At 47.8% G+C, this 71,481-nt stretch overlaps 1 protein-coding gene across 1 annotated transcript; it reads right to left on the bottom strand.

The window, feature by feature from the left end:
* Positions 1–14,321: 14,321 nt before the first annotated feature.
* Positions 14,322–23,148, bottom strand: LOC311220315 (zinc finger CCCH domain-containing protein 11A-like; the record flags this gene model as incomplete). Its single annotated transcript, XM_084303823.1, is given in 15 exon segments — positions 14,322–14,589; positions 15,134–15,195; positions 15,610–15,779; positions 17,609–17,909; positions 17,911–18,101; positions 18,512–18,577; positions 18,781–18,882; positions 19,601–19,654; positions 20,009–20,086; positions 20,592–20,711; positions 21,249–21,338; positions 21,341–21,451; positions 21,882–22,005; positions 22,784–22,903; positions 23,095–23,148. Coding segments are annotated over 15 exon segments (1,911 nt in total).
* Positions 23,149–71,481: the final 48,333 nt, after the last annotated feature.

Here is a 71,481-nt window from a genome sequence, read left to right on the forward strand (position 1 = left end):
CAGGCTTGGTGCAGCGACTGCTTCCCTGGGGAGCCTGTTCCAGTGTGCAACCACCCTCTCGGTGAAGAACCTCATCCTGATGTCCAGCCTGAACCTCCCCTGCCTCAGCTTGACACCATTCCCTCAGGTCCTGTGACTGGTCTCTAAAGAAAACAGATTGGTGCCTGCCCGTCCACTCCCTCTCCAGGTACAGAACTGGCTGTGCCCAGTGGGTTGTGGTTAATTAAGTCCAGCTGGCGTCCCATTACAAGTGGTGCCCCCCAGGGGTCGGTACTGGGTCCTATTTTGTTTAATACCTTTATTGATGACCTAGATGAGGGGATGGAGTGTACCCTCAGTAAGGTTGCAGATGACACTGTCGTGGTTCCGCTCGAGTGGGCAGCCGAGCTCCACCACAGCCGCTCTCTCACTCCCCCTCCTCAAAGAAGAATGGGGAGAAAATATGTGAAAAGCGCTCAAAGGTTGAGATAAGGACGAGAAAATCACGCAGTAATTATTGTAACAGGCAAAACAGACTTGGCATAGGGAGATAGTAAGATTTATTGCTTATTGCTAACAAGCTAGAGAAGTGAGAAACAAAGGAAAGAAACCAAAAGCACCTTCTCCCCCATCCACCCTCTTCCACCTCCTCCCCCCGAGCGGCATGGGGGAATGGGGGTTATGGTCAGTCTACAGCACTTCTCTGCCGCTCCTTCTCAGTCACTCTCATCACCCTGTGCTGTGGGGTCCCACCCACGGGATGCAGTCCTTGATGAACTGATCCAGCGTGGGCTTCCCACAGGCAGCAGCTCCTCCAGAGCTGTTCCAGGTATGGGTCCGTACCACGGGGTCCATCCCTCAGGAGCAAACTGCTCCAACCTGGCTCCCCCATGGGCAGCAGCTCCTGCCAGGTCACCTGCTCCTGCGTGGTCTCCTCTCCACGGGCTACAGGTCCGGCCTGGAATCTGCTCGGGCAGGGGTCTTCCACAGGCAGCAGCCTCCGTTGGTGCAGATCCACCTGCTCCACCATGGTCTCCTCCACGGGCTGCAGTGTGGAACCCTGCTCCACCGTGGTACTCCATGGGCTGCAGGGTGACATCCTGCTCCACCATGGTCCTCACCACAGGCCGCAGGGGACTTCTGCTCTGGTGCCTGGAGCACCTCTCCCCCTCCTTCTGCACTGACCTTGGTGCCTGCAAGGCCATTCCTCACTCCTCTCACTCTCCTGGCTGCTGTGTGGCGCAGCATTTTTTTCCCTGTCTTAAATATGCTCTCACAGAGGTGCAAAACAACATCGCTTATTGGCTCAGCTCTGGAAAACAATGGGGCCCTTATCAAACATGGGGCAGCTTCTAGATCCTTCTCACAGAACCCACCCCTATGGCCCCCTGCTACCAAAACCTTGCCACATAAATCCACTACAGACACCAAGCCGGGAGATAGTGTCGACCTGCCTGAGGGTAGGTCGGCCCTTCAGAGGGCCCTGGATAGGCCGGACTGCTGGGCTGAGTTGAATGGGGTGAGGTTTAACAAGGCCAAGTGCTGGGTCCTGCACTTTGGCCACAAGAAGCCCATGCAATGCCATAGGCTTGGGGCAGAGTGGCTAGAAAATTATGAAGAGGAAGGGGACCTGGGAGTGTTGATCGATGCTCGGCTGAACACAAGCCAGCTGTGTGCCCAGGTGGCCAAGAAGGCCAGTGGCATCCTGGCCTGCATTAGAAATAGTGCAGCCAGCAGGAGCAGGGAGGTGATCGTCCCCCTGTACTCTGCTCTGGTGAGGCCGCCCCTCAAGTGCTGTGCTCAGCTTTGGTCCCCTCAGTACCAGAAGGACATTGACACCCTGGAGTGTGCCCAGAGCAGGGCTACAAAGCTGGGGAAGGGCCTGGGGCACAAGTCCTGTGAGGAGCAGCTGAGGGAGCTGGGGGTGGTTGGTCTGGGGAAGAGGAGGCTCAGGGGAGACCTCATTGTACTCTACAACTTCCTGAAGGGAGGTTGTGATGAGGAGGGGGTCAGCCTCTTTTCTCAGATAACTAATGATAGGACTTGAGGAAATGGCCACAAGTTGTGCCTGGGGAGATTTAGATAAGATATCAGGAACAACTTTTTCTCTCAGAGAGCAGTCAGGCACTGGAACGGCCTGCCCAGGGAGGTGGTGGAGTCACCGTCCCTCACGGTGTTCAGGAAGCACCTGGACAAGGTGCACGAGATATGATTTAGTAGCTTAGTGGGTAGTAACGGTACTAGAAGGATGGTTGGACTAGATGATCCTGTGGGTCCTTTCCAACCTTGTGTTTCTATGATTCTTTCATGAGGAAGCTGTAGACCGTGATGAGGTCTCCCCTCAGCCTGCTCCTTTCCACGCCAAACGGGCCCAGTGCCCTCAGCTGCTCCTCATATGTCTTCCCCTCAAGGCCCTTCACCATCTTCGTAGCTCTTCTCTGGACACTCTCCAACAGTTTAATGTTCTTTTTGTACTGTGGTGCCCAGAACTGCACACAGTGCTCGAGGTGAGGCCGCACAGCGCGGAGCAGTGCAGGACAATCACCTCCCTCAACCGACTAGCAGTGCTGTGCTTGATGCACCCCAGGGTATGGTTGGCCCTCCTGGCTGCCAGGGCACACTGCTGGCTCATACTCAACTTGCTGTCAACCACAACCCCCCTAGATCCGTCTCTGTAGGGCTGCTCTCCAGCATCTCATCGCCCAGTCTGTACATATAACCAGGGTTGCCCCGTCCCAGGTGCAGGACCCAGCACTTGCTCTTGTAAAACTTCATGCAGTTGGTGATTGCCCAGCTCTCCAATCTGTCCAGATCTCTCTGCAAGGCCTTTTCACCCTCAACAGTCAACAACTTCCAGTTTAGTGTCATCAGCAAATTTGCTCAAAACACCTTTGATTCCTACATCCAAATTGTTTATAAAAACATTGAAAAGAACTGGCACTAAAACGGAGCCCTGAGGGACCCCACTGGTGACCAGCCACCAGCCTGATGTAGCCCCATTTACCATAACCCTCTGAGCCCTACCCGTCAGACATTGTTCACCCATCGTATGATGTTCTTTATCTATGCTTGACATTTTTAATGGGATTGTGTATATGGTTTGCTTATCTTGTTCTCTAAAATGACTTTTTGAGAAATCCTTTATATAATAAACATGAAGTTGAGGAATCACAGACAAGACAGGTGAAAATAACTTCTCAGGTGCTCAAAAGAGTACACACCATAAAAATATCCATTTCTGATTCCTAGCTTCTTGCCTCATCTGTTATAAGTGCATTGTCATCTTTCTCCTGTGACTGCATTCTACAGGGCTGAGTTTTTGGGATGCTAGTTAGCACGCCTGAGCACATTACTTCAGGTTTCTAGGCCAGTCTAATAAGCGTCTTCCACCACTGAGGCACCAGTATGAATATGAACCAGTCCTTTTTGTTAGAATTGTAGGGGTTGGAAGGGACCTCTAGAGATCATGGGGTCCAACTCCCCTGCCAAAGCAGGTTCCTTAGAGCAGGTTGCCCAGGTAGGCATCCAGATGGGCCTTGAATATCTCCAGAGAAGGAGACTCCACAACCTCCCTGGGCAGCCTGTCCCAGTGCTCCGTCACCCTCACCGTGAAGAAGTTCTTTCACATGTTGGTGCGGAGCTTCCTGGGCTCCATTTTGTGGCCATTGCCCCTTGTCCTGTCCCCACAAACCACTGAAAAGAGGTTGGCCAAATCCCTCTGTCCACCACATCTCAGATATTTATACACATCAGTATGTTAGGGGTGGCAGCTTTTTCCAAGACTGACCTACACCTCTCACCTAATCTGCATTTCAGTAGATGTACAGAAGGGAACAAAGAGCTGTGTTGTTAGCACTGTATTTAAAAAGCTACTGTGAAGAAGATGCCTGTGTTGAGCAGACAACAGGAAGCTTTCATTGCATCTCCAGGCAAAGGAGAGGAAAAAAAAATATCACTGAGGCAAAAATGTGTTTCTTCTTATCCACTTCAAGATGATGTTGAAAACCTGGTATCCTAAATGCATCTTTACCTATGGAACCACAGTCAGCTCATTGCATTGCAACTGGAAAATTTCATACTTAAAAGGGAATGACAGGCAATGAGGAAGCAGGAACGTTCCTGGCATCAAAACTTTTGCTCTTCAAAGTTTTGGGCAAACTTCTCCCCGTTATTAGTCTGGAGAGAAGAAGAAGACCTTCACACTTAAATATATATATATATATATATATAAAGGTGTAAATCTCGGTTCTACATGAACAGCTGTCACAGCTCAGGGTTCCCAGAAGCCCCATTCTGTTTTTTCTGACTTGGGGAAAAGATCAAATTTTGGCGTCTGAGGTAAAAACATTGCTAAAAGCAGCGGTATGTGGAAACACAGCGTATTGAAGAGAAGTCCGTAGTGGGAGTTAAAGCGAAGCGTAGACTAAGATATCTGGACACGTATTGAAGGAAGAGCTCCTCTTTATTCAACTTGGAGGTGGAAAAAAAGGGGGTTGGGGGTGGTTTTTTTGTTTGTTCGCTCTTTGTTTGTTTTTTCTCCAAAGGCTTTGGGGGTGTCCCAGCCAGCCCCGGAGGGAATTCCTCCCTCAGCACCGGGCACCTGAGGGGAACTCGGGGCTGGAGAAGAAGCCGAGGTCGGGGAGCCGGGCGCCCTCAGCGCCTTTATGCCCTGAGCCGAGCCGAGCCGGGCCGGGCCGGGCCGGGCCGGCCGCCGCCTGCCGGGCGGAGCGGCTCCGCCCCGCTCCCTGCCGGGGGAGGCTGAGGCACCGCGGCCCGCCGCTGCCCGGCCCTCCCCGGCTCTCAAACCCTCCCGGGGAGGGGGGGGGGAGGCTGCGAGGCGCCGGGAAGATGCGAGTGGGCGCCGCGGGGGGCGAGGCGAGGGCCCGGGCGGCCGTCGGAGCTGGGACTCGGCGGCGGCTCGGCGCCCGCCCCGCCGGCAGCGGACGACTCCCGGAGACGCAAAACGGCGGCGGCGGAGGAGGAGGAGGAGGCAGGCGGCGAGGCTGAGAGGAGAGGGGGGCGAGGCGGCTGCGGGGGGCGACCCCAAGCGGCCACGGAAGACCCCCGGGGAGAAGACGAGGCGTTCCCCCGGCCGGCCCTGAGGAGAGGGGCGGCTGCGAGCACCCCTTCCCCGGCTCTGTGAGGGGGGAACGGGGCGCGGTGGGGCGGCGGCGCCCCGCCTCGTCGCCCTCCTCCTCCTCATTGTCTGGCGGCCCCCGGGGGGGCATAAACGAGGCTGTGACAGAGCCGGGGGGGATGGGGGCACACGGGCAGGGCGAGCAGCTTCGCTTTCCGTGCCTTGAAACGGGACGGAGCCAGCCGAGACCGGGCTCCCCCCCCCCTCTATATATGCACACACACGCTCGGTGTGGCGGTGGGAGGGGAGCGGGGCCATGTCCCCAGCCCTGCCGGGGGTTTTTGGGGTGTCGGGGGCCGCCCTGACGCCCGGCTGTCCCCCAGGTGCTGCGCGGCGCTGGAGATCGGCACCCGTCGGGGCGAGGCGCCTTATGGAGGCGCCTAATGGAGGCGGTGGCGGGGCGCTGAGGGAGCGGAGAGGCTGCGACTGTCAGCGCTGCCCGGTAGGTGCTGGGGCTCCCCGTCAGGCTTGACGGAGGAGTTTGGCTTCGTTGAAGAGTGAGTCAAGGCTGAGGTGGCGGTCCCAGCCGGGACAGGCGCCCCAGAGAGCGCCTTGGGGCTGTCAAAGTGCACGGCGATCCGTGCAAAGGGGGCTTTGTTGTGGAAGTCCTGAGGTGAACACGAGCAGCCCGCTGGAGGGGGAAAGGAGAGGGGAGTTTGGAAAGCTGCGCTGCTGGTGTTAAGCAGCAGCCTGTGCTGTGTTGGTGTTTGCTCAGAGGGGTTTCATGCACGAGGAGCTGGTGGGTGCTCTGAGGAACCTGGTCCAGCTGAGGAGAACAACCTGTATGAGGCAAACCCCAGGACCCAAATACCACAGGCCGTAAGTCCAAACCTCCCCGAACAAGCAGACATCATGTAGAAAACGCATTTGTTCCAGTCTTTAAACATTGCCAGCAAGGCAGCCTCTTCCAGTTACGCTGTTAATTGGCTTCCCCGGAGCTCGTTAGAAGGATGTGCCATTTTTTCTAAACGAGGTGACTGCTAACTTCAGGCTGGCAGTCCTACTAGCTTTCCTCAGCCAAAAAGCCCTTTGCATTTCGGTAAAGCACTTGTGCACTGTGCTTGTTTAACAAAGACAAGTTTGGGACATAACACTTGGAGGTAGGGCATGCATTCCCTTTGTGAGGCTTTCCTACTCCTTTAATGCTTCTTGTGGCTCTCCTGGGCTCTCTCTTCTCTTGCCAAGCCCTCGATGACCTGTGCCTGCTTCAGCTGCATCCAGCGCTGCGTTTGCTAGCCGTAATTGTTGTCATTTATCTCTGCTGGTTATTATTGGGAAAGACGATGTTTATCGCTGCGTGTCCATGTGTCCTTGGAGCCTGTTAGAGCTGGCTTTTGAACTGTTCTGCCTTTTGTAAATTTCTCTACACTGAAGAATGTTATAAGTTGCCCCCTTAATTAATTTTCAGAGAGCATTGCATTAATAATAGAAAGGAATTTATTGAGTAAGCAACAGCAAGCAAAACAGCGCTGGGCAGCCGGGGAGTCTCGGCTCCGCCAACGGCACGCACCTCACCCCCACCAGGGTCCCTTTTTATATCTTGGTAATTCCAGGATTACGCAGCACATCCTGGTATATTCTGCGACTGCGCGCACTGTTGCTAGGGGGTCGTCTCTGTCCCTCTGGTGGTCGTGAAGATGAAGGCCGTAGTCTTCCTCCGCATTGTGGTTCAACTTCTTTTTTTATTTGGTCATGTTGGCCCAGCGTGAGACAGGAAGGCAGGATGTTGATACACTAGTTTAGCAACTTATCAGGAGATGGTTACATGAGCTTTGCAGCAGTGTCTTTGAACAAAAGAGGCAACTGAGATGCAGAAGGAGAGAAGGGGAGGGGGTTCTCTTTTTTGTTACATTAAGCAAAAGAATTTTCATAGTGTCTAGCCAAGTATTATACATCTCCTTACTTCAGCAGGAAGCTTTTGCAACTCCTGCTCCTCAAACGGAACTCCTTGTTTTATAATACAAAAGGCAATGAACAAACATTTATTGTGTATTACAATCCCTCCTTTTTCTTTTAGTTACTCATTTTGTTCATTGAAGCTCTGCAATGACTGGCTACTAAGAACTAATTTTTCCTCAATTCCTTTGTTGGTACATATTGGCTCGTATTTGGCATGTATGAGCATTAGATGTGCCGCTTCTAAACGTCCCTTTACAATCGCAATCAATTTATTAAAAATACATGGTCCAAAAGTTAGTGCTATTATTAATAACAAGAAAGGTCCTGTTATTGTTGATAATAAAGTAGTAAGCCAAGGTGAATAATTAAACCAAGATTCGTACCAGCTCTGTCAGGCTTCATTCTCCCGTTTCCTTTTTTTTTTTTTTCAACCCTTCCCTGGGTCTTGCCATTGTATCTCTTACCACTCCAGTGTGATCAGCATACACACAGCACTCCTCTTTCAGGGCTGCACACAGCCTGCTCTGCTGTAAAAAAAAAAAAAAAAAAAAAAAAAAAAAAAAAATCTAATCCCCTATGATTTTTAAACACTACCTCTGAAAGCAACCTGATAGATTTTCCAGGGCCGAGATGGATTGTTCAATTTGTGTCAGGTCCTCCTCCACAGCAATGCGTAAGGAAGTAAATTCTTGATTTTGTTTAACCAATGAGGCTACCCCGGTCCCCACTCCAGCTCCTCCCAGGATTATTAGGGTGGGCGAATTTAGAGCCGTGAATGGTTCCCGTCTTTCCAGATGGTAACTTGCCACTGTGTGCTGGGTATACATACAATCCTCAGGGTGGTATAGAATCCTTGGTATAATTATCACCTGTATACAATAATCATGAGACGCATTAAAGAGTTTTAGTGATAGACAAGGAGTTACGCCCACTGACGAACAAACCCACCTCGCATTGTTGGCTGGGATTAACCACTTGGCTGATTGTTTTCCATTCTCCGTGATATTACATAGGTGACACTTCCCACTAGGAACCGTGCCCACACACCTTCCACCTCCAGTGACTTGTGTTAGTGTTACCCTTATGTCTTTTCCCCTACTGCATTGTAGAGGGTTGTTTTCGTTTGTGTGGGTGGGCTCTCCAGGATCCCCAATAGCATCATAATATGAAGGTCTTATACTAAAGCATAATCAACAGTGTTTTGTTAAATTTGGGTTTGTTTTGTTTAATAATTGGTAGCTGGCATTCATGACCCCCCCCATATGTTATTCTCAGCTATGTTATCATTCTCGGCTTTACCTGAGCTCATAGGGCTGCTGAGGGTTGGCACTGTAGTATTTTCCGCAGGCTGGATTCCCTTGGCACTTTCTGACAATACCTCATTTGGTCCTACTGCCTATCAGCATCCTCCTTTTTATTAGTATGAGTCCTCCCCTATCCGTTCCGTGTTCGTAAAATCTGACATTTTTCCTAGTACCCAGCTAGTATCGTCCAAGTTTGTTATATTTATATATAGAACCTTGCAAATTTCTTTATTTCCATGGAAGGTTCCTGTATACCCTATACCATACCCTTGCCACCTGTAACGGGGATCCACTTGTCAGTTACAACCTTGCGGCCCATATCCCACTTGTAAGAATTTATTCCGACCAGCCCCGAGTGTCCAGTCCGTAGCAATGGTTTCACACCCCCAGTATGCACAATAATATGCATTTGGATAATTACAGTACACCTTTCCTGGGTTAGAACTTGGGCAGAAATAAAATCCTGATTGGTTAAAGCATGGCTGCACTGATGCCAGGTCACATAATGTGATGCGGAAACTGGGAGCACCCGCTGTCGTTGTTTGCTGGATGATGAATTGATCCTCCCATCTGATCAAACTCCATTTAAAAGGCTGGTGGGGATGTGCAGACCCATAGCTGACCAAAACGATGATACTGACTCCCATGTATCGTAGGAGGTGGTCGGAGCCCATCTAAATTGTCGGCCCCTCAGTCCCCCACCGTTTTCACTTCTCTGCCTCGCTTGTCAGTTCGGTTGCAGCGAACTACAAGGTATCGGTTCTTCTTGGCAGCAGCAGTGTTCTTCAGGGGAACCTACTAGGGAGCCTTCGAAACAGGGCCTCCTCCCCTTCCCACGATACACAGATAATATACAATACTTATCAAGTCCGTCTTAGTGTCGGCTTCAAGTCGTCAGGGCCTGGAGCTGCCTCCCATTTACCTTCCCGGACTGGTCCTTTCACACAGCTGGCATGCGTCCATCCTTTCTCTGCAGTTCGAATAGCCGTTTCTGTGGTAAGCAAAACAACATAGGGGCCTTTCCCATCGTGGTGTTAAAAAAGTCTCTTTCCAAGTCTTAATTAGAATTGAGGGTGATCAAGTGGCAATTCCGAGTCATAGGGCATACCATATAGCATTTCAAAAGGAGAAATTCCTACATCAGTTCTGGGCTGCGTCCATATGTTTAACAGTGCAAGGGGTAAGCATTTTACCCAAAAAGCCTTAGTTTCCAGCACAAGTTTTGTTAGTTGTTTCTTAATTTCACCATTCATTCGCTCTACCTTTCCAGAAGAGGAGGGGTGCCAGGGGCTGTGAAAATCCCACTCAATCTCTAAGGCCTGCTTTAATCCTTGCAGTAAAGCTTTACACCCATTCAGTCACGTGGTCGATTAGGACAAACAAGTAACTCAGTAAAGTCTACCTGTATACTTTGGAAAGGTCAAAGCCCTGGCTCCCGTCCCCCTCTAGATAGGTTACAGAAGACCTTTTTATTTACCCTTTGACATATAGTAGTACATCCTCTGCATGTGTGCTTCCCTAAAGTATATATTCCTACACAGACATGCTTTCTTAGAACAACATCACACATTGCTTGCACCTCCCAATGACTCTTCCGATGTAAAACAGTTAATATTTGCCTCATTATCACTTTATTCAGCATTTCTCTCCCATCAGGGAGTATCGATTTTGCTTAAAATGATCCACATATTTGTAACATTAATACCTCCTTGGGAGGTTGTAATTGCTTCAAAATCTTTTTTAGAATTTACCCAAATAGATAGGTGGCCCTGTAAACCCCTGAGGTAAAATTGTCCACCTGAGGTAAAATTGTTGCTTCCACCCCCATTTCAGGGTCTTTCCAGTCAGAGGTCTTTCCAGTCAGAGGTGAATATACATGTACGTTTGCTCTCAGGGCCAGAGAGCACTCCATTAATAACACTGTTATTCCAGTCTAACAATTTACTAGTTGAATGCCCAATTTAATCATCAAATCCCTTCCCAACAAGTTAGTCTCTGCCTTGGATACATACAATAATTGCCCAGTGATCATTTTATCCCCTAGTCTCAGCTTGGTATCCCCCAAAAGTGGCACTGTTATCCCAGTCCCTTCTACCCCCATCACATTTAGGGTTTCATTAGTTAATTTAATCCCTGATGCTTTACAAGTCAGTAATGACTTAGCTGCTCCAGTGTATTGGGTTTGATGGCAAGGTTTGGGGGGTGTGAGGGGTGTGGGGGTGGGAAACTGCAGTGGCAGCCCCCGTGAAAAAACAAAACAAAACAAAATAAAACAGAAACCTCCCCGTGGTAGATAAGGGACAATTTCATCTGGCCCTAAAGGGGCCCACTGCTGCCCAGAGTCGAGCAACACAGTCCGTGCCTCTGTGAGAGCACATCCACGAAAACAAACAAACAAAGAAACAAACAAAAACCTGCTGCTCAACAGCAGTTGGGAGAGCAAGAAACCCCCCCCCGCCGCAGACACCAAAGTCAGTGCAGAAGGAGGGGGAGGAGGCGCTCCAGGCGCTGGAGCCGAAGCCCCCCTGCGGCCGCTGGAGAGGCCCCTGGTGGAGCAGGCTGTTCCCCCCCCTCCCCGATGCTTGGGAAACTGAACAAACACCACAGCAAATATGCAAATATACCAAAACTTCTAGACTGTTACTTAGATAATGCCTACATCACCTTTCCCTGCTCATCCAACTTCGAATACCTTTAACACTTTCAACAAACCTTTTAACACTTCCTTTATCTTTCTCTAGCCTTTACTTTTCTAATGCTGACATCAAAGACTCAGTCAGGGGCCAACTTAATTCCGTACCTTTTCCCTCCAAGATGCTGAAACAACATCAATATACAACATTTCATCGTGTTTTCCTTCCTTCCACAAAAACAACATTGACTGTAATATGGTGTTATAATTAGTAGTTCCATTTAGGGGCCACTCCGCGCCATCCTCTAGTTTATAAAGTGGCCACCACTGATTACAATATTTGATAAGGGTTCTTTTACTCTCTATACCCTCTCACCCCACTATATCCCTCCAATGTGTTAGTATACATCCTAGGAGGCTTTTCCTCGGGATTTCTTTGCTTTGAACTTTTCCTATTGTAATCTACAGTGGTTAATATTCCACCATTTTCCTAGAAGCTCTTTACTAGTCAATCCCAATCCCTCCAAAATCCACAATATACAGATACACAAGTAAAACCAGACCACTGTAAATTAACTGCCTGTAGACAATTACACTGAGGACATTTAAACCTGATGAGCCGATAATATGCCTGGGCAAATTTTGTTCCCTTAGACATACACCTCAATGGCAGTTCTTAAATTTACCTATTTACATATTAACATATGTATAAAAGAACACTTTAACAAAAATGCCCGGGCTTTTATATATTTTCAATATACAATGTACAGTTGTTATTCCAGTTAGAATTATTCCTCAGCAGCTGCAAACATTATGCCAGTTGCCATTAAAGATCGCTTACCCTCCTTCTGTCTCTTTCTTAAAATCTCAGACGTCCCCGGAGTTAATGGGGACTGCCACATATTCCTAGTCACTGGTCCCTGAGTGCTAGAATCAGAGTTGTTATTGGCGTCTCCCTGGGGTTGCAGATTAAGAAGCCATGGAGTCGGAGGGGCTGCAGGTGGGGGTGGTGGAATATAGGGAGGCAGTGGGGCTGGGATCTCTAATTCTCGGTTTTTCTTGTGCCTCCCATCCCCTCCTTTTTCTTTTAGAGGATATAAATTGGCTTGAGTTTCCGAGCTGATCCACAAATGTGCATATTCACTTTCTTCCAAACTAAAAGGTTCTTTTGAGTTTACATAAATATTTAGGGCCTGGCAAACCCAATCTTCAAAGGACCCAAATACGGGCCAGTAATGGTGGTCTCCTCAAATCTGTTTACCACCCCAAACTTCAACACAATAATGTATCACTTTTACTTTATTCCTTCCCCGCCTAAAAGGGAAATCCTCCCAATTTTTAATCATTAATCCCGGGGTAACCTAACATCTGTCGTTACCCCGCCCATGGGACCAGAAGGCTTACTCTTCTTCTGTCCCATCTTCTGGAGCGCCTTCACACACACGCGCACTAATCGCTTCCCCCTTTTCGTGGCCCAGTCCCTCGCGGGACGTGGGAACCGCACTACCGAGGGGTCCACACTCACTTCGTCCGCAATTGGACGTCTCACGACGACACGCTCCAGGATACCCAACCCCAACCGAACAGATCACCAGCCTATGCTTACTCCTGAGTCTTCGTTTGGTCTTCGTGCACAAAGATTACTAGGGGTTGCCGGATTTATTTGCTTACTGCCGAATTTAGGGTTCGTCGGTGAAGGATTTGAATGAAAGTAATCCTAGCGAAGGCCGCTGAAATCAGCGGGGCGCCCCCTCCGAAGGTCTTTCAATCAGATTGCCTTCATCCGAGTCACGGCACCAAATTTGTTATAAATTGCCCCCTTAATTAATTTTCAGAGAGCATTGCATTAATAATAGAAAGGAATTTATTGAGTAAGCAACAGCAAGCAAAACAGTGCTGGGCGGCCGGGGAGTCTCGGCTCCGCCAACGGTGCACACCTCACCCCCACCAGGGTCCCTTTTTATATCTTGGTAATTCCGGGATTACGCAGCACATCCTGGTATATTCTGCGACTGCGCTCACTGTTGCTAGGGGGTCGTCTCTGTCCCTCTGGTGGTCGTGAAGATGAAGGCCGTAGTCTTCCTCCGCATTGTGGTTCAACTTCTTTTTTTATTTGGTCATGTTGGCCCAGCATGAGACAGGAAGGCAGGATGTTGATACACTAGTTTAGCGACTTATCAGGAGATGGTTACATGAGCTTTGCAGCAGTGTCTTTGAACAAAAGAGGCAACTGAGATGCAGAAGGAGAGAAGGGGAGGGGATTCTCTTTTTTGTTACATTAAGCAAAAGAATTTTCATAGTGTCTAGCCAAGTATTATACATCTCCTTACTTCAGCAGGGAGTTTTCACAACTCCCGTTCCTCAAACAGAACTCCTTTTTTTTATAATACAAAAGACAATGAACAAACATTTATTGTGTATTACACACAATACACCCGAATCTCAGCTCTGTCCTCCGCAGGGTCAGTGCCCACGCCCAAGCGCGATGCTGATGGCACCCGAACATTTGCTGTAGCAGGCAGCAGAGCCAGCAGCTCAGGGGAGCAAGTTTTAAAACCAAGAGGCACTTAAACAACCCTTCATCGACCCCGTGACTGCGGCAGAGTCCCGACTGCTCGCCCCGGAGTCCTCACACCAGCAAAAAGCACCAACCAAAGCCTGGGGGAACTTTGGTACAGCACAAGAGAAGGGAGTGGGGGTAGCGGAGCCGCATGGCAGAGCTGCTGCTTTTCACCATTTGATCCTCCCTGATAATTGAAAGTAAGACTGGGTGGGCTGACCCCCACCCCCACTCCTGGCAGCAAGTTTGGTCCACAACACACCGAAATAACGATTCTGCTCCCTCCCACCCCTACAGCTTCATCATCTGACACGGGTACAGTCAAAACAATGGCATACACGAGTAAAAGTCAAGAGTTGACATAGTAACTCCAGGATTTGGCTATCAACTGTCCGAGAAATCAGAACACCGAAGCTTCACAATGTGCGCAACATCGAGTTGTGCCAAGGGCGGAGGAAGGAAGAAGCTTTACGTTTAAGCCTTCAGAGCATCGCTCCATCAGAAGATCGATTTGCAGCCACCATGGCGTGCCAATGGAGATCTTTCTGTGCCAAAAGAAGTGCTTTGTCCTCTCGATATCGAAGGTAACCACCTATAGTTACAGAACGGATGCACAAGACCTTAACTCTGACCAGCAGGGAAATTTACGACAACTGAGTGCAGATCCTGCCAATTTCTACCACTTCGGACTGTGCTTTAAGTCTCATTGCAAAGCCTCAGTTAGAAAAAGGATCACCTCGGGGTATCCAACAAGAAGAACAGTTTTAATTTATTATTATTTTTTTTGATTATACCCTAGGACTACGCAGTTCAACTGTCAATCATCTCGGAGAGTTCAAGGAGGAGGTCATCCTCGTCCTTCCCTGGGTCTAAGTCGATTTCGGCTTCCAGTCTGCCTCCTGAGATTTCCCAAAGTAGCTTCTCAAAATCTTCATCCGCAGATAAGGGCGCGTTCCCTGTGGAACTCAGCCGGCGTGTCCGTGCCTCTTCTAGCTGGGAAGAAGCTGAGGTCGAGGTCTCGAGATCCATCTCCATCTGCTCCTCAAATCTTTCTGGGCTTCCAAGACGCACTTCAGGTCTTGGGAGAGCAAGAAAGAACAATCAGGATATGCCATTTCTTAACGGGAAATCCCTTTCCTGCAAACCGGCTCTTAAAACTGTAGGCAAGCCCTCCTACGCTTCAATCTTACACAGGGATTGTTATCAATCAACCCAGGGCTACATTTAGAGCCCGATGCGTTACCAGGTACATTTTTCAGTCTGGGGGTTTATCTGTGAAGCCAGGGCACCTGGAGTTGAGGTGGCATTCTTGAGGACCAAAAGGCAGAGGACACTACTCATCATCTATCACCTCACGAGGAAGTAGAACTTCACCTCATCCTCGTTCAGGTATTCAGACAGCCCAAGAAGTCACCGGAAAGCTGTGCTGACTTGTAGCATTTCAAGAAGGCCTAATTAAGCAATCCTGCTAGCTGCTAGAAAGTGGTTTCAGGTGACTTATTCCTTTGATGGATTTTGGCTTTAATTATCTCAGAACCCTCATTTTTTCCCACATGTGACAGAACTTATGTTTCCCTGGGGATATACACTGATTAAGAAAAAGAACAAGTTGGGGTTGTCACCTGTTTGGGGGATTTTCTTCAAGTCTGATGGCTGGGACGTGCTCCGGCACGTCTGAAACACCCTAGAAAGCAGCAAAACAGTATTTATGACACATGGGTAAAAGATTCCTTAATAGCTTTTTCCTCCACACTGCTTCTCCTCTGGCATTGCGGAGCCGTGGCCAAAATACAAAACCAAGGTGCTCCTGAAGAAAGTTCACATTCACCTGGAGGTTACTCATGATCTTGTGTCTTTTAAGAACATGGCATTAATGGACAAAATCCCTCACACCAGAGAAATCACAGCATCAGAGTACCGGTTAAAGAGTGCCATTCATCTCATAAATACAGAAGGGTTCTACAAGCATCCTGGAGACAGCTACTGGATTTCAAAGGAAACAGAAGGCCTGCAGAACGTTTGAGTTTTCCACCTTTTCTCCTAGAGGAGGGTAGAAATTTAACAAGGGATCCATCTCTGCATTAGCCCCTGGCCTTACCATGGCTGCTTTTCTGGCTGGAGGTCCCATCATGTCAGCATCAAAGGCAGTCTGTAGTTCCACAGCTGCTATGGCAGAGGGATAACTCCCAGGTGCCTTACGTTTCAGTGCCTTCTTCTTGGGGAAAGTGACTTTCCCACGCGAAGGCTTCGCAGATGTCATAAACTTGGCTAGAGTAAAAGGAAGAGAGAACTGATACAGTCTTGCTCTGCCTCAGGAAAAATCCAGGTTCTCTTACTCATTTCCACAGTCCTTCTACACAGTTAAATGCATTTGGCCAGCAGAATTACACTGCCATTGCCTGGATTCTCAGGAATCTTTTCCACATAGTAAACTCTGTCTACCAACAATCCATACAAAGGAACAAAGAAACCAAAGAGCTACAGTAAATAATAACCCAGGACAAGGGAAACCTCCGACACATAGCAATCCTAAGTGCAAGCTAGGTTCACAAATATAGACAGCTTTTATATTTAAAGTCCTGCTCCCTCTAGGAAAGGAAAAAGCAGCAGTTATAGTAGGACAAGAGTGTATGCAACTGTTGTACCAGCTTCCTCTCCCTTGCAGTGATGTCCCACAGTTAAGTTGTTCTACAAAGTCCACATGTGTAGTGTCATTTTCTAGTCTCCCGTTCCTTACCTGACATCTGGCTGGCAGGAAAAGAAACAAACTAAGAAAAAGAAAGTACACCCTTCGCTTCGTAGCATTGCGTGGCAAAATGCACCCAGCCAGAGTTACAGCATGAGAATTGTCATCTTCTGTCTGTATTTCAGAAGACAACGTAATTAACTCTTAACCTTCAACACTTACTTTTAGCTTCCTGGCCCTGAAATTGAGCTGCCACTTTCCCTGCTGGTTCAGTATTAAAGAAGCCAGCAGTAGATTTGACAGCAGCTTCCTCCTTCCGAAGCTTCTCTTGTTGTTCTCTCTGTTGCCACTTCTCCCACTGTCTCTCTTCAAAGCTCTTCTCTGGACATTTACGAGTTCCACTCTGCTGAGTGGGCTAGAAGGAAAGAAAAGTAGTGCATGAATAGGACAAAAAAAAAAAATCCGTGGAGATTTCATTAAGAAAATCTGATCAGCAATCCCTCCAAAATGGTCTTGATGTGGAACAGCATATTAATATTGTTCAGGTTACTCTGTTGTTTTTTTTTTTTTTTTTTTTTTCCATAAAATTCTGCCTGTAACAAGAGCCATGCTTTACTATGGACACAGTCCCACATATCTGCAATATCCACTATGGCAAGCTTCTTTAAACAGCTAGGGTGTTCTGCTGTACATCTATTTATCACATTCTTTTTAAGCAGCAGAAAGTCATACAAGTTCCCCTATACAGTATCCACTGACAGATTGACTTCCTTGAACACAGAACTCTGGCCTTCTGTATTAAATCCTTCATGTCTGACAGATCAAGTCAGTAAGAACAAAAAGAATTCCCTCCACGTTAACTGTGTAGATTTCAGCTGGTGCTAACAGGGTTTCTTTGTTGCTGTGGTATAAACAGACTGATTCCAAGTTTGAGGATTACAGAGTTGTCTGGAAATGCTGCTGGCGATAGGATTTAGACTGCACTGCAGCTCCTACCAGCTGCTGAAAGGTAAGAACACACTCGAGGGTGGCACACGGTGAGTAACAAAACTTGTCAGAATTATCAGAAATTGTACGAATGTATGTGTGTCTTCACAGAGGACTCACCTGTACATCAGGTCCAGAGGAAAGTTTAGGAAAAGGCCGGTTCAATTCCACTGCCTTCTTTTCTTCTTTTTCAGGTGCTTTAAAAGAAGACAAAAAAAAGTGTTGTCAACGGCAGAAATAAAGAAAGCTGAGTACTTGTTTCCTTTGTGCATTTATTTCCTTGTGTCCCGTGAGAGAGAGAGAGAGAGAAAGGCTACAATGTGCAAGCCATTCAGCATTTATCCATGAAGCAGATCCTGAGCAAACTGAACTTGCTCAATATGGGAAGCACCTCACTGGGGCAGGCATTAAAGCATCTTATTACCTGTTAGTTTTGTGCTCCATAAAGATTTCTGCTCTGCTGGGGCAGGTCCAGGTTGTGCTGAGGGAGCTGGCACATTTCCTTCACTCCACTGCATCCGCAGAGCTTTCTCACGCTTTATTTCTTCCAAGGTTTTAACACGCACTTCTCCTTCTGGCTTGACTTTTCCTGCTGGCTCCTTCGCCTGCCCTTTGCTGGGCCCGGACAGAGCGAGCTGCTTCTTGGACTCACCCTGAATTTTGCTCTTGCTATTGGATTCTCCTGCTTTTTTCTTCTCTTCTACCAAGCGATTGTTCTTTTTTTTAAGACAAGGCTTCAGAGAAAGTTTTGATGTGACCTGCACGAGCAGCTCTTGCCCCTGCGCTGGAATCTTCAGTTTTACCATGCCCTTCAGCCTCGGCTTTGGCTTGAGTTTCGCGTCTCTGAAGAGCTTTCTCGCAACGGATTTCCTCCAGTGTTTTCACATGGATCTCTCCCATCGGCTTAGCAGCCTTCCCTGTCATCATCAAGAAATGAGGAGAAGCACCAACATTTAAAGAGAGTCCAGCAATATTTTAAGTCTCCAAAATTTGTCAGAGCACTAAGGAAAAACTCATCTTGAGCGTTCCCAATAATGCATCTTAGAACAATATCCTGCATTTCAAATTCCTGCTCCTGGCACTGGTTCTATTCTAATTGTACGTAACGGTTCACAGAAGCAGCTAAAAACCTTGACAAGGCACAAGTAGAAAATAAACACACACCTAGAGCCAGAGTTCTGATAGTGGCTGTCAGAAGAGCTTCAGCACTCAAGCAAGAGGCGTCAGTTCTTTGTTTTCGTTTAAATTAGTTTGTAGGGATGTATGAAAGCAGTCCAAGTTCATGGAAAGGAAGGAGGAGAAAGCATATTTAATATCTAGCTGTTACCTCTCTCAGTACTGGTCTGTTTAGGAGGTAATCCCAGCCTGTCCTTCAGAGACTTGGGAACTTGAACTGCAAAACAGAAAAAGAACGAATTAGGGAGGCTGCATAATGTCAACTTCAGGTTCACATTCCAAAACAAGACGGGAAAGGTAACTTTGAATCCCAGTGATTACGACCTCAGCCAACATGCAAAAAGAAACATCACTGGAAAAGGACAAACAGAAAGACTAAATACAAAACCCAGGAATCCAATGCAGATGCCCGTTTAGTACCTGTCTCTCTCTTGGGTGCTTTGTCAGCATTTCCCAGAGCCTCTACCTTCTTCCCCAGCCTTTCAGCAAGGCTGCGCTTCACTGGAAGGCTGCTTACATCATCTTCAGAGAAAACAAGGAATATTGTAAGAACTTTTTTTGTAAGAATATTATCCTGTTAGCCCATGTCCAACAAACCCTAGTCAGACACTCTTTTGACAGCTAAACCACATAAACTCATATTTTAACTATAATTAACATAGAAAAAAAATATTAATAGTCTCAGCGTTGCTTCAAATTCCAGCTGAGATAGTAGAGAGTGAATCTGAGTCTGCTTGACAGCTATACTTTGTGCAAAACAAAGCTGCATAAGCAAGCAGAATATTCTTACGTACAAATGCTGAGAAATATTCCTTTCTAAGGTGAATGTCTACGAGTAAAAGTACTTCCACACTTTTTTCCCTTTAAAAGGCATTTGCACAGCTCTAAACAATTTATACACAAACTCCTGTCATACTGTGTCCACACCTGCCACTGTCAGCCTCTTTAATGCTTCAGAAATTGCTTCTTATATAGCACTGTCTTCTACAGCTCGCTCTTCTCATTACTCTTCTGTTTTTCAGTTACCCCCCTATTGGCATACTGACACTTTTTTTTTTCTCCTGCCACTGCACTTAACCTGAGCACCAAATCTTTCCAGTACAACCAGGGACTTTAAGCATAAAAGCACGTTTTGAACAGAAGGCAGCACCAGAAGGCTAACATGGGTGAATTGTTTTAACTATTGCTTAACCCTCCAGTTTAGGAGTAATGAAATCAAAACAAAAGCATTCATTATTACCTTTCTTGGAAGACAGTGTCACAGTTCTCACCACTGTCCGGACATTTTCCTTTTCTGGAGCAGGAAAAATCATAGAATCAACGGGACGAAGAGAAGATCTTGAAGAACCTTCTGTTCAGAACAACCAAACCATAAGGAAGTTTACCCAACATAAAAAACTATCACAAAGAACAAAAAACTTTAAATTATTTGTTACTGTCAAAAATACAGCAAGCAGAGCATGTAAAGAAGAGAGGTGACTAATTTGCCTCTGGTTGCCCTTTGAACTCCCATTTAGAATACCAGCTGGCTGAGAATCAGGTTGCTTTATTCCCCCAGCTAAGAATGGAAGTCTATCCCTCAACCAGCTCCCAGTCACCATCACCCGCCGTGAACAGGATAAGAAAGTAGGGAATATTAACTCAGCACCGTGTCTCTTATTTTTTTCCTTCATCTTCTGCCATTTGATTTCCTCAAGTGTTTTTATTCCAAAATTCAGATTGCCCTCTGAAAACAGGAAACGGTTCATGAGACAGGCTTAGAGGCAGTCACTGAGGACCACAGGTCCTCAGGCTTCTTAGCGCTCAGAAACTTTCTGAAGTATTTCGAATAAAGCCTGTCAACACTCCTCACAAGTGAAAGAGCCATAGAACCAATGGCATTTTGCCCCTCCTTTCATCCTTCAGGGTTCAAAATGTAGTTTGAATTTTAATCCATTTACACGATATTAGATCCCTCTATCGTTAGATATGGCTTATCAACAGTGGTTGCAAGGCTGCACGTGCAGCCATTTAAACTCCATGCTGTGGCCCTGTTTTGTTCTCCAAAAGTAAAGAAAAGGAGTTCACCTTTCTGACCCAATGGGCACATGATGGTATTAATGGCAGAAATGAGATTATGGAAATAACCGACTCCATTCAGCACCCCTACATTTTGTTGTGTTTTTACACCACACTGCTTTTGAGTTAACTGTCAAGTTCTTCTGATTTATCCTACTAAGGTGCTGGCATACCTTGTTTAGTAGTAGTAGAACTGCCTTTCCGAGTGGAAATCACCCGTAATCCATTTTTGCCTTCCGCAGCTGGATGCTGGACGGGAGTTTTAGTTTCTTCTCCTTCCTCAGAAAGTTGGTCTGAAGGGGAAAAATCGATTCAGTTGTGCATAGACCAGATTGGTCATGATTACGTAGCTCATGCAGTGACACTTCAGCCCATGGTTCATATAAAAAACTTTGTTGCTGCTTTGTTTGTATTTTTTTTGTTTGTTTGTTTTTTAAACAGCTACACTGACCTGATGAACTCCTAAGTAGAATACACTAGGACAAAACATCTAGGACTCTAGATTCTCTCTGCAGCTTTAACTACTACGCAACACATTGCTCTTCAGACAGAAAAAAGAAATTTCCTTCCTAGTTTCACATAGAACTTTACACAAAAGACCAGCTAAAGCCAGGAGTGGTTCTAAGCTTTCCTCCAACGTTTCAGGTTCTGTCCGCCGACTGCCAGACAAAGCCACCAGTGACCTGGCCAGACTGCCTGCCCTATCGCTAGTCAGACCTCAGGTCATCTGTGATTTATACATTCATTTACAGCACAGATTCCTTCAAGAGCCAAAGATTTACACAATCATTTACAGCACAAATTCCTTCCAAGAACCAAAACATGCTCACCATCATCATCTTCATCATCATCTGCAGCATTGATTACAACTGGAGGCTGTGTAGGGCTTGGGACATTTTCAGAGTTTTCCACTTTCCCCACCCTCTTAGCTGTGGAGAGGGATTTGACTGGACAGAAAGTTTGTTTTGCTGCAGTGACATCTGAGCCACTTTCAAATCATCGTCCGCGGACTCAGGCGGACTTGGCAGTGTAGCTAGAGGAAGAGGAGGATCATCGGTAATATGGCAGTTTAAAACTTTGACCACAATGCAGAGAGATGGTAGCAAAGGCAGATAACCCGCACAGACAACGAATTCAGCATCTCCTTTTGCCCATCCCATCACTGCTTACACCGTGAACAACGACTTCCCTTCGAACAACAACACATCTCCCTACCACCCAGCAAAAGAGGAAACAACAGGAAGCAAACTGCAAGGCAAACATCACACAAAGCAAAGAGAAGCTAAGCACGAAAGCAGAAAACAAACACCAGCAGTACACTCGGTGCAGTACACCTATGACTGCAGACCTTTTCCTGCACTCACAAATCAACAGTTACCTGATGCCCCCTACAGGATTGGCACCCACTAAGTACTACTCAAAATTAATTCTTCAGCGCTTAAAGAAAAAGGACCTAAACTCACTCTTGCTTGGTGGTAAGAATTGTCCATCGATGTAACGTCCCTTTGCATGATGAAAAGCACAGTTGGCTTTCTGACAGCCTCCCGGCTGGTTCTCCCAGTAGCAAGGAATCTCACTGCGCTTTTTCTGAAGACAGAAAGAAAGAAAAGCTCGTGATAACATGCACCTGAGGCTTGCAAAGAGATGCACAGCTCCAGATCGTGACAGCTGTCACAACACAGTGCTGAAACATCATTCCAAAGGTCAGTTTCTCAGTTAAGTGTAGTATTTCTGGGCATATTCACAAAGTTTGCATAAGCTGTAACCCCTATGCACATTTAGATTGGTCATCATTCAGTTTGAGAAGACAGGCACTCTCAGACATCAGTTGAGGGTGGGTTAAACTAATACACCTAGGATTATACTAGGATTATTCAGAGGGAAAAAGAACATCTGAAGTTGCCTAGGTTAACCCTGTCTAGAACTACTTCTTGGAGACTTAGTTCTGCTGCACCTTTAACTTTCCCCACTTCCTACCCCAGGCAGCTACAACAGCGTTATCTGAAGGACTGTGGGTCAGAAGAGACCTGATAGTTCATTATCAAGCCTGCTCCCATGAGGATAGAACAGCCTGTTTATTACCCCCCTGCTCCAGCAGGTTTTAGCAGTCTATTTAACAGCTATTCTGCATCTCTTGAGAAAACTGTCAGCATCTAATAAAAAAAATATATATATATCTTGCTAAGACATACCTAAGGCATTGATTTTATTTCCCTCTGCTTCCTCCCACCCCCCCTCTTGGTAACAGAAACCAGTATGATTTTGAAGCAAACGAATCTATCCTGCAAAAGCACAATCAGTACACCTACGGCACTGAAAAATGCTTTTGTTGATTTCTTTTGAGAACACATCGTTAGGCACTCATGTCAATTTCCATGTGTCTGAATCGGCAGACATTCCTGAAACAACCACCCTCCTGCCACAGCTTGCAGACCGTCTCATTGCCCAGAGCAGCTTCGCAGTGGCGGTAGGCACATTTGTCTCCCTGGAACCAAAAGGAAACCAACAAGGAAAATAGAGTACAGCCTCAAAAATGGCCATGCTGCTGCCTAACGTTGCTACAACTGAATATCTGGTTCTCAAGTTAACCAAAGACCAGTGTGCTTCCTCCTCCTAATCTACTCCTTCCTGAAAAAAAGGGGGAAAAAAAGCAAAGCAAAGGAAAGCCAGCCATACCTTGGTACAGGTAGAATAGAAATAGAAGTAGCAATCGTCTCCTTGTTTAGACATGCCGACGAGTTCTGCTAACAAGCTCGGGTTCTCTCCACAGGGACTTCCTCTGCTCTTGGAGAGAGCTGTCTTCACCCTTGCTTGGGCTGAAAGTCTTCTACTGGCTTGTGATCAGTGAAATCTTCTTTTTAAAAGTAACCCGAAAGAAAGTAACAAGTGAAAAATAATGAGGAACGAACATTTTTCCAGCTTTCTTCAGTTAATCAAATCAAGTTATCAGTCTCTCAAAGAGAGCAAAGCCTTGAAATCAGCTGTTACATGAACTAACTAAATATTAAAGTTCTGTAAAGCTGCCAGGAGCTTTGTCAGCAAGCCTTCTCTTCCACATCCTCAATAATATGACTTGGAGCACATCTGGAAGCCTGAAAACGGAGTCACTCCTTAAAAAACCACCTGATGATACATGCAAGTCAATAATCAACTATGGCTACAAATAACTTCTCTAGAACACAGTTAGGACGCATTAAACAGCACGTTCCAGGCACTGTGGGTCTTCGATTTCACCTACCTGGACAACCTCAGCAAAGTTATCGATCTTCAAAGGCTTCCAGTTAACTGCTCCTCTAGGCCGAACCAAGACTGAATCCGTGAATTAATAATAAAGGGGTAGGAAGAATTTTCCTCCTCACTTTGCCAAGGGAACCTCTCATCCACAATTCAAACATAGGATGCGCTTTTAAACAGCTTATAACTAATAGAGGAAGCAAGTCCATTTGAATGCTCTCTCAGACTGGACGCAGCCAGGGTTAGTTAGCTCTTCAAAAAAATAAAAACCAACAAACAAAACGAAACAAAAACAAAAAACCCAGCGCATTTAGAGATGAACTCGTGATTCAAAGTGGCTGCAAAAATGAGGCTCCATCTTCCACAGCCGGACAATTTAACTTTTTTTTTTTTTTTTTTTAATTTAAAATTCAGTATGTTCCAATCTCTGGTCTTCAAGATTTCTTCACCTATTAAGAAAACACAAAAACCTTTCCCCGTCTTTATTACCTGTACAGCAAAAAACATACCAGTGCATCTAAAGCCACAGATGTGCATACGCATACACACATCTGTGTTTATACACACACGAGGAGGGAGTGAGAGAAAGTTAGTGAGAGCGACAGTGAAAATCAGAATTTTTGCCTTTTCGACACAGAGAGCGCGTAAAAATTCTCCCATTTTGAGGGAACTAGAAAAAAATGGAGGCTCTACAAAAGATTTTGATGAGTATGCCTTCGAGGCCGATGCTTTGTAACATGAGGGATCTGGGGGCCAGCACACAAATATGCATACGGATGTACATGCATACAGGATAAACGTATCTATACACACAAGCGTGCACAGTATATGTTGTATGATCTCCATATCGAGAACAACTCGTAGCCCTGATCAGACACGTAGAGTTGCAATCAATTAGCAGCAGCAAGACAGCAGATCAAGGGTACAGCAAGCTTTGAGAGGCAGGGGAATGCTCACTTTGCCAGTGGCATGGCTGCATGATACCAAGGATTTTGAATTAGTTTGATTTTTTGGAAGCAATTTGGTTTTTCTTTCTGCGCTGTAGCTGTGGTGGTTTTACCGTGCTGGGCAGCTAAACCCCACAACCGCTCTCTCACTCCCCCTCCTTTAGATGAGGAGGGGGAGAAGTAAAGCAAAGAACAACTCACGGGTTGAGATAAGGATAATTTAATTAAAGGGAAAAAATTATAATAATTAAATAAAGACTACCATGAACTAAACAATTTAACTAAGGGGAAATAAAAAGGGAAAGGGGAAAAGGGAGGGGAAAAGGAAAAATAAAAAGAAGGGAGGAAAACAAACAAACAAAATAAATGAAGGCTATATGGAAGTGCAGAGGAAAGAAATTACTCTCTACTTCCCACAAATGAGCGATGATTGACCACGTCCTTGAAGCAAGGCCTCAACGCACGCAGCCGGTGTTCGAGAGGAGGACCGACGTTTTCCCAACGAGAGCCCACCCCTCCCCTCTTCTTCCTGTTTCCACCTTTTACTGCTGAGTGGGACATCACATGGTATGGAATATCCCTTTGATTGGTTTAGGTCAGCTGCCCTAGTGATGTTTCTCTCCTCACCTTTTTGCCCACCCCCTAGGAGGGTTAGAGAAAGGCCCAATGCTGTGCCACTGCTGCTCAGCAGTTGACACAACACTGGTGTGATAACACTGCTGTTCCAGCTACAAGTACAGAGTACGGCACTGTATGGGCTGCTGCAGGGAAAGTTAACATTCCAGCCAGACCCAGTACAGTAGCAAATACCACAGGTTTGCCATCACGTGCTGTTCCCTAATCCATATATCCATCATCATCCATTGCATCATGAAAGGTTAGAGAAGACGACTTAGGTCCAATTTAACAGCCAACGATTTTTCGATGAGCAGAGCTGCAACAGATTTTATTTAGCCACAAGCATTTTTTTTTTCTTTTTTTCTGATATGAAGTCAGAAATTTTGATTATTTTTTTTTTTAAAGACACTAAATGTCACAAAACCTGCAACCAGACCAGATAAAGTTCAAATTAGAGTGATTCTGAATCCTTTCATTAAAACGCTGCACACTTCTGTGCAAATTATTTCTGACTCTTCTGGACAAAAGCGGATGAAATAGTTCTTACAAATTAATAATAAAAGGTTGGAAGCTTTTACTCACACAAACACTAGTGAATTTTCCAGGAAATATTTTTTTGGCAGGGAATTTTCCCAAATCTAAAATAAAGAGAGGAAAAGTTGGGTTCTCGTATTAGTTACTGCTTTTGACTGCTGGACAAAGGGAATAAAAACAGTAGGTAAGTGCAAGGTTTCCTTCTCTTCTTTAGTATGGATAGGAATCGTCACTTCGGACCTTTAGCACCTTCAGAAACACACCCAGTGCCATGCAGGTTCCTCTGCAGCTACTTCTAACAATTACTGGTGCTCCTTAGCATGGAAGTTTGACTCAAAACACTCTCCAGATTTAGCTCTTTTGACTGCCCAAGGAGCTCATCATTTTGCTTGTTGCCTTCCATTTTCCTGAACAGACCGGGAACGCTGTTCAGAATCTGAATGGATCTGCTCTAAGGAATGGGAAGAAAGCAAAACCAAGGATTAAATTCCAAAAAAGCAGTCTAATTTTAAAAAGGACCTCAAAAGCTTTTTTTTTTTTTTTAAACTGACACCTGCTAACAGAGCAATCCAAGCGCTAAACCAACTGAAGTTGCCCCTGAAAGCCTGAATAAAAATGAGTAACTCTGGTGCACTCAGCAGGTCTGTAATAGAAGTTGGTAAGGTTTTTAGATTTCTTTTTTTTTGCTCCAGGGTGCTGGTAAGATTTTTGCATTAAGAGATTTTGAACCTTTTGTACCAAAGAATTAGAGATGCGCTACAGTGCCAGTAGCTGGGGGTCTGGAAATACACACCAACAAGTGTCATAAGCTTTGCCTTTGCTGAAGGAAGATGAATAGTACAAAGAAAATCTGTCCAGTTTGTTTTACAGGCTTGTCTTTCTCAGTATGGAACAAACTGACCACCCTGGTCTAACTTTGCAGTTGCCTATTCTGCCTTTGTCCTGCAGAGAAGAGCAAGAAAGGAACAAATCTCTTTTTGCACCCCAAAAACGCATTAGAGGAGGATTATTGCACCCACCTAAGGGTACTTCCTTGTTTGTTTATAAAGCACAAAGCATTTCTCTTGGACAGTCTCTGTTGCTGGCCTCTTTTGTGCCTTCCATTTATAATAAAGATATTAAGATGCTTACCCCTTGCTTGTTTTTTGTTTGTTTGTTTGTTTGTTTGTTTTAAAGAACAGTGGAAGTGGACAGTCGGATGACAAGCAAGAACAAACTCCTTGTTCTACCCCTGCTTTTTAATCACCCAGCATCACCCCGGCTGCAAAACAGCCTCTGCTGATTTACCTGCTTGTTAAAGCACCCCACAGGCTGCAGGTGTGGTGTGCTAGGTGTCAAGTTATATTTAACGGTGCACAGGTAACCATTCAGCTTCCCACAGTCAAAGCACAGAACAGCCTCTTGCTAACAGAACTCATCCCTGCTGCTGCAAGAAACCTCATGGCCTGCAGGAAAACCTCAAGCTAAGAGTTCCAAAGCAGAAGCAGAAAACGCATCATTTGTACTCTTTCTATTTGAGGGAATTCTAGCTGCTAAACACTGCCTACATCTGAGGGCACGTTCTGAGGCTGGGGGGAGGGACACTCAACACCCACTGACAGCAGGAGTGCAAAGATGCCAGCCAAGAAGGCAAAGGTTAGAGCTGAACGCTGCCTCAGCTTCCTCCAGCAGCCAGCTGGGGGTCACCTTTCTCCACGCTCTCTGAGACTCTGAGCCCCGAGTTACCGCAGCCACCACGTACAGCTGCTCCTTGCTGGACCAAACTATTTCAAGAGTCTTCAAACTTCAGGGACCTGTTTTATGACAGCCTCAAGATCAAATTCATCTGTTCCTGAAGGCGCTGATCGTCCTGCTGTTTCTGTAGCTGTCAAAGAACAATCCTGAACTGAGGCACTCGTCTGATCAGACAGTGCTTCGGCACAGATTTGTCTTTAGCTTGACACATCAAGGTGAAGAGGAATCGATTCTTGCAAGCAACCTCTCAAGCAGGGATCTAATAAGGTGACCAAAACGACAGATCTGTTGTGCAGATCTGAGCATGTCACTCTGCAGGGAATCACTTTCAAGCCTAAGATGTTTCACCCATCTCCCTGCCCCAGAGCGACACAAGGAAAGCTCTTAAGCAATTGCTAACCTCTTCTCAGTGCTCACGAGTCCCAAATCACTAATTTTACAATATATAAACCATGGCAGCTGGCACCTAGTTGGCACACGGTGACACTGCACACGTTGGCAGTGTCGTCAGGACCTGGAAAGTCAGGGGTGAGGACGTTAAGGGAAAACCACACATCAGTTTAGCAACTTGGCTCCCGTAGGATACTTCCTACGGCAGGAGTTTTAGCAAAGTCCCTCCCTCAGAGGGACCTGCTGGCTAATTAAAACGGGACTTCTGCTGGAGCAGTCAGAAGGCAGCAGGGTATCAGGAGATATCCAGTGGGCATCACTGTCAGTCTGTGGCAGTTTGGGGTCCAGGTATCAGTGGTTATGTGTGGTTTTCTCTGCTTCACTTTCTCCAAAGCTGTGAAAAAATATTTCTTTTACAGCACTGTACAGTCACACGTTACGGATGGAACCAGCTGCATGCATCAACTTCCAGTACGACGGTGTTGGAAAAAGGTGCCTTTGGTGGTCAGGAGCACAACAGCTCTGGTGAGGTGTTATTTAAGTGTGTTCTTACATCTGAGTTTCCTCATAGCAGTATGTAGCTGAGGGGCTCCAAGTTTCCCAGGTAAGATTTATGTTTTTTCTCCTACCAAGCACCAGCTCAGTATACAAAGCTCTGTTAATAACACCCAAGCGTGTAGATGTTAAACTGAAACTGCTTTTAAACCTATTTGTTGTTACGAAAATAGCTTAATACACCATCTTCACAGGGTAAAAATTCACATGGAAGGACAGAAAAACCCAGAAGCGCTTCCTGAGCTTCAGTTTACCAACAGCACCATCGGATTTAGATCCTGGCCTGGCAGCCAGGATGCAGGGTCTGTAAGCATTGCTGCGATGTGCAAGTGCCAAGGCAGGTCTCTGGCCTGCCCTGACTAATACACCTTTTTACCTTTTTTTTTTTTTAATACAAACAGCGTGCCAGGTACGCTGTAATGCCAATGTGCCAGGTCAATAGAGGATGTCAAACAACAGAAGCGTTTATCCTAATTTCTGGCATGAAAACACTTTTAACAGCATTCTTTTCACGAAGAAACCCCTCTCTATCTTCTCCAATGCTCCAGGATCTGCTGCAGCTGCAGCAGCCGCGCTGGTACAACCCACATCTTTGCCAAATCTTTTCAATAATTGTGCTTTACCTCAGCAATGTTGAGGTCACTCCTCTTCCTCCTCCAGCTGAGGACGCAGCTCGCTGGCTCTGTCACACCGCAGGTGCGGAAGCGAAAGCTGGGAACACAGGAGTCAAACTCTCAGTGCTCACGAAGCCACCAGGGCAGAGGGCTGACTGTGGTGGTTTTACTCAGGTGGGCAGCCGAGCTCCACCACAACCGCTCTCTCTCTCCCCCTCTCCTCAAAGAGGAAGGGGGAGAAAATACAACACAGAGAACTCGAGGTTTGAGATAAGAAAGGTTTAATTAAAGGGAAAGGGAATGGGAGGAAAAAAAACAGAGACAAAAGAAGCAATCAGTCCGCGCGGAAGCACAGAGAGAGGAAAAATTATTCTCTACTTCCCATCAGCGAGCGGTGTTCGGCCACGTCCTGGGAAGCAGGGCCCCAAATGCGTAGTGGTTGTTCAGGAGGAACAGCCCCCTCCCCCACGAGAGCCCCCCCTTTTACTGCTGAGTGTGACATCAGGTGTTATGGAATATCCCTTTGGTTGGTTTAGGTCAGCTGCCCCAGCAATGTCCCCTCCCCATCACTTGCCCACCCCCAGTCTGCTGGCTCTTGGGGGCTTGGAAGGAGTCCTGATGCTGTGCCAGCACTATGCAGCAATAGACACAACACTGGAGTGATATCAGTGCTGTTCCAGCTACGAGTGCAGAGTACAGCACTGTGTGGGCTGCTGCAGGGAAAAGGTGACTCAAGCTCAGACAGACCCAACACAACTTCCACCCCTTATTCCATAACATTTGTGTCACAATCAGGTACAGTTTAGTATATAGATGTTCTCATCACCATTGTTTTCTGTCCATTGAAGCATTTTTTATGTCTGTACTTCTCTTTATTCTATAGGTCTTTTCCCAAAATGCTCATAAAAACTGTTGATGGTTTCGCCTTCATCTGTCAAAGTGGTCACTCAGGGCAGGCGAAGTTGGTTTTCTTGACACCAGCACCAGCTTAGCTCACATCAGTGTTGCACTTGCCCGGTTCCTTGCAAAGTTGACCTGTCATTGGTTCTGCAGTGTCCTCCTACAACACATAACTTGGATGACAGATTAATTTTCTCCCAGTGTTAAATCTCCTTGAGGCACACACTTGATATCCCCATCTTTCTGCATTACCCACCAGGTATACCCTGGTCCTTGGGCAAAGACAATCCCACGAGTGGGTTTGCCTTTTCCCGAGGCAGGGGCAACCCACACCGCCTTCCCCATCCACTTCCCCACACGCACTACAGGGACTTTAGCTTCTCCCACAGTGTGTAAGGGTTTTGTTTCAGCAGGACCAGGACGGCTTTCAGACCCCCTGTTGTTAACTAGCCAAGTGGCCTCTGGTAGATTTATATCCCAATGTTTCCATGTCCCAGCACCCAATGCTCGCAGCATAGTTTTTAACAGTCCATTGTACCTCTCAACCTTCCCAGAGGCTTGTGGGTGATAAGGGATGTGATACACCCATTCAATGCCATGTCTCTTGGCCCAGGAAGTGATCAAATTGTTTCGGAAGTGACTCCCATTGTCGGACTCTATTCTCTCCGGTGTACCATGTCGCCACAGCACTTGCCTTTCCAGGCCCAAGATAGTGTTTCGGGCTGTGGCATGGTTTACAGGGTATGTTTCCAGCCACCTAGTAGTTGCTTCTACCATGGTGAGTATGTACCGTTTGCCTTGGCGGGTTTGTGGAAGTGGTCCGATGTAGTCAATCTGCCAGGCCTCACAATATCGAAATCCAAGCCATCTCCCCCTGTTCCAGGGAGACTTTACCCTCATGGCTCGTTTAATTACAGCACAGGTCTCACACTGATGGGTAACCTGTGTGATGGCCTCAATGGTCAGGTCCACCCCTCGATCACGAGCCCATCTATATGTGGCGTCCCTCCCCAGATGTCCTGATGTTTCATGAGCCCATCGAGCTACAAACAGTTCACCCTTACGTCCCCAGTCCAGGTCCACCTGAGCTATTTCAATTTTTGAAGCTCGATCTACTTCTTCGTTGTTCTGATGTTCTTCGGTAGCACGATTCTTAGGCATATGGGCATCTACATGACGTACCTTTACAGCCAGGTTTTCTACCCGGGCAGCAATATCTTGCCACAGGGTAGCAGCCCATATAGGTTTACCTCTGCGCTGCCAGTTGTTCTGTTTCCATTGTCGCAGCCACCCCCATAGCGCATTTGCCACCATCCATGAGTCAGTGTAGAGGTACAGTACCGGCCACTTTTCTCTTTCAGCAATTTCTAGGGCCAGTTGTATAGCTTTCACTTCTGCATACTGACTTGACTCACCTTCCCCTTCCATGGCCTCCACAACTTGTCGTGTGGGACTCCACACAGCAGCTTTCCACTTCCGATGGCTCCCTACCACACGGCAGGATCCATCAGTGAACAACACATATTGCTTTCTGTCTTCTGGCAACTCATTGTATGGTGGTGCCTCTTCAGCACGCGTTACTTCTTCTGTCGGTGCTCCGAAATCCCTGCCCTCTGGCCAGTCCATAATCTCTTCCAGGATTCCCGGGCAATTGGGTTTCCCCATTCGAGCCCGCTGTGTAATTAACGCTACCCATTTACTCCACGTAGCATCGGTTGCATGATGTGTAGTGGGGATTTTCTCTTTGAACATCCAATGTAACACAGGTAGCTGTGGGGCCAAGAGAAGTTGTGCTTCTGTACCAACAACTTCTGAAGCTGCTCTAATCCCCTCATATGCTGTTAATATTTCCTTTTCAGTTGGGGTGTAATTGGCTTCTGGTCCTCGATAGGCCCGGCTCCAGAACCCCAAAGGTCGGCCTCGAGTTTCTCCTGGGGTCTTCTGCCAGAGGCTCCAGGTGAGCCCATGCTCCCCAGCTGCAGTGTACAGTATGTTTTGCACAGCTGGTCCAGTACGGACAGGCCCAAGGGCTACTGCACGAGCTATTTCTTGTTTGAGTTGTTCAAAGGCCTGTTGTTGCTCGGGGCCCCACTCGAAAGAGTTCCTCTTTCGAGTCACTCGATATAGAGGACTCACAAGCTGACTATAGCCTGGCACATGCATTCTCCAAAATCCCACAAGGCCTAGGAAAGCTTGTGTTTCTTTTTTGCTAGTTGGCGGAGACATAACTGTTATTTTGTTGATCACATCCGTTGGAATGTGGCGACGTCCATCCTGCCATTTTATCCCCAAGAACTGGATTTCCTGTGCAGGTCCCTTGACTTTATTCTGTTTAATGGCAAATCCAGCTTTCAGAAGAATTTGAATTATTTTCTTCCCTTTCCCAAAAACTTCTTCTGCTGTGTTACCCCATACGATGATATCATCGATATACTGCAGGTGTTCAGGAGCCTTCCCCTGTTCCAGTGTCGTCTGGATCAATCCATGGCAGATGGTAGGGCTATGTTTCCACCCCTGGGGCAGTCGATTCCAGGTGTATTGGATGCCCCTCCAAGTGAAAGCGAATTGTGGCCTGCATGCTGCTGCTAGAGGGATAGAGAAAAATGCATTAGCAATATCAATTGTAGCATACCACTTGGCTGCCTTTGACTCTAGTTCGTACTGGAGTTCTAGCATGTCTGGCACTGCTGCACTTAGTGGTGGTGTGACTTCATTCAGGCCCCGATAGTCCACTGTTAGCCTCCACTCGCCATTGGACTTCCGCACTGGCCATATAGGACTGTTAAAAGGTGAATGAGTCTTGCTGATCACTCCTTGGCTCTCCAGATGGTGAACTAACTCATGGATAGGAATCAGGGAGTCTCGGTTGGTGCGATATTGCCGCCGGTGCACAGTTGTAGTCGCAATTGGCACTTGCTGTTCTTCAATCCTCAGCAATCCTACAGCAGAAGGGTCTTGTGAGAGACCAGGCAGGGTAGACAGCTGCTTAATCTTCTCTGTGCTCAAGGCAGCTATGCCAAAAGCCCACCGGTACCCTTTTGGATCCTTGAAGTACCCTTTCCTGAGGTAGTCTATGCCAAGGATGCACGGAGCCTCTGGGCCAGTCACGATGGGGTGCTTTTGCCACTCATTCCCAGTTAGACTCACTTCAGCTTCCAATATGGTTAGCTCTTGGGATCCCCCCGTCACTCCGGAGATAGAGATGGGTTCTGCCCCTTGGTGGCCTGACGGCATTAGGGTACACTGTGCGCCTGTGTCCACTAAAGCTTTATATTTTTGCGGTTCAGGTGTGCCAGGCCATCGAATCCACACAGTCCAGTAAATCCAGTTGTCCCTCTCCTCTACCTGGCCAGAGGCAGGGCCCCACTAATCCTGGTCGGAGTATCTATCAATTATTTCTTCCAAACGTGAAGCAGAAATCTCTTCATCAGGGTCAGGAGTAATACTATTCCTTCTACTGCCTCTGGGGGACTGTTCAACAGAAACTGGGGCAGCAATCTTCCTAGGGGCCCTCTTTGTTGCTGTTGTATCTTTCCGTAGCTCACGTACCCGAGCAGCTAGGGCCGAGGTCGGTTCACCATCCCACTTCCTCATATCTTCCCCGTGGTCACGTAAATAAAACCACAAGGTACCTCACGGTGTGCGTCCCGGATTCTCCCTTGTTTGAGCCGGGGACTGCTGGCGCTTGATGGCCGAAAGATTTTTCCGTTTAGGTGAGGACGAAGCTATGTGTTCATCTAACCGTTGGGACAGTTTCTCCACAGCTGAAATGCAGCCCCGTACTGGGGGAGAGAGATTTTCTTCATATTTATGAAGCTGGTTGGACACGGTATCCACAGTTGGCCCCATCCCCTCGTCCCAACCCATGACTGCCAGTGTGCTGGCATGTGTTGGGGGTGCAGCTCGTACAAATTTCCGCCACATGGACGCTGTGCATTGCACTTCATCGGGGTCTTTAGGTGCCTGGGCATTGTTTAAATCACTATAAAGCATCTCCAGCACAGCTAATTCCCGCAGTTGCTGGAGGCCCTTATCCATAGTGGTCCATTTGTTTACTTGGTAGACAATATCCTCTTTGTGGGGATACCTTTCTTTCACTGCTGTTAGGATTCGCCTCCAGAGGCTGATAACTTGTGCCTCTCTTCCAATTACTCTATCAATGAGTCTTTCTCTAGAAAGGGATCCCAGCTGCTTGGCTTCGTTGCCTTCTAGCTGTTGGGTATTGGCCCCACTATCCCAGCATCGAAGCAGCCAAGTGAGGATGTGCTCACCTGGATGGCGACTGAAGTCTTTCCGTATTTCTCGCAGCTCACTCAGAGATAGAGACCGAGTAGTTTCTGATTCATCTATGATTTCAGTCTCTTCTTTGCGATGTTGCCGTGATAACGCTGCTTTAGAGCCACTTGCCTTTTCCTCTTCTCCCTCATCCATAGAAGGAGCTTCTTCCCTTACTAAACGACCTGATCTCCGTTTCCACTGTTTCGTCTTTACTACAGGGGCGACTGATACCATAGATGGTCGGTCCTCTAGGGTGGTCACAGTGTGTGCTGTCTCATTATCAAATTCAGGAACCTCCCTATCCCCTTGAGGGTGCTGGGCAATGTTAATTGACATCTGATAGGCGTAAGCCAGACCCCAGCAGAGTGCAGCCAGCTGGTGGAGTTCTCTAGTATTGCCAGGGTCGGGGCATACGTCTTTCAAACATTCCACCAGTTTTCTTGGATTTTGTACTTGTTCAGGGGTGAAATTTAGAACCATTGGAGGAGAAAACCGTGATAGGTACCTGCCCAAATCCCCCCACACACCTTGCCACCCACAACTTTGTCTGGGGACAGGTCCTTGAATAATATTCTTAATAAATTGCTTTACTTTGGGGAAGATGACAAACACTAGACCTAGTGATAGGAGGATAATATCTGACCAGGGGTATCCAAGATACTGAAAGGCTGCTGTAATTAGCCCACAGGGAGAAAAGTAGAAGGCACTGTAATTCCTAATATTTTCAATAAGATAATCTCCAGGAGACCAGGAGGATAACAATGCCGGGTTTGAATACCAAACAAAACTGAAGGCCAGTATGTTACAGCACAACATGATAAAAAAAACAAGCACAGACTTCAACACTTTCTCCGATCGGATGTAAAGGAAAAAAGAAAACAGAGAGTGGGCTATATACAACATATCCACACAGAAAAGTATTACCAGAAAACCGAGCATTATGACTACCAATATCTTAGTTGTAAATACTTCAATCAATGCTATTGTTATCTCAACCCTCGAGCCCCACGTTGGGCGCCAAAAAGGACTGTGGTGGTTTTACTCAGGTGGGCAGCCGAGCTCCACCACAACCGCTCTCTCACTCCCCCTCTCCTCAAAGAGGAAGGGGGAGAAAATACAACACAGAGAACTCGAGGTTTGAGATAAGAAAGGTTTAATTAAAGGGAAAGGGAATGGGAGGAAAAAAAACAGAGACAAAAGAAGCAATCAGTCCGCGCGGAAGCACAGAGAGAGGAAAAATTATTCTCTACTTCCCATCAGCGAGCGGTGTTCGGCCACGTCCTGGGAAGCAGGGCCCCAAACGCGTAGTGGTTGTTCAGGAGGAACAGCCCCCTCCCCCACGAGAGCCCCCCCTTTTACTGCTGAGTGTGACATCAGGTGTTATGGAATATCCCTTTGGTTGGTTTAGGTCAGCTGCCCCAGCAATGTCCCCTCCCCATCACTTGCCCACCCCCAGTCTGCTGGCTCTTGGGGGCTTGGAAGGAGTCCTGATGCTGTGCCAGCACTATGCAGCAATAGACACAACACTGGAGTGATATCAGTGCTGTTCCAGCTACGAGTGCAGAGTACAGCACTGTGTGGGCTGCTGCAGGGAAAAGGTGACTCCAGCTCAGACAGACCCAACACACTGACACAGAGGCACCCCGGATCCGTTCTCCCTCCCCGCTGCGAGGCTCGCAGCAGCCCCGACCCGAAGCGCACACAATGCTTCACATGGTGATGTCACCGCTGATTCTGAGTCCCCAGGTGAGGATCTGCTTCACCACTCTCAACGTTGGTGTTGGTTTTTGTTTTTGTTTTTTTTTTCTTTTAAACATTCACAGCTTATGGGAAACCATCAGGTAAACCACAGATTGCTAGGGAAGAAGTCCCACACGAGGGAAGTCCGTGCTTTTCTTCCAGGCAGTGGCACGTGCTTTAACACGCCACGTTTGACAAAGCAGCTCTCCCCGTTTTGCTCAGTGGCAACAGGCACGACTGCAACGCACACAGCTGTAGGCAGCACCTGCAGGTCCCAAACCCTTAACTGTTTTTTAGAGAGCACCAGTTTTTTAAGTAGTGCTTTTCCCTTAATCCATGACCCCTTCTTTCCTTTATTTCTATCGGGTGGCTCTCCTCCATTTTCCTCCTCAGTGTCTGAGCAGACACTGGGAATCGTTTCCGGAGGAAGGCCACTGCTGAAGCTCCTCCATCTACTCTCCGAGAAAAGAGAGTATGTTAAAGAATACATCTTTCCTTTCTTTTTCCTTTTTTAAATCCAATTTCTGAAATCAACACTGCAGCCTGGCAGCAAATACCTATGGGACTAAAGATGATTCCTCATCCTCACTGTAACGTTGTAGTTAACCTCCCAACGAACCCATCTCCCCAGGAAGTGGCCATTTGAGATGGGAAGGGGCAGAGCAAGAGGAAGCTCTCCTTAGCCTAGCTCTTCCCCCAACACCACCTCGCCACCCAGCACCAAATTCAATTCACCTGCTCTGCCCGATCACTCGAACAGGCGTCCGACGCTGGCACACGCCGCAGCGGTGGTTCTGACGTGCCTTAAATCACCTCTCCGCAGAATATCTCGGGTCTGTACGCTCAAATAACGCAGTATTTGAAAAATAACGCCCAGAGCTCACCCCCCCCCCCCCCCCCCCCCCATGAAGGCAGCCCGGGGACGACTCTTTGCTTCCTTAGGGACAGGGCAGGGACAGGGCAGGGTGGTGGGACAGACGGCCAGAGGGTCGGATGGACGGACAGACAGCCAGACAGAGGGCCCAGCAAGGCCTGATGAAGGGCTCAGAAGCGGGAGGGAAGGGCAGGGCGAGGGGAAGGGCAGAGAAGTACAAATCTTTTTTTCCTTGTGATAACTTTTCTTGACCAAAAAACACGATTGTGAATGAGGCAAAATGAAAGATGAAACATGGGGACGTGCGGATACTCACGATGATGCAGCCTTCTATCCGCATGTTCACCTGCTCATAGAGCCACACCTGGATCCTCGACCTCTGCAGAACGAAGGAGGAGAGTAAGTCGGGCCACAAACACTGAGCACTTTTGTTCTCTCATGTGTTCAGAAATACCTGCTAGCCACAGCCACGACAGCTCCCAAACGCTCCGAGGAGCAACTCTCAGGGGCAGTTTCAATGAGCAATCTGACATTTGAGCGTTATACCATCGGGTGAATACTACACGTTTGGTGAAGAACACGTTTCCAGTCACAAGGGAACACCCCTGCACGCCTGGCTACACGAGGGGGAAACGCCGGGCTCCTTGTGCCCACCAGCACGCCGCACAGCTCTCCATCCCCCACAAACCCGTCCCGGGACACAGCCAGGAGCCGAAAACTTACCGAGGGGAATCCCCAGACCCTCCCCACTCCCCCCACACCCCCCAAATCCCCATCCCCGCCCCCTCCCCGCGGTACTCACGTTCTGCAGGTAGCGGAAGATGAGATTCTGGGGCGCTGCGTTAAGGGCTCAGCACGGGGACGACAGTTCCGGGCTCGGGACAAGGCCCCAAACCCCACAGCGAGGCCTCAGGGCCCTGGGACAAGGCCTCAAGGCCCGGGCCGAGCCCCCTGAGGTCCGAGCCGCCCCCCCCCACCTCCCCGGCACCCCCCAGCGGCAGGAAGGATACGATTGGCTGCACCATCACCTTCTGCACCTTCTGGCCCTGCCTGCGGTACGCCATGGCTGCCGCCGCCTTGCTGCTCCCGCTCCCAGCACCGCAGGCAGAAGAGGCGAAGGCGGATGGTAGAACAGGGCTTGGGGTGAAGGGAAAGCGAGGGCAGGTGGGCGCAGTCTCTGAGCTCTCCTCCTCCTGATTTTGCTTTTTCTCCCCCATTTCTGAGCCGGCAGAAGTCCCCGTGAAGTCCTTCGGCACGATGAAGGCCTGCGTGAGCTCCAGCAGCAGTTTCGTCGGCGGAGGTTTTCCCTGGTGGGGCCGGGGCGTCACAGCACAGCACACACACACACACACACACACAGAGACGCGTGGTTTTGTCCAAACATCAAGTATTTACAAGAAATTCGACAAGCGCTTTTCCTCTGCCAGCAGCAAATGCCTGAGGGCCCCCACAGCTTCATAAATCATAGCAGGAAGAGCCTACCGTGCCGTGAAAAGTTCGGAAAATAATTCAAAATTGATCTGCTAGGGGAAAAAAAACGATGGTTGGTGGAAGGGTACACAATGTTATAAATTGCCCCCTTAATTAATTTTCAGAGAGCATTGCATTAATAATAGAAAGGAATTTATTGAGTAAGCAACAGCAAGCAAAACAGTGCTGGGCGGCCGGGGAGTCTCGGCTCCGCCAACGGCGCGCACCTCACCCCCACCAGGGTCCCTTTTTATATCTTGGTAATTCCGGGATTACGCAGCACATCCTGGTATATTCTGCGACTGCGCTCACTGTTGCTAGGGGGTCGTCTCTGTCCCTCAGGTGGTCGTGAAGATGAAGGCCGTAGTCTTCCTCCGCATTGTGGTTCAACTTCTTTTTTTATTTGGTCATGTTGGCCCAGCATGAGACAGGAAGGCAGGATGTTGATACACTAGTTTAGCGACTTATCAGGAGATGGTTACATGAGCTTTGCAGCAGTGTCTTTGAACAAAAGAGGCAACTGAGATGCAGAAGGAGAGAAGGGGAGGGGGTTCTCTTTTTTGTTACATTAAGCAAAAGAATTTTCATAGTGTCTAGCCAAGCATTATACAGCTCCTTACTTCAGCAGGGAGTTTTCACAACTCCCGTTCCTCAAACAGAACTCCTTGTTTTTATAATACAAAAGACAATGAACAAACATTTATTGTGTATTACAATCCCTCCTTTTTCTTTTAGTTACTCATTTTGTTCATTGAAGCTCTGCAATGCCTGGCTACTAAGAACTAATGTTTCCTCGATTCCTTCGTTGGTACTTACTGGCTCGTATTTGGCATGTATGAGCACTAAATGTGCTGCTTCTAAACGTCCCTTTACAATCACAATCAATTTATTAAAAATACATGGTCCAAAAGTTAGTGCTATTATTAATAACAAGAAAGGTCCTGTTATTGTTGATAATAAAGTAGTAAGCCAAGGTGAATAATTAAACCAAGATTCGTACCAGCTCTGTCAGGCTTCATTCTCCCGTTTCCTTTTTTCCAACCCTTTCCTGGGTCTTGCCATTGTATCTCATACCGCTCCAGTGTGATCAGCATACACAACATTCCTCTTTCAGGGCTGCAAACAGCCCATCCTGTTGTAAAAAAAATACCAAATCTAATCCCCTACGATTTTGTAACACTACCTCTGAAAGTGACCTGATAGATTTTCCAGGGCCGAGATGGATTGTTCAATTTGTGTCAGGTCCTCGTCCACAGCAATGCATAAGGAAGTAAATTCTTGATTTTGTTTAACCAGTGAGGCTACCCTGGTCCCCACTCCAGCTCCTCCCAGGATTATTAGGGTAGCCAAAGTTAGAGCCATGAATGGTTCCCGTCTTTCCAGATGATAACTTGCCACTGTGTGCTGGGTATACACACAATCCTCAGGGTGGTATAGAATCCTTGGTATTATTATCACCTGTATACAAAAATCACGAGGTGCATTAAAGAGTTTTAGTGATAGACAAGGAGTTACGCCCACTGATGAACAAACCCACCTAGTGTTGTTGGCTGGGATTAGCCACTCGGTTGATTGTTTTCCATTCTCCATGGTATTACATAGGTGACACTTCCCACTAGGAACCGTGCCCACACACCTACCACCTCCAGTGACTTGTGTTAGTGTTACCCTTATGTCTTTTCCCCTACTGCAATGTAGAGGGCTGTTCTTGTTTGTGCGGGTGGGCTCCCCAGGATCCCTGATAGCATTATAATATGAAGGCCTTATACTAAAGCATAATCAACAGTGTTTTGTTACATTTGGGTTTGTTTTGTTTAATAATTGGTAGCTAGCATTCATGACCCCCCCATATGTTATTCTCAGCTATGTTATCATTCTCAGCTTTACCTGAGCTCATAGGGCTGCTGAGGGTTGGCACTGTAGTATTTTCCGCAGGCTGGATTCCCTGGACACTTTCTGACAATACCTCATTTGGTCCTACTGCCTGAGCCTATCAGCATCCTTCTTTTTATTAGTATGAGTCCTCCCCTATCTGTTCCATGATCGTAAAATCTGACATTTTTCCTAGTACCCAGCTAGTATCGTCCAAGTTTGTTATATTTATATATAGAACCTTGCAAATTTCTTTATTTCCATGGAAGGTTCCTGTATACCCTATACCATGCCCTTGCCACCTGTAACGGGGATCCACTTGTCAATTACAATCTTGCGGCCCATATCCCACTTGTAAGAATTTATTCTGACCAGCCCCGAGTGTCCAGTCCGTAGCAATGGTTTCACACCCCCAGTATGCACAATAATATGCGTTTGGATAATTACAGTACACCTTTCCTGGGTTAGAACTTGGGCAGAAATAAAATCCTGATTGGTTAAAGCATGGCTGCACTGACACCAGGTCACATAATGTGATGCGGAAACTGGGAGCACCCGCTGTCGTTGTTTGCTGGATGATGAATTGATCCTTCCATCTGATCAAACTCCATTTAAAAGGCTGGTGGGGATGTGCAGACCCATAGCTGACCAAAACAATGATACTGACTCCCATGTATCGTAGGAGGTGGTCGGAGCCCATCTAAATTGTCGGCCCCTCAGTCCCCCACCGTTTTCACTTCTCTGCCTCGCTTGTCAGTTCGGTTGCAGCGAACTACAAGGTATCGGTTCTTCTTGGCAGCAGCAGTGTTCTTCAGGGGAACCTACTAGGGAGCCTTCGAAACAGGGCCTCCTCCCCTTCCCACGATACACAGATAATACACAATACTTATCGAGTCCGTCTTAGTGTCGGCTTCAAGTCGTCAGGGCCTGGAGCTGCCTCCCATTTACCTTCCCGGATTGGTCCTTTCACACAGCTGGCATGCGTACATCCTTGCTCCACAGTTCGAATAGCCGTTTCTGTGGTAAGCAAAACAACATAGGGGCCTTTCCCATCGTGGTGTTAAAAAAGTCTCTTTCCAAGTCTTAATTAGAATTGAGGGTGATCAAGTGGCAATTCCGAGTCATAGGGCATACCATATAGCATTTCAAAAGGAGAAATTCCTACATCAGTTCTGGGCTGCGTCCATATGTTTAACAGTGCAAGGGGTAAGCATTTTACCCAAAAAGCCTTAGTTTCCAGCACAAGTTTTGTTAGTTGTTTCTTAATTTCACCATTCATTCGCTCTACCTTTCCAGAAGAGGAGGGGTGCCAGGGGCTGTGAAAATCCCACTCAATCTCTAAGGCCTGCTTTAATCCTTGCAGTAAAGCTTTACACCCATTCAGTCACGTGGTCGATTAGGACAAACAAGTAACTCAGTAAAGTCTACCTGTATACTTTGGAAAGGTCAAAGCCCTGGCTCCCGTCCCCCTCTAGATAGGTTACAGAAGACCTTTTTATTTACCCTTTGACATATAGTAGTACATCCTCTGCATGTGTGCTTCCCTAAAGTATATATTCCTACACAGACATGCTTTCTTAGAACAACATCACACATTGCTTGCACCTCCCAATGACTCTTCTGATGTAAAACAGTTAATATTTGCCTCATTATCACTTTATTCAGCATTTCTCTCCCATCAGGGAGTATCGATTTTGCTTAAAATGATCCACATATTTGTAACATTAATACCTCCTTGGGAGGTTGTAATTGCTTCAAAATCTTTTTTAGAATTTACCCAAATAGATAGGTGGCCCTGTAAACCCCTGAGGTAAAACTGTCCACCTGAGGTAAAATTGTTGCTTCCACCCCCATTTCAGGGTCTTTCCAGTCAGAGGTCTTTCCAGTCAGAGGTGAATATACATGTACGTTTGCTCTCAGGGCCAGAGAGCACTCCATTAATAACACTGTTATTCCAGTCTAACAATTTACTAGTTGAATGCCCAATTTAATCATCAAATCCCTTCCCAACAAGTTAGTCTCTGCCTTGGATACATACAATAATTGCCCAGTGATCATTTTATCCCCTAGTCTCAGCTTGGTATCCCCCAAAAGTGGCACTGTTATCCCAGTCCCTTCTACCCCCATCACATTTAGGGTTTCATTAGTTAATTTAATCCCTGATGCTTTACAAGTCAGTAATGACTTAGCTGCTCCAGTGTATTGGGTTTGATGGCAAGGTTTGGGGGGTGTGAGGGGTGTGGGGGTGGGAAACTGCAGTGGCAGCCCCCGTGAAAAACAACAACAACAACAAAAAACGGAAACCTCCCCGTGGTAGATAAGGGACAATTTCATCTGGCCCTAAAGGGGGCCCACTGCTGCCCAGAGCCAAGCCATAGCAACACAGTCCGTGCCTCTGTGAGAGCACACCCATGAAAACAAACAAACAAAGAAACAAACAAAAACCTGCTGCTCAACAGCAGTTGGAAGAGCGAGAAACCCCCCCGCAGACACCAAAGTCAGTGCAGAAGGAGGGGGAGGAGGCGCTCCAGGCGCTGGAGCCGAAGCCCCCCTGAGGCCGCTGGGGAGGTCCCTGGTGGAGCAGGCTGTTCCCCCCTCCCCGATGCTTGGGAAACTGAACAAACACCACAGCAAATATGCAAATATACCAAAACTTCTAGACTGTTACTTAGATAATGCCTACATCACCTTTCCCTGCTCATTCAATTTCAAACAGCTCTGTTAAATATTACATGCCACACCTTTAACACCTTCAACAACCCTTTTAACATTTCCTTTATCTTTCTCCAGCCCATACTTTTCTAATACCAGCACTAAAGGCTCAGTCAGAGTCCAACTTAATTCCATACCTTTTCCCTCCAAGATACTGAAACAACATATCAATCAATATACCATATTTCATCCCATTTTCCTTCTTTCCACAAAAACAACATTAACTGTAATATGGTGCTATAATTAATAGTTCCATTTAGGGGTCACTCCGCTCCATCCTCTAGTTTATAAAGTGACCACCATTGATTACAATATTTGATAAGGGCTCTTTTACTTTCTGTACCTTCTCACCCCACTATATCCCTCCAATGTGTTAGTATACACCCTAGGGGGCTTTTCCTCGGGGTTTCTTTGGTTTGAACATTTCCTATTGTAATCTACAGTGGTTAATATTCCACCATTTTCCTAGAAGCTCTTTACTAGTCAATCCCAATCCCTCCAAAATTCACAATATATAGATATACAAATAAAACCATACCACTGTAAATTAACTGCCTGTTGACAATTACACTGAGGACATTTAAACCTGATGAGCCGATGATATGCCTGGGCAAATTTTGTTCCCTTAGGCATACACCTCAATGACAGTTCTTATATTTACATATTTACATATTAACATATGAATAAAAGAATATTTTAACAAAAATGCCCGGGCTTTTATATATACAATGTACAGTTATTATTCCAGTTAGAATTATTCCTCAGCAGCTGCAAACACTATGCCAGTTGCCATTAAAGCTCGCTTACCCTCCTCCTGTCCTTTTCTTAAAATCTCGGACATCCCCAGAGTTAATGGGGATGGCCACATATTCCATTCCTGGCTGGGGTCCCCCCATCGCTATTTCTCGTAGAGGATATAATCCCTCCCTTAAAGCAGATTTCTGATTTCTTGCCCTGCTTCTGGTTACCGGCCCCTGTGTTTCATGATCCGATTCCGATTCTCCTGGATTAGCTAATTCGGGGAGTCCATTAAGGACGGGAGCTGTTGGTGCGGGCGGTGGAATATAGGGCGGGGGCGGTGTCGGGACTTCTAAGTCCTTTCTCTTTTTATCCCGCCCTCCTTTTTCTTTTAGAGGATATAGATGCATCCTCGTATCTGAATTTATCCAGAGGTGCGCATACTCACTTTCTTTCAGACTAAAGGGTTCCTTTGAGTTTACATAAATATTTAGGCCTGACAAACCCAATCTTCAAAAGACCCAAATACGGGCCAGTAAAGGTGGTCTCCTCGAATCTGTTTACCACCCCAAACTTCAACACAATAATGTATCACTTTTACTTTATTCCTTCCCCGCCTAAAAGGGAAATCCTCCCAATTTTTAATCATTAATCCCGGGGTAACCTAACATCAGACGTTACCCCACCCATGGGACCAGAAGGCTTACTCTTCTTCTGTCCCATCTTCCGGAACACCTTCACACACACACGCATGGATCGCTTCCCCCTTTTCGTGGCCCAGTCCCTCGCGGGATGTGGGAACCGCACTGCCGAGGGGTCCACACTCGCTTCGTCTGCAATTGGACGTCTCGTTTATTGTGTTCCGGGATACCCAACCCCAACCGAACGGATCACCGGCCTATACTTACCCACCCCGTGGGTCTTCGTTCGGTCTTCGTGCACAAAGGTTGCCTGGGGTTTACCGGTTTTATTTGCTTGTGTCTAATTTTTGGGTTCGTCGGTGAAGGATTTGAATGAAAGTAGTCCTAGCGAAGGCCGCTGAAATCAGCGGGGCGCCCCCTCCGAAGGTCTTTCAATCAGATTGCCTTCATCTGAGTCACGGCACCAAATTGTTATAAATTAGACCACACAATTTACTGGTCTATTGAAATTATTTTATTAATCAAGTAAGCAGACACAAGCAAAACAGCGCTGGGCGGCTGGGGAGTCTCCGCTCCGCAACAGCACGCAACTTCCCTTTCCAGTGTTGCTGTTTTATAGCAGTTGAATTCCAGCTTATCAGGACTTGTTGAACTGGCTGAGGCTGCGCAGTCTATTGTTGAGGGGGGGGGGTTGTTATTCCTCTGCTTCGTGTTCAGGTGGGGGTAGTGAAGCAGCAAAAAGGATGTCTTGTGGTAAGGAATTTCACAGAGTCTGGTTTAACTCGAGGATGTTCACCCAACACCCCCTCCTGCTTCCTCCCTTATCAAGGCCATTAAATTTTACAAACTTCTCTCCCCAACAGATTCTCCAAATTCCTCAAAGACAATGAACAAACCCCCACTAATTTATCACAGACCTCAAAAGCTTTTTTTTTTTTTTTTAAACTGACATCTGCTAACAGAGCAATCCAAGCGCTAAACCAACTGAAGTTGCCCCTGAAAGCCTGAATAAAAATGAGTAACTCTGGTGCACTCAGCAGGTCTGTAATAGAAGTTGGTAAGGTTTTTAGATTTCTTTTTTTTTGCTCCAGGGTGCTGGTAAGATTTTTGCATTAAGAGATTTTGAACCTTTTGTACCAAAGAATTAGAGATGCGCTACAGTGCCAGTAGCTGGGGGTCTGGAAATACACACCAACAAGTGTCATAAGCTTTGCCTTTGCTGAAGGAAGATAAATACCATCCCAAGGACCAAAGGCCACAGCGAGGCCTTGCGCAACCCCCAGGGGCTCGATCCTTTCTCCCTTTGCCCCAATTCCTCTCATTTTCACCCCAAAACGCCAGGCGGGGGCTGCATGGGGGGCCCTGGTGGTGCTGCCCCCCCAGCGCGCGCTTTCGTGGAGGAGGGGGAGAGGTTGTGCCGGCCCCGGGCCCTGCGGCTCTGCGATGGCTCTGAGGAGGAGGGAAGGGAGCTGCTCAGGGGGCTGCAGGAGGACGGGACACTGCTGCCCCTCCCCAAGTATGAGAACTGGTGAGTTTTGGGGCTGAAATTTGGGGAAAATCCGTGGGAATTTGGGAAAGATGGCACGGGAAGGTTTGGGGGAAATCTGACGAAGTTTGGGAGAGATATGATGATGTTTTGGGGAAGATCCTATAAAATATTGGGGAAATCCTATAAAGTTTGGGGGACGATCCTACAGAAATTGGGGGAAAATCTTATAAAAATTTGGGGAAGATCCTATAAAAATTAGGGGGAGATCTTATTAAAGTTTGGGGATGATTCTGTAAAGGTTTGGGAGAAATCCTATAAAGTTTAGGGGAAGATCCCATCAAGTTTTGGGGGCAATCCTATAAGAATTGGGAGAAACTTCTATAAAGTTTGGGGAAGATCCTATAATATATTGGGGAAACCCTATAAAAGGTCTGGAGAAGATCCTATAAAAATTTGGATGAAATCTTATAATGGTTTGGGGAAGATCCTATAAAAGTTTGGGGAAAATCCTATAAAATTTTGGGGATGATTCTATGAAGTTTGGGAGAAATCCTATAAAGGTTTGGGAGCGATCCTACAAAAATTGGGGGATGATCCTATAAAGGTTTGGGGAAAATCCTATAAAAGTTTGGGAGAAATCCTATAAAGTTTTGGGGGAAATACTATAAAAGTTTGGGGGCGATCCTACAAGAATTGGGGGAAAATCCTATAAAGTTTGGGGGAAAATCCCATAAAAATCGGGGGAGTATCCTATAAAGGTTTGGGGAAAATCCTATAAAAATTAGGGGGAAATCCTATGAAGTATGGGGAAAAATCCTATAAAATTTTGGGAATGATCTTACAAAAATTGGAGGATGATCCCTTAAGGTTTGGGGGAAATCCTATAAATATTTGGGGGTGATCCTACAAATTTTGGGGGAAGAAATTAGGAAATTTGGGGATGATCCTATGAAAATTGGGGGAAGATCCTATAAAAGTTTGGGGGTGATCCTATAAAGGTTTGGGAGAAATCCTATAAAGTTTTGGGGACAATCCTATAAAATTTTGGGGACAATCCCATAAACGTTTGAGGGAAATCCTATGAAAATTTGGGGGCAATCCTATAAAGTTTGGGGGTGATCCTATAAAAATTGGGGGAAAATCCTATAAAGGTTTGGGGAAAATCCTATAAAAATTGGGGTCTCCTTTTGGGGTCGGGCTCCCCTTTGGGTTTGTGTTCCTCGTTGGGGTCTTTGGGGTCTCATTTGGGTTTTGGGGCCTGATTTGGGGTTTTGGGGTCCCTTTTGGGGTTTGGGGTCTTCGGGTTCCCTTTAGTTTTTTTGGATTCCCTTTAGGGTTTTGGGGTTCCCTTTAGGGTTTTGGGGTCTTTGGGCCCTGATTTGGGTTTTAGGGTTCCCTCTAGGGTTTTGGGGTTCCCTTTAGGGTTTTGGGGTCTTTGGGTTCCCTTTGGGGCCTTTGGATTTCCTTTAGAGTTTGGGGGTTTTTGGGTTCCCATTTGGGTTTTGGGGTCCCATTTGGGGGTTTGGGGTCCCGTTTGGGGTCTTTGGGTTCCCTTTAGGGTTTTGGGGTTTCAGGTTCCCATTTGGGGTTTTTGGGTTCCCATTTGGGTTTTTGGGCCCTGCTTTGGGGTTTTGGGGTCGATTTGGGGTCTTTGGTTTCCCTTTAGGGTCTTTGGGTTTCCCTTTAGGGTGTTGGGGTTTTCGGGTTTCCCTTTAGGGTTTTGGGTTTCCCTTTAGGGTTTTGGGGTTTTCGGGTTTCCCTTTAGGGTTTTGGGTTTCCCTTTAGGGTTTTGGGGTTTTTGGGTTTCCCTTTAGGGTTTTGGGTTTCCCTTTAGGGTTTTGGGGTTTTCGGGTTCCCATTTGGGTTTTGGGGCCCTGCTTTGTGTTTTGGGGTCCTGATTTGGGATTTTGGGGTCTGATTTGGGGTTTTTGCGTCCCGTCCCACAGCTGGCTGGCCCGCACTGACCCCCGGGACGTGGCGTGGGTGGAGAGCCACATGGTGCTGGTGACGGAGCGGGACGCTGTGCCCGCCCGACCCCAAAACGGGACCCCACAGCTGGGCAACTGGATGAGCCCCCAGCAGCTGGAGCAGGCCCTACAGCAGCACTTCCTGGGCTGCATGGAAGGTCAGACCCCAAAACGGGGAGAAATCCTATAAAAATGGGGAGGGAGAAAGTCCTAAAAGAAACGGGAAAAAAATCCCATAGAAAAGGGGACAAATCCTACAAAAAAAGTGGGAAATCCTACAGAAAGGGGAGAAATCCTATAGAAAAGGGGGAAATCCTAAAAAAAAGGGGGTAAATCCTATAAAGAGGGGAGAAATCCTATAAGGGAGGGGGAAAATCCTATAAGGAGGGTGAAAATCCTATAAAAATGGGAGAAATCCTATAGAAAAGGGGCAAATCCTATAAAAAGGGGACAAATGCTATTAAAAAGGGGGGAACCCAACTGGATGAGACCCCAGCAGCTGGAGCAGGCCCTACAGCAGCGCTTCCCAGGCTGCATGGAAGGTCAGACCCCAAAACGGGGAGAAATCCTATAAAAAGGGGGGAAAAATCCTAAAAAAATGGGGAGGGAGAAAGTCCTATAAGAAACGGGAAAAAAATCCCATAAAAAAGGGGGAAATCCTTTAGAAAAAGGAAAAAATCCTATGAAAAGGGGGTAAATCCTATAAAAAAGGTGGAGAAATCCTATAAAAAGGGTGAAAATCCTATAAAAAGGGGAGAAATCCTATAAGGGAGGGGAAAAATACTATAAGGAGAGTGAAAATCCTATAAAAATAGGGAGAAATCCTATAGAAAAGGCGGAAATCCTGTAAAGAAGGGGGAAATCCTATAAAGGAAGGTGGAAAAATCCTATAAAAAAGGGGAGGGGAATCCTATAAGGGAAGGGAGAAATCCTAAAAGAGCGGGGAAGAAATCCTATAAAAAGGGGGAAAAATCCTATAAAAAGGGGGCAAAATCCTTTAAAAGGATTCTTTCTTCCTCAACCTTTTTGGGGTCTTCCTCAAATCTTTTTGGGTTCTCCACATCTCCTTTTTCAACCTTTTTTGGGGTCTTCTCCCTCAACCCTTTTTTGGGGTCTTCTTCAACCTTTTTTGAGCTCTCCTTCTTTGGGGTCTTCTCTAACCTTTTTTGGGGTCTCCAGCCTTTTTTTGGGGTCTCCAACCCATTTTGGGGTCTTCATGTCTCCTCTCTCAACCTTTTTTGGGGTCTTCTTCTTCAACCTTTTTTTTTGGGGTCTTCTCCAACCTTTTTTGGGGTCTTCCTCACCCATTTTAGGGTTTCAAACCCTTTTTGGGGTCTCCTTTTTGGGGTCTCCTCCCTCAATCTTTTTGGGGCCTCCATGCCTTCAATTCAATGTTTTTTTGGGGTCTCCACGTCTCCTTCTTTCTCAACCTTTTTTTGGGGTCTTCTTCACCCTTTTTGGGGTCTCCTTTTTGGGGTCTCCTTCCTCACCCTTTTTGGGGTCTTCTTCAACCTTTTTTGAGCTCTCCTTTTTGGGGTTTTCTCCAACCTTCTTTGGGGTCTCCAACCCTTTTTGGGGTCTCCTTCCTCAACCCTTTTTGGGGTCTTCATGTCTCCTTCCTCAACACATTTTTGGGGGTCTTTTTCAACCCTTTTTGGGGTCTTCATGTCTTCAACCTCTTTTTGGGGTCTCCACATCTCCTCCTTTCTCAACCTTTTTTTGTGGTCTTCTTCGCCCTTTTTGGGGTCTCCTTTTTAGGGTCTCCTTCCTCACCCTTTTTGGGGTCTTCATGTCTCCTTCCTCAACTCTTTTTGGGGTCTTCTTCCTCAGCCTTTTTTGGGGTCTTCTCCATCCTTTTTTGGGATCTTCTTCAACCCACATCTCCTCTTTCTCCAACCCTTTTTTGGGGTCTCCTTCTTCACCTTTTTTGGTGTCTCTTCTTCAACCCTTTTTTGGGGTCTTCCTCACCCTTTTTTGGGGTCTTCTCCAACCCTTTTTGGGGTCTCCATGTCTCCTCTCTCAACCCATTTTGGGGTCTTCTTCAACCCTTTTTGGGGTTTCCTTCTCCAACGCTTTTTTGGGGTCTTCTCCAACCCTTTTATGGGGTCTCCTCCCTCACGCTTTTTGGGGTCTTCACGTCTCCTTCCTCAACCCTTTTTTGGGGGTCTTCTTCAACCCTTTTTGGGGTCTTCAACTCAACCTTTTTTGGGGTCTTCTTCTCCAACCTTTTTTTGTGGTCTTCCTCACCCTTTTTGGGGTCTCCTTTTTAGGGTCTCCTTCCTCAACCTCTTTGGGGTCGTCGTCTTCAACCTTTTTTTAGGGTCTCCTTCCTCACCCTTTTTGGGGTCTTCTCCAACCCTTTTTGGGGTCTTCAACTCAACTTTTTTTGCGGTCTTCTTCTCCAACCTTTTTTTGTGGTCTTCCTCACCCTTTTTGGGGTCTCCTTTTTAGGGTCTCCTTCCTCACCCTATTTGGGGTCTTCAACCTTACTTTGGGGTCTCCAAGCCTTTTTAGGGTCTCCTTTTTGGGGTCTCCAACCCTTTTTTTGGCGTCCCCCAGGCCGCACCATGTACGTCATCCCCTTCAGCATGCCCCCCCCCCCGTCACCCCTGGCCAAGGCGGGCGTGCAGCTCACCAACTCGCCCTACGTCGTGGCCTCCATGCGCATCATGACCCGCGTGGGCCACCAGATCTTCCCCTCGCTGGCCACCGGGGACTTCGTCCGCTGCCTCCACTCCGTCAGCTGGCCTCTGCTGCTGCGAGGTGAGCCCAAAAACCCCCCAAATGCCCCAAAAATGCCCCAAAAATGCCCCAAAACAGACAAAAACACCCAAAAAACGCCCAAGAAACGCGCAAAAACGCCCAAGCAATGTGCAAAAAACGCCCCAAAACACCCAAGAAATGCCCCAAAACGCGCAGATGCCCCAAAAATAGCCATAAGTGCTCAAAAACGCCCATGAAACGCCAAAAAACACCCATGAAACACCCAAGAAACATGCAAAAACGCCCCAAAATGCGCAGAAACGCCCAAGAGATGCCCCAAAATGCCCAAGAAACACCCCAAAACACCCAAGAAAAGCGCAAAAACACCCAAAAACACCCAAGAAAAGTGCAAAAACGCCCAAGAAACATGCAAAAATGCCCAAGAAACGCCGAAAAACACCCCAAAAGACCCAAAAAATGCACAAAAACGCCCAAAAGCACCCAGAAACACGCAAAAACGCCCAAGAAAAACGCCAAAACACCGAAAAACGCTCAAGAAATGCCCAAAAACACGCAAAAACGCTCAAGAAATGCCCCAAAACACACCAAAACGCTCAAGAAACTCCCTAAAACGTGCAAAAACACTAAAGAAACACCCCAAAACACGCAAAAATACGCAAGAGAATCCCCAAAACATGCAAAAATTCGCAAAAACGCCCAAAAACATGCAAAAACACCCAAGAAATGCCCAAGAAACTCCCAGAAACACGCAAAAATGCTCAAGAAATGCCCCAAAACACGCAAAATCGCCCAAAAAACGCCCAAGAAATGCCCAAAACCGCACAGAAACTCCCAAAAAACGTGCAAAAATACCCAAAAAACACCCATAACGCTCAAAAACGCCCAAGAAATGCCCAATAAAAACGCAAAAACGCCCCAAAAATGCCCAAAAACAGGCAAAACCGCCCCCAAAACACCGCAAAACAAGTAAAAACTCCCCCCCAAAAAAACAAAACAAGCAAGTAGACACACAAAAAAAGCCATAGAAAAGCAAAAAAAAAAAAAAAAAATAGTCCCCAAAACCCCTAAATTAACCCCCAAAACTGTTCTCTTTTTTCACAGAGCCCCTGGTGAACGGGTGGCCCTGCGACCCCAAGCGCACCCTGGTGGCCCACGACCCCGCCGAGCGCAGGATCACGTCCTTCGGCAGCAGTAACGGGGGCAACTCACTGCTGGGCAAGAAGTGCTTTGCCCTGCGCATCGCCTCACGCATGCCCCGCGACGCAGGCTGGCTGGCTGAGCACATGCTGGTGGGGGGCTCTTTTGGGGTGAAATCCACCTTTTTTTTTTTTTCTTTTTTTTGAGGATCTGGGTTGATTTTGGGGCGGTTTTGAGGTGTTTTGGGGTCTTCGTTGGGTTTTGTTGGGTTTCCGTTGGGTTTTGTGGAGGATGGGAGTGGATTGTGAATTTTGGAGAACATCAGGTAGGTTTAGGGGGACTTTTGGGGTGAATTTGCCGAGGCGATCGGCTCCGGGGCAGACGCGTTCTGCAGCGGAGCGGGGGATCGGGCCAGGCAGGGCTAATTTTTTCCGGCATCGAGCCTACTGGAGGGAGCCGCCAGGACCCGGCAGCCCTCGTGAGGGAGGCTGACGAGGCGAAGGCGGAGCCAGCAGCGCCCCCTCCCCAGCCATTCAAAAGCTGCCCCTAGGGAGCGCGAGCGACCAGGAGCGCGGCGAACAGGACGGGCAAACAGGGCGTGGCGCGTCAGAAGGGAGTGGCGCGGCAGTTAGCGCGGCAGTTCGCGCAGGCAGTTCGCGCAGGCAGGGCGCGCAGGAAGGGCAGAGCACTCCCCCTACACACAAACAACACCTCGTTAACAACAGCCGTAGCTAGGTGATAATGGTCGCCACCAGGCACGGCGCGCTCTCCAGGAAGTCGGTACACACGCAGACCGACTACCCGTTAAAAAATGCCGCAGTTCAGGTCACCGGATGCAAGGAGTGTCTGAGCCTGTTGCTGCCATCGGCGGGAGGCAGAGAAACTGCGTGCGTGAGGTGCGAGCAGGTGGATGACCTGGTCCGCATGGTGGCGGAGCTCAAGGAGGAGGTGGAGAGGTTGAGGGCCATCAGGGAGTGTGAGCGGGAGATAGACTTCTGGAGTAACTCCCTGCAGGGCCTCAAGGGGAGGTGCCGAGGTGAGACTCCTCAAATGGGGGCGGACCCCCTGCCCTGTCCCCGTCGGGCAGAGGGAGGGGATCTGGGAGCTGAGGAGGAATGGAAACAAGTCCCTGCTCGACATCGCAGGCGATCCCCTCCCCTTCCGGCCCCACCCTCCCAGGTGCCCTTACGCAACAGGTTTGAGGCCCTAGAGATTGAGAGGCCGGTGTGTGAGGAAGAGGTAGCAAATGTTCCCAGGAGGATGCCTGGGGCGAGGAGGTCGACTCCGCGCCTCAGGACTGCCTCCACCAAGAAAGACAGGAGGGTGATTGTTGTTGGTGACTCGACTCTTAGGGGAACAGAGGGCCCTATTTGTCGGCCTGACCCTACCCGTAGGGAAGTCTGCTGTCTCCCTGGGGCCAGGGTCAGGGACGTTGCCAGGAAGCTTCCTAACCTGGTACGCCCCTCTGACTATTACCCCCTTTTGATAGTCCAGGCGGGCAGTGATAACATCGAAGAGAGAAGCCTCAAGGCTATCAAAAGGGACTTTAGGGGACTGGGTCGGTTAGTGGATGGAGCGGGAGTGCAGGTGGTGTTTTCGTCCATCCCTATGGTGGCAGGGAGGGGTTCAGAGAGGACACGGAAAGCTCACCTGTTAAACACGTGGCTCCGGGACTGGTGCCAACGCAGAAATCTTGGGTTTTTTGATCATGGGGCACTTTACTCAGCACCTGGCCTGATGGCCGCAGACGGGTCCCTATCTTTTAGGGGAAAAAGGATCCTGGGCCAGGAACTGGCAGGGCTCATTGAGAGGGCTTTAAACTAGGTAGGAAGGGGGATGGGGCTGAGGCTAGGATTGTTGGGGCTGTGCCAGGGGGAACAATGGCAAGGCTGGAGGATAAGGCTATGGCCCAGCTGAAGTGCATCTACACCAATGCACGCAGCATGGGTAACAAACAGGAGGAGCTGGAAGCCATCGTGCGGCAGGCAGGCTACGACTTGGTTGCCATCACGGAGACGTGGTGGGACCAGTCTCATGACTGGAGTGCTGCAATGCCTGGCTATAAGCTCTGTAGAAGGGACAGGCAGCATAGAAGGGGTGGTGGTGTGGCTCTCTATATTAGAGAGTCTTTCGAGGTTGTAGAACTCGAGGTTGGGAATGACAAGGTCGAGTCCCTTTGGGTTAGGATCGGCAGGGACAACAAGGCTAGTGTCCTGGTCGGGGTCTGCTATAGACCGCCGAACCAGGATGAGGAGACGGATGAGGAATTCTACAGGCAGCTGACAGAGGTTGCTAAATCATCAGCTCTTGTACTCGTGGGGGACTTCAACTTCCCTGACATATCCTGGAAGCACAACACAGCCCTGAGAAAGCAGTCTAGGAGGTTTCTGGAGAGCGTGGAAGATAGCTTCCTGACGCAGCTGGTTAGTGAACCTACCAGGGGTGGTGCCCCGCTAGACCTTCTCTTCACAAACAGAGAAGGACTGGTGGAGGACGTGATCGTCGGGAGCTGTCTTGGGCAGAGTGACCACGCAATGGTGGAGTTCACTATTCTTGGCGAGGCCAGGAAGGGGACCAGTAAAACCGCTGTATTGGACTTTCGAAGGGCTGACTTTGAGCTGCTCAGGACACTGGTTGGTGGAGTCCCTTGGGAGGTGGTTCTGAAGGGCAGAGGGGTCCAGGAAGGCTGGGCGCTCTTCAAGAGGGAAGTCTTAATGGCGCAGGAACGGTCTGTCCCCACGTGCCCAAAGACGAGCTGGCGGGGAAGAAGACCGGCCTGGCTCAACAGAGAATTGTGGCTTGATCTTAGGAGGAAAAAGAGGGTTTATAAGCTTTGGAAAAGTGGGCAGGCCACTAAGGAGGACTTTAAAGAAGTAGCGAGGCTGTGCAGGGACAAAATTAGGAAGGCCAAAGCTCATCTGGAGCTCAATCTGGCTACTGCCGTTAAAGATAACAAAAAACGTTTCTATAAACACATCAACACAAAAAGGAGGACTAAGGAGAATCTCCATCCTTTACTGGATGCGGGGGGAAACTTAGTTACAAGAGATGAGGAAAAGGCGGAGGTGCTCAATGCCTTCTTTGCCTCAGTCTTTAGCGGCAATACCGGATGTTCTCTGGATACTCAGTACCCTGAGCTGGTGGAAGGCGATGGGGAGCAGGATGTGGCCCTCATTATCCATGAAGAACTGGTTGGTGACCTGCTACGGCACTTAGATGTGCACAAGTCGATGGGGCCGGATGGGATCCACCCAAGGGTACTGAGGGAACTGGCAGAGGAGCTGGCCAAGCCACTTTCCATCATTTATCAACAGTCCTGGCTATCAGGGGAGGTTCCAATCGACTGGCGGCTAGCAAACGTGACGCCCATCTACAAGAAGGGCCGGAGGACAGACCCGGGAAACTACAGGCCTGTCAGTTTGACCTCAGTGCCAGGAAAGCTCATGGAGCAGATCCTCCTGAGAGTCATCATGCAGCAATTGCAGGGGAAGCAGGCGATCAGGCCCAGTCAGCATGGCTTTATGAAAGGCAGGTCATGCCTGACGAACCTGATCTCCTTCTATGACAGAGTGACGCGCTGGGTGGATGAGGGAAAGGCTGTGGATGTGGTCTACCTTGACTTCAGCAAGGCTTTTGACACCGTCTCCCACAGCATTCTCCTCAAGAAACTGGCTGCTCTTGGCTTGGACTGGCGCACGCTTCGCTGGGTTAGAAACTGGCTGGATAGCCGGGCCCAAAGAGTCGTGGTGAATGGAGCCAAGTCCAGTTGGAGGCCAGTCACTAGTGGCGTCCCCCAGGGCTCGGTGCTGGGGCCGGTCCTCTTTAATATCTTCATTGATGATCTGGACGAGGGCATCGAGTGCACCCTCAGTAAGTTCGCAGATGACACCAAGTTAGGTGCGTGTGTCGATCTGCTTGAGGGTAGGAAAGCTCTGCAGGAGGATCTGGATAGGCTGCACCGATGGGCTGAGGTCAACTGCATGAAGTTCAACAAGGCCAAGTGCCGGGTCCTGCACCTGGGGCGCAATAACCCCAAGCAGAGCTACAGACTGGGAGAGGAATGGTTGGAGAGCTGCCAGGCAGAGAAGGACCTGGGAGTGATGGTGGATAGTCGGCTGAATATGAGCCAGCAGTGTGCTCAGGTGGCCAAGAAGGCCAACGGCATCCTGGCTTGTATCAGGAACAGCGTGACCAGCAGGGCTAGGGAGGTGATCGTCCCCCTGTACTCAGCTCTGGTGAGGCCGCACCTCGAGTACTGTGTTCAGTTTTGGGCCCCTCGCTACAAGAAGGACATCGAGGTGCTTGAGCGGGTGCAGAGAAGGGCGACGAAGCTGGTGAGGGGCCTGGAGAACAAGTCCTACGAGGAGCGGCTGAGGGAGCTGGGCTTGTTCAGCCTGGAGAAAAGGAGGCTCAGGGGTGACCTTATCGCTCTTTTTAGGTACCTCAAGGGAGGCTGTAGCGAGGTGGGGGTTGGCCTGTTCTCCCACGTGCCTGGTGACAGGACGAGGGGGAATGGGCTTAAGTTGAGCCAGGGGAGTTTTAGGTTAGATGTTAGGAAGAACTTCTTCACTGAAAGGGTTGTTAGACATTGGAACAGGCTGCCCAGGGAAGTGGTGGAGTCACCATCCCTGGAAGTCTTCAAAAGACGTTTAGATGTAGAGCTTAGGGATATGGTTTAGTGGAGGGCTGTTAGCGTTAGGTTGGAGGTTGGACTCGATGACCTTGAGGTCTCTTCCAACCTAGAAATTCTGTGATTCTGTGATTCTGTGATTCTGTGAATTCATGGGTTTGGGGGTTTTCTTCACATTTTTTGGGTTGGTCCCATTCTTTTTTGGGGTGTTTTGGAGTGGACTTTGGGATTTGGAGAACATCAGGTAGGTTTAGGGTGGTTTTGGGGTGGATTCATGCTTTTTTGTTTTTTTTTCTTCTGATCCCGTTCTTTATCTGCACATCGCCTCCCGCATGGCCCGCGAGAAAGGGTGGCTGGCCGAGCACATGCTGGTGGGGGGCTCTTTTGGGGTGAAATCACGGGGTTTTGGGTTCTTTTGAGCATCCGGGTTGATTTTGGGGAGGTTTTGATTTCATTTGGGATCTCCGTTGGGTTGCGTTGTGTTCTCGTTGGTCATTACGGGGAATGGGAGTGGATTGCAAGTTTTGGAGAACTTCAGGTGAGTATAGGGTCTTTTGGGGGTCAGATTCATGGTTTTGAGGGTTTTCTTCTGTTTTTTTAGTTTTTTTTTTTTTTTTTTTTTTTTTTTTTTTTTTGGCGGGGGTGATCCTGTTCATTTTTGGGGTGTTTTTGACGTGTTTTGGGGTCTCCGTTTGGTTTTAGTTGGGTTTTGCGTGGTCATCATGGTGGAAAATGGTAAATTGTGGGTTTTGGAGAACATCAGGTGAGTTTAAGTTTTTTTGGGAGTGAATCTATGGTTTTGGGGTATTTCTTCTGTTTTTTAGGATTTTCTTCTGTTTTTGGGGTGGTCACATTCTTTTTTAGGGTGTTTTTGACGTGTTTTGGGGTCTCCGTTGGGTTTCGTTGGGTTTTGCGTGGTCATCATGGTGGAAAAGGGTAAATTGTGGGTTTTGGAGTACATCAGGTAGCTTTAGGGGGACTTTTGGGGTGGATCTGTGGTTTTGGGGGTTTTCTTCTGTTTCTTAGGGTTTTCTTCTGTTTTGGGGGTCATCCCGTTCTTTTTTGGGGTGTTTTTGACGTGTTTTGGGGTCTCCGTTGGACTTTTTTGGGTTCTTATTGGTCATTATGTTAAATAGGAGTGGATTGTGGGTTTTGGAGAACATCAGGTGAGTTTAAGTTTTATTGGGGGGTGAATCTACGGTTTTGGGGGATTTCTTCTGTTTTTTTAGGGTTTTCTTCTGTATTGGGGGTGGTCCCATTCTTTTTTGGGGTGTTTTTGACGTGTTTTGGGGTCTCCGTTGGGTTTTAGTTGGGTTCTCGCTGGTCGTTAAGGTAAATGGGAGTGGATTGTGGGTTTTGGAGGAGATCAGGTGAGTTTAGGGTGGTTTTTGGGGAAAATTCATAGTTTTTGGTGTTTTTTCTTCCGATCCAGTTCTTTTTGGGGGAGTTTTTGACGTGTTTTGGGGTCTCTGTTGGGTTTCGTTGGGTTTTGCGTGGTCATCATGGTGGAAAAGGGCAAATTTTGGGTTTTGGAGTACATCAGGTATGTTTAGGGGAACTTTTGGGGAGGATCTGTACTTTTTGGGGTTTTCTTCTGTTTCTTAGGGTTTTCTTCTGTTTTTGGGGTGGTCCCGTTTTTTTGGGGGTGTTTTTGACGTGTTTTGGGGTCTCCGTTGGGTTTTGTTGGGTTCTTGTTCGTCATTATGTTAAATAGGAGTGGATTGTGGGTTTTGGAGAACATCAGGTAGGTTTAGGGGGACTTTTGGGGCAGATTCATGGTTTTTGGGGTTTTCTTCTGTTTTTTTTTGGGGTGGTCCCGTTCTTGTTTGGGAAGTTTTTGAGATGTTTGGGATCTGCACTGGGTTTTGTTGGGTTCTCGTTTGTCATCATGGTGGAAAATGGTAAATTGTGGGTTTTGGAGAACATCAGGTGAGTTTAAGGTTTTTTTGGTGGTCATTCTATGGTTTTGGGGGATTTCTTCTGTTTTTTAGGGTTTTCTTCTGTTTTTGGGGTGTTCCCCTTCTTTTGTAGCGTGTTTTTGACGTGTTTTGGGGTCTCTGTTGGGTTTTGTTGGGTTCTTGTTGGTCATTATGTTACATAAGGGGTGGATTGTGGGTTTTGGAAAACATCAGGTAGGTTTAGGGTGATTTTGGGGTGAAGTTACGGGTTTTTGTTTTGTTTTTTTTCTTCATGTTACATTCTTTTTTGGGGTGTTTTTGAGGTGTTTTGGGTTCTCCGTTATGTTTCGTTGGGTTGCCAATGGGTTTTATCGTCGTTGGGAGTGGACTTTTGGATTTGGAGAACATCAGGTAGGTGTAAGGGTTTTTTGGGGTGAAATCATGTCATTTTGGTTTTTTTTGAGGATCCGGGTCGATTTCGGGGTGGTTTTGAGGTGTTCTGGGGTCCCTGTTGGTTTTTGTTGGGTTCTTGTTTGTCATATTGATGGAAGGGAGTGAAATGTGTGTTTTGGAGAACATCAGGTGAGTTTAGGGACTTTTTTGGGGTGTTCTTCTGCTTTTTTGGGGTTTTCTTCATTTTTTTGGGTTGGTCCCATTCTTTTTTGGGGTGTTTTGGAGTGGACTTTGGGATTTGGAGAACATCAGGTAGGTTTAGGGTGGTTTTGGGGTGGATTCATGCTTTTTTGTTTTTTTTTTCTTCTGATCCCGTTCTTTATCTGCACATCGCTTCCTGCATGGCCCGCAACGAAGGGTGGCTGGCCAAGCACATGCTGGTGGGGGGCTCTTTTGGGGTGAAATCACGGGGTTTTGGGTTCTTTTGAGCATCCGGGTTGATTTTGGGGAGGTTTTGATGTCATTTGGGATCTCCGTTGGGTTGCATTGGGTTCTCGTTGGTTGTTATGGTGAATGGGAGTGGATTGCGGGTTTTGGAGAAGATCAGGTGAGTTTAGGGTGGTTTTGGAGGGGAAATTCATAGTTTTTGGTGTTTTTTCTTCTGATCCAGTTCTTTTTTGGGGTGTTTTTGACGTGTTTTGGGGTCTCCGTTGGGTTTTAGTTTGGTTCTTGTTGGTCATCATGGTGGAAAAGTGTAAATTGTGGGTTTTGGAGAACATCAGGTAGGTTTATGGTGGTTTTGGGGTGGATCTTTGGTTTTTGGAGTTTTCATTCGTTTTGGGGGGTGATCCTGTTCTTGTTTGGGGTGTTTTTGACGTGTTTTGGGGTCTCCGTTGGGTTTTGTTGGGTTCTTGTTGGTCTTTATATTAAATAGGATTGGATTCTGGGTTTTGGAGAATATCAGGTAGGTTTAAGGGTTTTTTGGGGTAAAATCATGGCATTTTGGTTTTTTTTTTGAGGATCCGGATCGATTTCGGGGTGTTTTTGAGGTGTTTTGGAATCTTCATTGGGTTTCGTTGTGTACTTGTTGGTCATTATGGTGAATGGGAGTGAAATGTGGGATTTGGAGAAGATCAGGTGAGTTTAGGGTGGTTTTGGGGGGAAATTCGTGGTTTTTGTTTTTGTTTTTTTCTTCACATCTAGTTCTTTTTTTGGGGTGTTTTTGACGTGTTTTGGGGTCTCCGTTGGGTTTCTTTGGGTTCCCAATGGGTTTTAGTGTCGTTGGGAGCGGACTTAAAGATTTGGAGAACATCAGGTAGGTTTAGGGGGACTTTTGGGGTGAATCTATGGCTTTAGGGGTTTTCTTTATTTTTGGCGGTGATCCTGTTCTTTTTTGGGGTGTTTCTGAGGTGTTTTGGGGTCTCCGTTATGTTTCGTTGGGTTCTTGTTGATCATCATGGTGGAAAAGTGTAAACCGTGGGTTTTGGAGAACATCAGGTAGGTTTAGGGTGGTTTTGGGGTGGATCTATGGCTTTTGGGGTTTTCTTTAGTTTTGGGGGTGATCCTGTTCTTTTTCGGGTTGTTTCTGAGGTGTTTTGGGGTCTCCGTTATGTTTCGTTGGGTTGCCAATGGGTTTTATCGTCGTTGGGAGTGGACTTTTGGATTTGGAGAACATCAGGTAGGTGTAAGGGTTTTTTGGGGTGAAATCATGTCATTTTGGTTTTTTTTTGAGGATCCGGATCGATTTCGGGGTCTTTTTGTGGTGTTTTGGGTCCCTGTTGGTTTTTGTTGGGTTCTTGTTTGTCATATTGATGGAAGGGAGTGAAATGTGTGTTTTGGAGAACATCAGGTGAGTTTAGAGACTTTTTTTGGGTGTTCTTCTGCTTTTTTGGTGTTTTCTTCACTTTTTTGGGTTGGTCCCATTCTTTTTTGGGGTGTTTTGGAGTGGACTTTGGGATTTGGAGAACATCAGGTAGGTTTAGGGTGGTTTTGGGGTGGATTCATGCTTTTTTGTTTTTTTTTTTCTTCTGATCCCGTTCTTTATCTGCGCATCGCCTCCCGCATGGCCCGTGATGAAGGGTGGCTGGCCGAGCACATGCTGGTGGGGGGCTCTTTTGGGGTGAAATCACGGGGTTTGGGGTTCTTTTGAGCATCCGGGTTGATTTTGGGGAGGTTTTGATGTCATTTGGGATCTCCGTTGGGTTGCATTGGGTTCTCGTTGGTCATTACAGTGAATGGGAGTGGATTGCGGGTTTTGGAGAAGATCAGGTGAGTATAGGGTCTTTTGGGGGTCAGATTCATGGTTTTGGGTGTTTTCTTCTGTATTTTAGGGTTTACTTTTGTTTTTTTTTGGGAGGTGATCCTGTTCTTTTTTTGGGGGTGTTTTTGAGATGTTTTGGCATCTTTGTTGGGTTTTGTTGGGTTCTTGTTGGTCATCATGTTGAAAAAGAGTAAATTGTGGGTTTTGGAGAACATCAGGTAGCTTTAGCGTGGTTTTGGGTTGGATCTATAGTTTTTGGGGTTTTTCTTTTGTTTTGGGGGTTGATCCTGTTCTTGTTTGGGGTGTTTTTGACGTGTTTTGGGGTCTCCGTTGGGTTTCGTTGGGTTTTGCGTGGTGTCGTGGTTTAACCCGGCTGGCAGCTAAACACCACGCAGCCGTTCGCTCACCCTCCCCCCTCCCTCTCTGGGACGGGGGAGAGAAATGGAAAGTGAAGCCCGTGAGTTGAGATAAAGACAGTTTAATAAGACAGGAAAATAATAATAATAATAATAATAATACAATGATGATAATAGTACTACTAATAATTATATGTACAAACAAGTGATGCACAATGCAATTGCTCACCACCCGCTGACCGATGCCCAGCTTAACCCCGAGCAGTCCGGCCCCCTCCCCCCGGCTAGCCACCCCTATATATTGTTTAGCATGACGTCAGATGGTATGGAATACCCCTTTGGCTAGTTCGGGTCACCTGTCCTGGGTCTGTCCCCTCCCAGCTCTTACTGCACCCCCAGCCTGCCTGTTGGCAGGACAGAGCAAAAGGCTGAGGTGTCCTTGGCTTGGTATAAGCACTGCTCTGCAACAATTAAAACATCGGGGTGTTATCAGCACTCTTCTCATCCTAAGCCAAAACACAGCATTCCACCAGCTACTAGGAAGAAAATTAATTCTGTTCTAACTGAAACCAGGACATCTATCCACCCCTTATTCCATACCATTTATGTCATGCTCAGGTTACACTCTTTTCCATACATTCTAATTAGTCACCTATAGTAGTCATGGTAGTGGTAACATACAGTATTATATAGCAATTAACATGGTACAATTCAGTTCATGGGCTATTCTCACCCAGTATTAAATCTCCTTGAGGTACACACCGGACCTCTCCGTTCTTTTGCATCACCCACCAAGTGTATCCAGGTCCCTGAGCGAAAACAATTCCACGAATGGGTTTGCCTTTTCCTGAGGCAGGAGTAGCCCAGACTGTTTTACCCAGCATGTTTTTTACATGCACTACAGGAACTTTATCCCCATCTACAGTACGTAACAGGTTTGATTGGGCAGGTCCAGCTCGGTTGGCAGATCCCCTAGTATTGACTAGCCAGGTGGCCTTTGCCAAATGCGTATCCCAGTTTTTGAATGTCCCAGCGCCCATTGCTTTCAATGTAGTCTTTAACAGTCCATTGTATCGTTCAACTTTCCCGGAGGCTGGTGCATGATAGGGGATGTGATACACCCATTCAATACCATGTTCTTTGGCCCAAGTGTCTATAAGGTTGTTTCGGAAATGAGTTCCATTGTCTGACTCTATTCTTTCTGGGGTACCATGTCGCCATAGGACTTGCTTTTCAAGGCCCAGGATAGTGTTCCGGGCGGTGGCATGAGGCACAGGATATGTTTCCAGCCATCCGGTGGTTGCTTCCACCATTGTAAGTACGTGGCGCTTGCCATTGCGAGTTTGAGGGAGTGTGATGTAATCAATCTGCCAGGCCTCTCCATATTTATATTTCAGCCATCGTCCTCCATACCAAAGAGGCTTTGACCGTTTGGCTTGCTTGATTGCAGCACATGTTTCACAGTCATGAATAACCTGTGCTATAGCGTCCATGGTCAGGTCCACCCCTCGATCACGAGCCCATCTGTATGTTGCATCTCTACCTTGATGGCCTGAGGTGTCATGGGCCCATCGGGCTATAAATAATTCACCTTTATGCTGCCAATCCAGATCCACCTGAGCTACTTCAATCTTAGCAGCCTGATCCACCTGCTGGTTGTTCTGATGTTCTTCAGTAGCCCGATTCTTGGGCACATGAGCATCTACGTGACGTACTTTCACAGCCAGGTTCTCTACCCGAGCAGCAATATCTTGCCACAATGCAGCAGCCCAGATGGGTTTGCCCCTACGCTGCCAGTTGTTTTGCTTCCATTGCTGTAACCATCCCCACAGGGCATTTGCTACCATCCATGAATCGGTGTAGAGATAGAGAACTGGCCATTTTTCTCGTTCAGCAATGTCTAAAGCCAGCTGAATGGCCTTCACTTCTGCAAACTGACTCGATTCACCTTCTCCCTCAGCAGCTTCTGCAACTCGTCGTGTAGGACTCCATACAGCAGCCTTCCATCTTCGATGCTTCCCCACAATACGACAGGACCCATCAGTGAACAGGGCATATTTCTTTTCATTTTCTGGTAACTGGTTGTACAGTGGGGCTTCTTCACTACGACCCACCTCCTCCTCTGATGATATCCCAAAGTATTTACCTTCTGGCCAGTCCATAATCACTTCCAATATTCCTGGGCGACTGGGGTTTCCTATTCGAGCCCGCTGAGTAATTAGTGCAATCCACTTGCTCCATGTAGCATCAGTTGCATGATGCGTAGAAGAGACCCTTCCCTTGAACATCCAGCCTAGTACCGGCAATCGGGGTGCTAGGAGGAGCTGCGCTTCAGTACCGACTACCTCTGAAGCAGATCGAACTCCTTCATATGCTGCCAATATCTCCTTTTCAGTTGGAGTATAGCGGGCCTCAGACCCTCTGTATCCCCTGCTCCAAAATCCCAGGGGCCGACCTCGAGTTTCCCCAGGTTCTTTCTGCCAGAGGCTCCAGGTGGGGCCGTTCTCCCCGGCTGCAGTGTAGAGCACATTCTTTACATCTGGTCCTGTTCGAACTGGCCCAAGGGCTACTGCATGGACTATTTCCTGCTTAATTTGTTCAAAGGCTTGTCGTTGTTCAGGGCCCCATTCAAACTCATTCTTCTTACGGGTTACTTGGTAGAGCGGGTTTACAATCAGACTGTAATTTGGGATGTGCATTCTCCAAAACCCCACAACACCTAGGAAAGTCTGTGTTTCTTTTTTGTTAGTTGGTGGAGACATAGCTGTTATTTTGTTGATCACATCCATTGGGATTTGACGACGTCCATCTTGCCATTTTATTCCTAAAAACTGGATCTCTCGTGCAGGTCCTTTGACTTTATTTTGTTTTATGGCAAAACCAGCTTTCAGAAGGATTTGGACTATTTTCTTCCCTTTCTCGAAAACTTCCTCTGCTGTGTCACCCCACACAATAATGTCATCGATGTACTGCAGGTGTTCAGGAGCTTCCCCCTGCTCCAGTGCAGACTGGATCAGTCCATGGCAAATGGTAGGGCTGTGTTTCCACCCCTGGGGCAGTCGATTCCAAGTATATTGGACTCCCCTCCAAGTGAAAGCAAACTGTGGCCTGCACTCTGCTGCTAGAGGGATGGAGAAAAATGCATTAGCGATATCAATTGTGGCGTACCACTTGGCTGCCTTCGATTCAAGTTCGTACTGAAGTTCCAGCATGTCCGGCACTGCAGCACTCAGTGGTGGCGTCACTTCGTTCAGGCCACGATAGTCCACTGTTAGTCTCCACTCGCCATTAGACTTTCGCACTGGCCATATGGGACTATTGAAAGGTGAATGAGTCTTGCTGATCACTCCTTGGCTCTCCAATTGACGAATTAGCTTATGGATGGGAATCAGGGAGTCCCGGTTAGTGCGATATTGCCGCCGGTGCACAGTTGTGGTAGCGATTGGCACTTGCTGTTCTTCGACCCTCAGCAACCCCACAACAGAGGGGTCCTCTGAGAGACCAGGCAAGGTAGATAATTGTTTAATGCCCTCTGTCTCTAAGGCAGCAATACCAAAAGCCCACCGGAACCCTTTTGGGTCCTTGCAATATCCTCTTCTGAGATAGTCTATGCCAAGGATACATGGAGCATCCGGGCCAGTCACAATGTGGTGCTTTTCCCACTCATTCCCAGTCAGACTCACTTCAGCCTCCAATACAGTCAACTGCTGAGATCCCCCTGTCACTCCACAAATATAGATGGGCTCTGGTCCTTTATAGCTCGATGGCATTATAGTGCATTGTGCACCGGTGTCTACTAAAGCCTTATACTTCTGTGCGTCTGATGTGCCAGGCCATCGAATCCACACAGTCCAATAAACTCGATTATCCCTTTCCTCCCCCTGGCTGGAGGCAGGGCCTCCCTAATCCTGGTCGGAATCTTCTTCGTTTCTGTGTTTGAAGGACTGTCTGCTGGAAGTTGGAGCAGCAAACTTTTCAGAGAATCCCTTCTTCCTGATTGTTTTCTTTTGCAACTCACGTACCCGTGCCTCTAGGGTCGCGGTAGATTTTCCATCCCATTTTCTCATGTCCTCTCCATGGTCTCGTAAGTAAAACCACAGGGTAGCACGGGGTGAGTACCCACCATATCGTCTTCCTTGTGTGGATGAACGACTACCCCTGATAGCTGAGACACTGCTCTGTACAGGTACGGAGGAGAATAATCTCTCTTCAAGTTGGTGAACCTTTTCAGAAAGTTTCTCCACAGTGTTCTCTTTTGGTCGGTGGACACTGGTTGGTTCAGGTGGGGATGAAGATAGATTCTCTTTAAGTTGGTGGAACTCTTCAGAAAGTTTCTCCACAGCTGAGACGCAGGCCTGTAAGGAAGAGGAGAGACTTTCTTCGTACTGCCAGAGTTGTTTAGCCACTTCATCCACTGTGGGTTCCTCATCCTCTTTCCAGGCCATTATTGCCAATGAGCTGGCATATGATGATGGTGCACTCCGTACAAACTTCCGCCACATGGGTCGCGTACACCTGACTTCATCTGGATCTTTGGATGTTTGTCTGAGGTCTGGATCCTCATAAATCACTTCCCGTACGGCTAATTCCCTCAGATACTGGATTCCCTTCTCCATAGTGGTCCACTTGCCTGGTAGACATAAAAGTTCTTCCTTGAAGGGATACCTTTCCCTCACAGCTGAGAGGAGACGTCTCCAGAGGCTGTGAGATTGTGCTCCATCTGCAATTGCTTTGTCAATGCCTGCATCTCTAGCAAGGGATCCCAGTCGCTTGGCTTCCCTGCCATCTAATTCCACACAATTGGCTCCAGTGTCCCAGCATCGGAGCAGCCAGGTGACAAGCTGCTCACCTATACAGCGACCAAAATCTTTTTGCACATCTCGTAACTCACGCTCGTTTAGGCTTCGGGTAGTTACTGTGGATTTTTCGGCATCCTCATCTTCCTCCTCCTGAACCCTTGATGGCCCAGCGTCATCGTCGTCTCCGTCATCTCTATACCTAGATTTGGCAGAAGATTCTCTGCGTTCTAAACGACCTGAATCTCTATACCATTTTTTCACCTTCTCTACAGGGGCAGCTTGCACTGCTACTGCTCGTTTCTCTGACCTTGTTACAGGGTCTGCCACAGAGGTTGGAATACCCTCCGCAGGGTCAACTTGCACTGCTACAGCTCGTTTCTCTGACCCAGCTACAGGAGCTGGAGCGGCTGCAGGAGCTGAAGCAGCTGCAGGAACCGGAGCTGGAGCGGCTGCCGGAACCGGAGCTGGAGCGGCTGCAGGAACTGGAGCTGGAGCAGCTGCAGGAGCTGGGACTGGAGCGGCTGCAGGAGCTGGGACTGGAGCGGCTGCAGGAGCTGGGACTGGGGCGGCTGCAGGAGCTGGGACTGGGGCGGCTGCAGGAGCTGTGACTGGAGCGGCTTCAGGAGCTGGGACTGGAGCGGCTTCAGGAGCTGGGACTGGAGCGGCTGCAGGAACTGGGACTGGAGTGGCTGCAGGAGCTGGGATTGGAGCATCTGCAGAAGCTGGGACTGGAGCGGCTGCAGAGTCCACCGTAGGGGTCACAGTGGCCGTTGGATCTGTCACGGGACTTGGAGTGGCCGCAGGGTCTGTCACTAAGTTGATAGCAGTATCCATGGCAGCTCGATAGGCATGAGCCAGGCCCCAACATGTTACAATGATTTGTGTTACTTTGGAACTTCCCGAATCGCGACACCTTTTATTCAAGCATTCTGCCAGTTTTTGAGGATTTTGCACTTGTTCAGGGGTGAATTCCCAAAACACTGGGGGTGCCAACTGGTCTAGATGCCTGCCCATATCCTCCCATACTCCCTGCCACCCACAACTATACTGCCTCCGGGCAGATCTCCGGATGAGCTTCCTAAGTAGTTGTTTAACTTTAAGCAGAACCTGAAGTGCATTCAGGAGGCAGAACAACAGGACTATGCTGGTCTGAGTATCCCAAGGATATTCAATATCTTGGAGAGCTATTGTAATAAACTCGGAGGATAAGAGGGTGGTGAAGGAGGAAGGGAGAGTGATCAAGGAGGGTACAGGGGTGGTGAAGGAGAAAGGGAGAGTGATCAAGTAAGAAAAATTATCTTCCCCTTTCCCCTCCACAGATTGACTCCCTAATGAAAAAAGGCAACAGATACAATTGCTAATAGTTTCCAAAATACAGTTTCCAAAGTATAGAATCGAAGATGTTACTGAGTACAAATACCAGGTTAGAGTCATGGCCAGATATTTCATCATCTCATAAGCCACTGATACAACACACAGTACCATAATGGTCTGAAACCAGGGCCCAGAGAGGATAAACAACATGACAGAGAGCACATACGGAAAATAACGTGCTATAATACTCAATTTGGAAAACAGGCGCAGCACAGTTGAGATTAAAGCAATCAGCATTATGACAAGTGACTATTAAGCAGGTCTAATACTTACACCAATTTTAGTTTAACACACTCTGGTCAGATCTGCCGTTATCTCAACCTTTCGGGCCCCACGTTGGGCGCCAAAAAGACTGTCATGGTTTAACCCGGCTGGCAGCTAAACACCACGCAGCCGTTCGCTCACCCTCCCCCCTCCCTCTCTGGGACGGGGGAGAGAAATGGAAAGTGAAGCCCGTGAGTTGAGATAAAGACAGTTTAATAAGACAGGAAAATAATAATAATAATAATAATAATACAATGATGATAATAGTACTACTAATAATTATATGTACAAACAAGTGATGCACAATGCAATTGCTCACCACCCGCTGACCGATGCCCAGCTTAACCCCGAGCAGTCCGGCCCCCTCCCCCCGGCTAGCCACCCCTATATATTGTTTAGCATGACGTCAGATGGTATGGAATACCCCTTTGGCTAGTTCGGGTCACCTGTCCTGGGTCTGTCCCCTCCCAGCTCTTACTGCACCCCCAGCCTGCCTGTTGGCAGGACAGAGCAAAAGGCTGAGGTGTCCTTGGCTTGGTATAAGCACTGCTCTGCAACAATTAAAACATCGGGGTGTTATCAGCACTCTTCTCATCCTAAGCCAAAACACAGCATTCCACCAGCTACTAGGAAGAAAATTAATTCTGTTCTAACTGAAACCAGGACACGTGGTCATCATGGTGGAAAAGGATAAATTGTGGGTTTTGGAGTACATCAGGTAGGTTTAGGGGGACTTTTGGGGCAGATTCATGGTTTTTGGGGTTTTCTTCTGTTTTTTGGGGTGGTCCTGTTCTTTTTGGGGAAGTTCTTGAGGTGTTTGGGGTTCTGCGTTGGGTTTTGTTTGGTTCTCGTTTGTCATCATGGTGGACATTGGTAAATTGTGGGTTTCGGAGAACATCAGGTGAGTTTATGTATTTTTGGGGGTGTGAATCTGTGGTTTTGGGGGATTTCTTCTGTTTTTTAGGATTTTCTTCTGTTTTTGGGGTGGTCACATTCTTTTTTAGGGTGTTTTTGACGTGTTTTGGGGTCTCCGTTGGGTTTTGTTGGGTTCTTGTTGGTCATTATGTTAAATAGGAGTGGATTGTGGGTTTTGGAGAACATCAGGTAGGTTTTGGGTGGTTTTGGGGTGGATCTATGGTTTTGGGGGATTTTCTTCCAGTTTTGGTGGTGATCCCGTTTTTTTGGGGGTGTTTTTGACGTGTTTTGGGGTCTCCGTTGGGTTTTGTTGGGTTCTTGTTGGTCATTATGTTAAATAGAAGTGGATTGTGGGTTTTGGAGAACATCAGGTAGGTTTAAGTGGTTTTTGGGGTTAAATCATTGCTTTTTTTTTTTTTTTTAGGATCTGGGTTGATTTGGGGGTGACTTTGAGGTGTTTTGGGGTCTTCATTGGGTTCTGTTGGATTCTTGTTGGTCATTATGGTGAATGGGAGTGAAATGCGGGATTTGGAGAAGATCAGGTGAGTTTAGGGTGGTTTTGGGGGGAAATTAATGGTTTTATTTTTTTTATTATTATTTTTTTTCTTCAAGTCTAGTTCTTTTTTGGGGTGTTTTTGACGTGTTTTGGGGTCTCCGTTGGGTTTTGTTGGGTTCTTGTTGGTCATTATGTTAAATAGAAGTGGATTGTGGGTTTTGGAGAACATCAGGTAGGTTTAAGTGGTTTTTGGGGTTAAATCATTGCTTTTTTTTTTTTTTTTAGGATCTGGGTTGATTTGGGGGTGACTTTGAGGTGTTTTGGGGTCTTCATTGGGTTCTGTTGGATTCTTGTTGGTCATTATGGTGAATGGGAGTGAAATGCGGGATTTGGAGAAGATCAGGTGAGTTTAGGGTGGTTTTGGGGGGAAATTAATGGTTTTATTTTTTTTATTATTATTTTTTTTCTTCAAGTCTAGTTCTTTTTTGGGGTGTTTTTGACGTGTTTTGGGGTTTTCGTTGCATTTCGTTGAGTTCCTAATGGTTTTTATGGTGGTTGGGAGTGGACTTTGCGATTTGGAGAACATGACGTAGGTTTAGGGTGGTTTTGGGATTGGATCCGTGCTTTTTGGGGATTTTCTTCCAGTTTTGGGGGTGATCCCGTTCTCTTTTGGTGCTTTTGAGGTGTTTTGGTGTCTCCGTTTGGTTTCGTTGGGTTTTCCGTGGTCATCATGGTGGAAAAGGGAAAATTGTGGGTTTTGGTGAACATGACCTCGGCCTAACTGGAGGCACAGAGAAACAGCGACGCCTACCACACCTTCCGAGCCGTTCCACGACCTGCTAGTCCACCTCCAGCCCCACGGCGGGCCAGTCCCGTCGGACACGAGGTAGACCTGGCCGCCGTTCCCTCTGCCCGACCGGCGGCGATTTCCTCCGCGCGGGAAGACCTGACAACCTCAGGGGGAAACAGGGAGACCCGCCGGCCGGGAACCGACAGCACCGGGAGGACGCGGGGACACCAGGCGGCCGCGGGAGGATCGGCAGACGAGGCGACGGGGGGATGCGGTAGACCTGGCAACCTCGGCAGGACGCGGGGAGACCTGGCGGTCGCAGGAGGGCACCAGGACACCTGGCGGCCGCAGGAGGACACGGGGAGACGTGGCGGCAACGGGGGGCACACGGTAGACCTGGCAACCTCAGGGGGACACGGGGAGACCCGCCGGCCGGGAACCGACAGCGCCGGCCCGCCTTCCTTCGCTTCTCGAGCGGGCCCTTCCGGCACTTTTCCAGCCTTTTCGGGCTTTTTCGCACCTTTCCGGGAATTTCCGACGCTTTCCGCGCGATCGGACCCGCTCGGGAACCGCTCGACCGACCCGCGGACGGGAGCCCTCGCAAACGCGCTCGCGCCCGCGCGCCCGTCGCTGCCGGGCAGACCCCGACGCCGTTCTCGCGGCCGGACCTGCAGCGACCCCTACAGGTCGCCGCCGGCTAAGCAAACATGGCGACCGCGCCCGGGTAGACCTGACGGCTGCTGTCCGCAGCGCTTAGACGAGGCGCCCGCGGCGCCCCGAGGCGGGGAACACCTGCCGGCCGGGAACCAACCCCGCCGTCGTTTCCCTAGCAGGGCTCTGCCTTGCCTGGCTCGGCTTTCATCCGCATTGCTCTGCTCTCCTGTGCCGTGCTAGGCTCCTCTCGGAGACCGTCCCGCGGATTTTGATGCCGAGTCGATCGCTATAATTACGAACGCAGAAACCGTCAGACACAGAACTTGGCCTCCCCGCAGCCCAGCGACCGTTCCCTCGCAACTGGCACGAGGGGGCAGCAGGCCTGCACACCCAGCACGGTCTTTTATGGGACTAACAACATGATTCCAACAACTACGCTAGAAGAAAGGCAACAATAAAGAAATAAACAGCTAAAGCAAGACATGGTTCTTGCCCAACATCACGGTGGACCAGGAGATGTGAAGGAGGCTGGGGAGAGGGCAATCAGGGTACAGCCACTGTCCAAGTCTGGCTGCCACCTGCACACAACATGAGGGCCCTCCGGTCTCCCCCCAACAGGCACTTGGAACCCAAAGGAGGGCTGGCCGCCAGCTCGCTACGTTCGCTTTGCTTCTCTTTGTTTTGTCCTAGCTCTGCTTTGCTTTGCTCTTGCTGGCACAGTTTTGCTTTCCCATACCTCCTTTCCTCTGCTGTTCTTGTCCCAGCTTTGCCTCACATTGCTTTGCTTCTGCTTTCCTGAAAATGCTTTGCTTTTCCTTGTGCTACGTTCCCTTGCTCTGCTTTGACTTGCTCAGCTTTCCCTTCCCTGGCCACGCTTTCCTTGGTTTAGCTTTGCTTTATAGACCTGGCACTGCTCTGCCTTTCCTACCCGTGCTGTGCTTTGCCTTGCCTCAAAGTGCTTTGCTTTCATTTGCTTGCTTTGCATTTCCTGGTTATGCTTTGCTTTTCCTTTTGCTACTTTCCTTAGCTCTGCTTTGCCTTCCCTGGCCTTGCTTTCGTTTGCTTT

Source organism: Netta rufina (genome assembly GCF_964035555.1).
Source record: "Netta rufina genome assembly, chromosome: 31".
In the NCBI taxonomy this organism is placed as follows: Eukaryota; Metazoa; Chordata; class Aves; order Anseriformes; family Anatidae; genus Netta; species Netta rufina.